At 45.3% G+C, this 72089-nt stretch overlaps 2 long non-coding RNA genes across 2 annotated transcripts; one reads left to right on the top strand and one right to left on the bottom strand.

The window, feature by feature from the left end:
- The first annotated feature begins 21071 nt into the window (after positions 1-21071).
- Positions 21072-36626, top strand: LOC112316574 (uncharacterized). Its single transcript, XR_002976000.3, has 6 exons — positions 21072-21650; positions 22204-22359; positions 23082-23179; positions 25372-25611; positions 35316-35425; positions 36448-36626. It is a non-coding gene; the product is annotated as an uncharacterized lncRNA (long non-coding RNA).
- On the bottom strand, positions 29920-45735 carry LOC123477962 (uncharacterized). The gene is made up of 3 exons (XR_006653039.3): positions 45503-45735; positions 32856-32955; positions 29920-31945 (listed from the first exon to the last, which is right to left on the bottom strand). It is a non-coding gene; the product is annotated as an uncharacterized lncRNA (long non-coding RNA).
- Between the last annotated feature and the right edge of the window lie 26354 nt (positions 45736-72089).

Genomic DNA, 72089 nt, shown 5'->3' on the forward strand with positions numbered 1-72089 from the left:
CCTGCATGCCCACGCACATTCAGAATTCCACATGCTGCTGCTGCTGCACGGACCTCGGAACGCAGGCAGGCCAGCTGAGCCCACTCCCCCATGTTCTCATTGTTCTCCAAGCCTCTGGCTTGGGCTCCAGCTCTTTTTTGGGTCACGCGGAGAGACTGGGGCTCCACGCTTTTGTGAAGCGTGTCTCTGATCTTATCTCCTCCCTTCTCCCCTAATCAGGGTTTGGCTGCCTTTGTCTGGGAGGAGCAGAGAACAAAGTGTGACTTGAACCATGCACATCCACCGTGTCTTTCCTGCTTTTAATTTCCTTTTCACGGGAACGTCGCTGGGTTTGCAGTAGCGGTGCCTTGGTGGACTTGGTTTCCCAGGACTTGTTTCACCCCGAAGTGTGTCAGGGTTTCTTTCTTCTCTGGCTTCCATGCCAGCCTTTTTATATCTGGATGCAGATGTGTCCAGATTTTCAAAATCATTTTTTTTTTTGTTCTACAAACCAGAAATGGGATGCCACTGTCCCCCTCAACCTGGGTTGTCCTTATGATTTTGGAAGTTCAGGGCTCTCTGTTACTACCCTGTCCCTTTTCTTTTCTGCTTCAAGGGGGAGCATTGCTGAATAAGGAGAAATGTTTGCACAGCCCTTCCCCTGTGCTCGCCAGTCTGCAAAGGGCTTTCACCTGGATGTGTTACCTGCCTCTCCCCCAGAAAAACTCATGTGGAAGTGCTTATCCTTCCCCCCCTTTAACAGAGGAGAACGCTGAGGTTCAGATCAGTTAATTCACTTGTCCAAACTCTCAGAGCTCTGAGTGTTCAGGGGTGAAAACCAATACTTTCAACAACAGTGAAACAAGAAAACTAGCTACCAGCTCTTGGAAGGTTGGTGCTTGCTATGTATTGTAGAAACTCATTTGACACAAAGACTAAATAGGCTCTGCCATCATCATCTTTATTCTCCAGGAAGGGAAGCTATTTACTCGTGGCCTCATTTCTTTTTGGCCTTGTCTTATTTCCTTTGGACTCTGTGTTTTGTGGGGTGATGTTAATTCACATTTGGGAGTGACAGTCCCCAAGCGAGGTTGTGAATGGACGACGATGATTTGGGAAGGAAAAGGGGGCTGCTGGGAATCACCTGATCTCAGTGGCTGTCTTGCATTTTGCCATGGATGAAGGGATGACCTGATGATCTCATGGGTGGTCTGCACCTTCCATGGGGGCTTTTAGAGGCATTCTGCCCCCTGCCGCCTAAACATCGAAGGGCCATGTAGGGGAAATTCATATTCTTTTTGGGAAAAATCAAGATGAGAATCCTCTGGTCCCTAGCTGGTCTGAGTGATAACACATTTCATTTGTATAGCAAAGACTGCTGTTGAAAACTCATTCGTGTTTAGCCCGTAGGGAGAAGGCTGCGATGCTGGTTGAAAGAAAGGGGAGGCTGACCGTGGGCGGGCAGGTAGGTACCTGGGAGACAGGGAACTCAGGTTCCCTGAGGATGAGAAGGTCCAGCCCACTTTTCTTCAGCTGTTTTCTTTGTGAAAGAGGCAGATGAGAATTCAGCTGGACTCAGTCTTAATTTTTGCCCATTTTTCCTGCTTAACAGGTGGGAAATCATGAAAAAGTGGGGTGAAGGCAAATGCTTGGAACAGGGACAAAAGTTTCAAGAGAAAGAGAAAGATCAGTTAGCTTAGTAGCACATCTTATCACTGTTCCCTGAGCTCCGATCCCTCCCAGGGGATCCGGGAGTCCAGTGGAAATGAGAACAATGGCAAATCCAAAGGCTAGGACTCTGGCCTCTGGGAGCCCCCCGGGGTGTCCTGACGGTGACAGGGAGCTCTTTTAAAAAGTGGCACACATTCACTCCACAAACCTCTCCCGAGCATCTCAGAGAGGCCTGGCTCAGGGGTTGGCGACTACCCGAGGTGACCAACGCAAGGGCAGTCTCACTCCTTAATCTTTCAGGTCACACTGTGCTCGAGCCCTTGTCAGCCTGGCCTTCTGCAAAGAAATGCCCCTTTTGGGACCTGATTAGAAAAAGGGAATGCCACACATCTGTGCCACATAATTGGACACTCCCCTAGGCCTTCCCGGTGTGCGCCTGCTCTCTACTTCTGTGGTCACGAAGGTTTCCATGGCTGTTATAAAGTGCTTTGTGTATTGGAAACTGTGAATAAAAAGGTAAGAGGGGGAGGAGGCTAACCAGCAGGCTCACCCAAACCCTAAACCTCAGACTCTTGGAAGGAATCAGCTGTGTGAAGGAGTCCCGGACGGCAAACATACTGTCTTGCAGGGAGGGCAGCGATGTTTGACGGTTCCTGGGAGCTGCTGGTGCTGCCACTTGGGGCAGGCGGAGGCCTTGGCTCAGGAGTCCTTGTGGAGGAGGAGTGGAGACTCTTTAAGTTTCTGAAAACAAGACCCTGTCTTCCTGCCACCCCCTCAGCTCTCTCCCTCTGACAAGGCTGGCCCTCGGGGCTCCTGGCTGACCCTTGGGGGCCAGCTCCAGCCTCCCTTTGGAGAGCAGTCACCTCTCCTGCCAGCGCTTATCTGGGAGAGCAGGAGTCCCACCCTTCAGATTCCCCCGTTTCTGAAAGAAGGTATTGTTATTGTCTCACAACTGCCCAGGTTAGGAACAAAGGCGGACTCTGGGTCTTCTTTAAGCAGGATAGAATGGAATTGGCATTCCTCGAAAATGGCTTGTTATTACAGCCGATTTCTGCTAACAATTACCTGACAATATAGAAAGGGATCTGACTCCTTTAGGGTCTTGCTGAGTTTTCCTTTTCTCTTTTTCTTTCTTTGTGGAGCCTTAAAAAATAATTGGTGCATACTTGAAGTTCAGAATTAGACAGGCCTTGTCTACTTATCTCATGACATATGTGTAAATCTTACTGGACAAATAATTATTTTATACCAGTGTGTGTGCATGTGTCTGCGTGTTCGTTCTCGGGGAAAAGAAGATAGGGGTAATTTCTTTCCTTTTATAATCAAGTTGTCTCTGCTTGCCAACAGGATTGTAGAAAAAAGAAGAGTGGTGGCTGAATTTTGGAAACATATATAAAGAGAGTATCATGTGGTTTGTTTCACAAGAAGATTTAGTGTTTTATTTTTTTATTATCCGACTTGAGCAAATGCCTTGCATGTAATTGATGCTCAGCAAATATTTGTTGAAAAGAATTGCACCTGCTAGGCTTGATTTGTTTAAGGAGAAGGAAGTCCAGGCGATAGGCTGAAATGGGTTAGGCAGGAGTAAATGTTATACTGTTGGTTTGGGAGATACAAGAGTTCCGAAACTGTAGTGCGATGCAGCTTAAGCAGACGGTTGGGACATTTGGTTAAACCTAAAAGCCAATTTTTGTCAACAGAATACAATCTTCTTCTATCTTTCAAGTAATAATTCCATATCCAGAGTTTCTTAGACCAAGAATGTGATCTCTGTGTTCCTGAAAATAGTTGTGTGACTTCTGCAAAACATTTTGCTTCTCAAGAAGCCTTTTTTCTTATATTGAAAATATGAGAAGTTGCCTTGTCTGAACTCCCATCGATATTTAAGGTGCATGGAGTGAGGCTTACTTTGGATTTTGACCTCCAAGACAGCAGCTCCACTAAGGAAGCCAACCCAAACCAAACACCTGGCATTGTTACCAGTGTTGTTTCATGAGATCTGTTTGCATGACGGAGAAGCTGGGAGTGGAATTGGGGGGCCCTAAGTGCCCCCACCTGGTGAGAGGTAAGATACTCTGTGAACACCCTTTGCAGCCTGACATACCTCCAGCGTTCAGCAGAGGGATAAACAGAAAATTCCCTGAATACCAGGAGATTTGGTTGTTTGGGGATGGATGGAGCTCCCTTGAGACTTCAGACATGTAATATATGTCAAGAGGGGCTCATGTCCATGTAATAGTCTTTCAGAAGTAATATATGTCAAGAGGGGGTCATGTCCAAGTAAGAGTCTTTGTAATGTGAGCCTTACGCCAAATAAGAACTCTTTTTGATGAGGGTAGATTTGATAGCAGATAGATGGGTTTTTGTTTGTTTGTTTCCAGCAAAACCAAGGTGTCACCTTCCCCTTTCACCCCTTTGTTTCCACCTTCCTGGATCCCTCTTATGGGCCCCACACATTGATTTTAATTTTCAACACCTAGCGCCTGACTTAGTGATCTAAGATCACTGACTCAGAAAACGGGAAAGGTCAGTCTGACTAACACCTCACCCAGCGTCCTGGGATTAGCATCCAAAAGAAACAGATCAGAGATGGGCTGTAGACTCCCAAGAGATGATTCCCACGTGTGAGAAAGCCCGGGAGCAAAGCTCACTGACATCACTCAAGTTCATGGTTTAGGGCTTTCACTGACTGAGGCTGGGGGTTGGAATTCTACAGGAAGAACACAAGAGCTGGGCTGATGGATTATAAAGGAAAGCAGGGGGAGGGAGAGGAGTTCTTTCTGCTAATCAAAGGAGAAACCAAATAAAACGGAGGAAGTCCAAGAAAAATACAACTCTATTGTTCTGGGGGCACAAGATACTGGCTGGGAGGCTTCATTGAGTAATCCAAGTCACACCCTTTCTCTGTGGGACTGAAGGAATGTTGGCTGTTTCTCTGGAGGCCAGGTGGGAGGTGGGTAGACAGGTCTATGGAGATGAGAATTTCTTGGAGCTGGAGCTCCCTGAACATCCCTATGGCCTTGCAGCTGGGAGGCTGGGACACAGAGGAGCAAGAATGTGGTGCTGAAATAGAGCCAGGGAGCAGCAACCACGGGAAGGGATGGGGGAGCAAGCACAGAAAGGTGGAGGAAAACTCGGAAACAGGGAGGGAAATGAGCCTGTTCTTTTCGTCCTCATCCGAACAGGGGCTTCTGTGTCCTCAAGAGCCCCTTGGCTCCCTTTCATTAAACCATAGGGCGGATACCCAGGGAGAGGTGGTGTGTCTGGGTCTGGGGTGCGACGGGAAGCAGGAAGTACCAGTCATTTCACAAGAAGGCTTGACAGTGGAGAGAGAGCCAGCGAAAACTGGCAGACCCCCAAGGTGGGGTAGGAAAGTCTGGCCCGGCGCAAAGAACACTTGGCTTCCCATAGTTCTGTGGGTATGTTAAAAAACAGGGCATTCCACAGAGTTGTGCTGCCAGCCCACCTAAAACACCATTTTCTCTTCCCCATCCATGATTGTTTCTCTACGATGACATGTCAGCTGTTGGCTGTGAACTTCCATGGGCCAAGGAAGGATTAATGTGACCAGATGTTAGTTTTTCCCAATAGCAAGTTCTTAAATATAATTCTCATGAATGTAAGTGGGCTCCTGATAGACTGTGCTACCTTAATTCATTCCTGCTTCCCCCTTATTCCTTCTCATTCTCTTTAGATTTTAGTAAGAATCCTGTTTGTGTAGATCAGCTCTGGAATTGCCTGTAACTCTGCTTTTGGGAGAGTCACACTATTGGATCAGTGGGTGGTCCGTTTCCTTCTGAACAAGTCCATTCCTTCTGTGAATCTTTGTCTCTTTCCTGACCCGGGTTCTCTTACCAAAACTCTTGTCTCCAACTCTCTAAACTCTAACTTGTCTTCAATTAGGAATGGTAAAGACGCAGGCTAGGCTGTTTCTTTTGCATCTTGGATGCAAAATGGATCAGGTTCATCAAAAGTGTCCTATCTTGGTGCATCTGAACCTGCATCCCTATGAGAAAGACAATGTCTTTAAGAGGTTTCAATTTCTTCCAAAGTACTTGTTCTGCAGTCTCTGGACTTACGTTCATGGGCATTATTGCTGATTTAATATCTAATACACAGCAACATTCTGGGTGCAGAACTTCTGGGTTTTCTCTCTCTGTTTCTCTTTTTTGACCAACTTGCTCAAAGTTGACTTTGGAAAAGCTTGTACCACAGCTGTGGGCTTCAGCTGCATCTCTTACTCAAAGGCAGTTCTTCATCAAAATTTAGCGTATACGTACTCTTTCTTTTCCTTTCCCCAAGGCCCAGAGACTTAGCTTGGACATCTTTGACAAGCTGTCTTATGGAGGAGCCCTCTCAGAGTGAGTTCAAGGGAGCATAGGAGGAGGGAAGGGTTGGAAGCAGTCAAGAGCCTTTGGGGCTGAAAGATGGCAGTCCTTTTGCCTTTAAGGAACCCTATGCCTTAGTCCAGCAACAGAGAAGAACTGAGCACCCACGTGCACCAACCCTGGAACTTTCAGGGTTTAGGATTTATATAGCCTCCACCATGGAAGATGTCTTTGAGCTGAAGAGGTGAGGGATGAACCAGTCTGTAAGTATTTCCACAAGGTCCATAGCCATGTTTACAGTAGAGCATATGGATGGAGTTTAGATCTGATACATTTCCATCACTTTTTACCAAAAGATTTTCCATCCGATAAAAGGCATACCTTACCAAGTCCTTGGGTCTGAATTCTGTCTGTCTGATATGGTGTAAGAGTCCCAGTTGTTTAGCATAACGATACCATCCCGTGTTCTGAATTGAAATCTGAGTATCAAAGCAGAGTTTTTCAGAAGGGTCTTTGCCAGCTATACAGAAAACAGCTCTTTGGGGGAACCCTCAGTTTAGGGGTGTCACTCTTAGTACTAGGGCACTAAGTCGTGGCCGTGGCCTCAGTTGTAAATAAATGATGGACATGAAGCCAGAGCAATGAGAAGCACTTATTTGGGCTATGTTCTGAGCTATAATTGGGTGCCTTCTTTAAAAAATACTATCGCCGCCGCTGCTGATAATAATTAATAATAATAATAATGTCTTTGAATTATGCATTGAAAAACCACTGTTCACCATTGCTCACTTCACAATGGCGCCACAAAGCAGAAGATCTAGATTTCCAGCCTAATTTTCTTCAATGAGTGGTAACACCAGGGCCCCCCTCATGCAGGTACCATGAGGATTTGAGCTGGTGGCTTCATGTGGAAGAGCTCCTGCCATTTAATCAAAGCTCCGCATAGGCTCACTGGGTCAGCTCTATGCCCATAGTGGAACTGAAGGCAGGCTGAGGCTCCGGGTGATCCAACAACACATCCAAGTTCACACAGCTGGTAAGGGGAAGGGCTGAGATCAAAACCCAGGTCTGTGTGTCATTACCACCTGGGCCCTTCTCATTTCTGAAAGAGGACAGCAGGAAGCCCTGGGGAGCCTCTTGAACAACCACGGGTACTGATTCTCCGTGTGACTGGTTTCCCACGACAGGTCTCTTAAAAAATGGGGCTTGGAGAGAAAGATACAAACATAAGAGCCATAAGAAGAGGACAATAATTTAAACATAGGCCTCATGGGTTGTTACTATGTGGTTCTTTCAAATATTCTGGATATTTGATATTTTCTTAATAAAATCCTGAGAAAAAATAAGGTGCCCTGGAAGCAAGAGGAGGCTAGGTGGAAGGCAGGAGGGCCTTTGCTCAGGGACCTGAACTGTAATCTTGGCATCTTCTACAGGTAGGAAGGAGCAGCCGTGGCCTGAAGCTCTGAGCACCATTTCTGGGGGCTCGGCCCTGAGAGTTGCTTGGCCTGACCCAGGTGGAAGATAAGTTCTAAGGAACAAAAAGCCTCTTTCCTTCTAATGTTGCTGACAGCCACAATACAGAATACAGAGTTACACATCTGCTGGGAGGTTGGCAGAAGCCTGAATGGGACGTGTTGATAATACGTGGAGTCTTGTGTGCAAACTCTGTTTATACGCAGGGCTCTCCTTCCCAGACCAGGGGCAGGTAGCTGGCTGCAGAGCTTTTACTGGAGCCTGGAAGTGTCAGGGTTTTATGGACACTCAAGTTTATTTTGCTGCCTAACTATGTTAGCCATTGTGAGTTTAGTTAAAGCAAAGCACTGTATGTGGGCTGCGGAAAACACCCTTTGCTATAGAGGCGACTATATTTCCATATATATCTTCCTTAACAGATGGTATCCTGGTCTGGGGAGGAGGGATCACTCATGGTTGAAAGGAGACTAGAGCCCTGCTTTGGGGTTTTATCAAATTGCCTAAAACTTGTGTTTTTTTTTGTGGGTGCCCAATTAAATATTTAACATGTTTTAAGTCAAAGTTGGCTGTTGGCTTTTGAGAACTGAAACCTGGAATCCCATCTTTGAAGGGATAGCAAAAAAGACACATTCCACTTGTCACCTTTAAGCCATCAGGTCTGAGTGGGAAAAGAGACCAGCCCTTCTCAAGAAGCCTTTGCCATCCCAGCCAAGAAGGAGGCCTCAGGTTGAGGCAGGTTCTCACAGAGCAGCCAAATGTTTGCAAAACAAGCAGCAGGATGAAGAGGCTCAGTCTGTAGAGACATCCCAAGGTTGCGACAGTCTTGGAAGATGTGAGCTGGTGGAAGAGCCCCAGGGAGCCAAGACGGGAGGCAGACCTGCATGGGAAATGCTGGCTCCCCTCTGCTCATTGCCCGGTATGCCGTGTGCTGAGCAAGGAAGGGCTTACTGGCTGGGATAATTGTCCAGTGTTTATATTTGAAAAGGGATACTACACTTCCAGGATAATTCTCTCCAGCCTCCTCTTGGGCTAAGATTTCCAACTGGTCTAGGATCCTGAAGAGAAATCCGGGGTTGATTACCTGGCCGACTGGGCTGCAATCACACCTTTCAATACTAATTATCTGCTCCTTGAGTTCAATGACATTGAGCATCCAGGCTCTGGCTGGGGCAAACCTTGCTCAGTGGTTTGCATCACTGGCTTAAGACAATGATTTGAATGGACAAAGTACCCTCACTGTGCCTTGATAAGCAGGAAATAAACGCTTGTTTGCAAATAAGATTGGGAAACGTGATCAGTTTCTCGTTCGGTGTTTGTCTTTGGGTAACTGGCCCAATAATCCTAACATAGAAATAATATGTTAGAAGACACCACTGGGGGAGCCTTTGTAAATGACCTCCTCACTCCCTGACTTTCCGCTCCTGAAGCAAAGGCAGGCATAAATGAAATGTTGTTTTGAATGTGTGTGTGTGTGTGTGTGTGTGTGTTCCCTGAAAGTGTTTTAGCTTGACTGTTCCTTTATGGGGGCTTGGGGAAATGCATAATGATTTGATATGATACTTTTTCAGTGTTGAGATTTGTTCATATACATGGCTTTTCCCAGATGCCTTTGTTCTCAGCCTTTTGGGTCCCTTCCCTCGGGAGGCCCTCCTTCGTTGAATAGACATTTTACTTCTACTTAGATGAACCTTCATCAGGGTTCATTAGTTACATAAACAGCTTTGTTGCAGCTTCATTCGAGTGGCATATTACTTGGGGGCTGGAATGCATGACTCGTGTCTGGGAGCTCGTGGAGGAGTAATGCATGGGCGGGTGGAGGAGAGCGAGATCACAAGCCAGTTATCTGTTGGAGCTTTCTGCATGGGTGTCGTTTTTGTATCATTTCTGGGGAAGGAGTCCTGGGGACAAGGAGTAAATGTTCCTGATCTGTAATCTCTGGGGAATGTTACTTTCACATCCTGACTTTGTGATCATAAATTGGAGAAAGCCAGTGTCATGAGTTGGATTATGTCCCCACCAAAAAAAGATGTTGAAATCCTAACCCCCAGTACCTCCGAATGGGACCATATTTGGAAATAAGGTCAGGACGGCTGTAATTAGTTAAGATGAGGACATAGTAAAGTAGGGGGTTGTGGCCCAGTCTAATATGCCTGGTGTCCTTTCACAAAGGGAAGATTTGAACACAGACACATATAGAAGAAGGACACAGGGAGGACATCATGAGAAGACAAGATTGGACTGATGCATCTGCACACCAGGGAACACCTGAGGCCACCAGAAGCTAGGAGAGTGACAGGAACAGATCCTTCCCCAGAGCCTTCAGAGGGAGCATGACCCTGCTGATACCATGATTTCAGACTTCCAGCCTCCAGGACTGTGAGACCACCCATCTCTGTTGTTTTAACCCACCCGGTTTGTGGTGCACTGTGATGGCAGCCCCAGGAAGATCACACACCCAGCTTCCACAGAGCCATATCACTGGAATGGGAAGAGGGGTGTCAGCCTGCCCGGGCCACAGAGCACAGGTGGCCTTGGGTGCTCCCATGTGGGCAGTGGGAGGTTCTTCTTTGTTACCACAGCAGTCTCAGCAGTCCCTGGCTTATCCTGGAGGAGTTTAAGTTTCAGGGGACTCATCAAACATAAGCATGCCCCAGGCCACATTGCTGACAGAGGTCAGGATGTACCTGAGACAGTGGTTGGGTATGGTGGATTCCACATTGAACTCCTACTTCACCCTCTTAGCCTCCCTGCCTTCACCCTAGAAGGGCAGCCAAGAGAAAAGTGCTAAGAACAGGAGTTGACTTTATAGTCAAGCATGGTTAAAACTACAGGCAGTTTTAATGGATTTTTCTTACTTGCTTGACCAATCTCGGGGCCCTTTGAAATAGATTAGCTCTCCTCCCATGCAACTTTCCCCACTGATAAGTGGAACCTGGAGGGAAGTAGAGACCCTCCGGGCTGATAAAGTGTATGAACTTCACCTTTACCTCTTCGTTACTATCCTGAGAATCACTAGGTCCACTGGGTCCTGATGAGCTGCTTTTTCCACGTGGCTCCTACTCTATGATGGGACACACATCAAGGGAGGGAAGGGATGCCTCTTGCCCTGGCTCTGACTTTTTACCATGATAATACTTAACACCATTGAACCACAGAGCCATAAGGACCTTCAAGGTCAATATTGAAAACTAACGTGTTTTGGCTTGAGAATGCTGAGGCCCAAAGGAAATCAAGCTTGCCCAAGACACTCTCTTGCCTTGAAGTGGACTCTGAATCCAGGTATCTGCACCTTGCTCTTGAGTGTCACGCCCTGGCCCATTTCTTCCTCTTCTTTGAAAGCTTCCAGGCTTGTCCTGGGATTTGATAATTCCTCATCGGACCAGCTAGCGTTATTGTCTCTTTCTCCTTGCAGCCTGTCTTCTCTCCTTGGGCTACTTTTATCAGGAAGAAAAGGAGAATGAATATTTGCTGGATACCTGCTCTTGCCCATGCATCATGCTGAGGGCTTTAAGAGTTTTAGAAGATGGGAGGACTCTGGCTCAAACAGGTCAAAGTCATGCCCAAGATCAGGCAGCTATTAAAGAGTAGAGCTGGAATCCAGACTTCTCTGGGGAGGCTCTTTCTCCAGCTGGTGAAAGGAGACCACACCCCAGGTGCCATCAACAGAGGGAAGGTGAAAGTGGTACCTCCCTGCTACATTTCATTCTCTGCCACATCTTCCAGCTCCACTGTTTCTTGTTGCCACGTCAACAAGAGCATTTTGATTCAGTAGGAGGCATGCCTGCTGTCCGTAAATGAGGTGATTTATTCTTTCCTTCTCTGAACCTCCCCGACATAAATAGCACACGCTATGGTGGTGGCACATACAGATGCCCCCATTGCACCCTTATAGGTCCAGCACCAGAGTCAGAGCAAATCAACAAATATTTGGTGGGCACCCACGATGACCAAAGCGAGGGGAGTGATCTGTGAGCGCCTCTATTTGGGTTGGTTTCTAGCCTCGAGAGGGATGACTCAGGTGCCACTCAGCCAGCCAACATGCCCAAAATAAGGATATTCTATGAGGGATGCAGAACACTGGCCACCACTTAGCTCACCTCCAAGCCTTTCCTGTCAAGTCTCTCCACTCCCCACCTAGTCCTGTTGCTAGGGCCACTGCCACAGCCTGCTCACTAATTTTGGTGCTGTGGCCCAGATTTTGCCCCACTCCCTCCTAAAATGGCCTGGATGATGTGCTGGAAAGACCTGGTGCCTGGGTGCCTGACTACCGGACCCTCCATGGCTACAGAAACCAGGTGGGGGACAGCCCCACTGGACCTCATTTTCGCACCTGTAATTAAAGGAATTCTCCCCAGTGAAATAAAAATATGATTTAGTAGGAACGTCTGCGCTATGTGTTTGTTGTAGTATTATTCACACTAGCCAAGACGTGGAAACAAGCTAAGTGCCTGTCAACAAGTGAATGGATAAAGAAGATGATATACACAGGGTAGGGCAAGAGTAGGTAGGTTTACAGTTGTGAACGTGCAGAACACAGAGTTTATTCTTGTATATTTACTAATTTCCATTAGCTGTAGTATTTTCCATGCGAACAACTGTGAACCTACTGTTGCCTCGCCCTGTGTATCTCACACACACGATGGAATATTATGCAGCCACCAGACAGAATGAAATCCTGCCACTTGTGACAACAGAGATGGACCCTGAGGACATTAAGTGAGATAAGCCAGAGAAAGACAAGTACTGTACAATGTCACTCCATATAGCTTAAAAAGCACAACTCATAAAAACAGAGAGTAAAATGGTGGTTACCTGGGGCTGGGAGGTGGGAATAAGAGAGATGCTGTTTAAAGACACAAGCTTGTGACGAGTGGGTAGATAAACCCTCAAGATCTAATGCAGATTATAGTGAAGAGAGACAACAATATTGAATTATGATCACCAAACTTGCTAAGAGACTGGATCTTAATTACTCAAAATTACACACCAAAGGAATGGCAATCATGTGATGTGATAGAGGGGCTGGAATATGGCACTACATGCATCAAATCAACATGTTATACATCTTAAATTACACACTGTTATATGTCAAATAGATGCCGATTTCAAAGATGCTTGGAAATAAGGGGGTTCTACTTAATACTAAAACCAATCCTTCTTCCAGTTCTAAAACCTGTCATTTTTTTATGCTGATCCCCCTTCTTCAACTGAGCTCACGTGGACAAATATCAGTAGCAGAAAGAGGAAAGGATTGTTAGATATTGAGAGTGAAATTACATCATTCATTTATTTATCATCTCAGGTGCATGAATTGCATGAATAAAACTTACTTGTGAATTCCTATGTATTAACTTGTCACTCATAAGTTTTTTTCATTCAGTCTGCTGTTAAATTCTTCTACAATTTAGATATTTTTATAAACACACTTATGCAGGTAGAGCAGATTCCCAAGCAAATGTGGGAAAATGTTACACAATTCCTACAGCACGCTGGCCCCAAATTGTAGAATACATAGTAGAGTCTATGATGTCCTGTCTCGCAACAACAGCACTAGTTTCCTTGGCCTTCTGGGCTACGCATCTTTCTGCCACTGACATTTATCTCTCACAACAGCTCAGTTGAAGATAAAAGTGCCCACAGGGTCAGGATTCGTCTCTCCATTGAGCTAATTAAATCTGGGCCAAGTAAGAACATTTACTTATTAGTTAAACAGATACTGATTTTTAAAAAATATTTTACTCATTTATTTTTAGAGAGAAGGGAAGAGGGGGAGAGAAACATCGATGTGTGAGAGAAACATTCACCAGTTGCCTCTTGTTTGCTCCCCACCCGGGAAAGGGCCTGCATCTCAGGTGGGTGTCCTCACTGGGAACTGAACCAGCAACCCTTCACTTTACAGGATGATGCTCCAACCAACCGAGCCACGCTGGTCAGAGCTAAACAGATACTGACTGAATCCTGAACAAATTCTAGGCATTATACTGACACAGCAGAGAGCAGCCCTCAAAAAGAGTAGAAGTTGTGACAAGTATTTAAACAAAGCAAACGAATGCCCAAATAGAGAACAGCTGGGGTGGGTGGCTAGGGCATGACTTCCCTCACATAGGGTAGCTGGGGACAGGCCCTTTGAGTGGCTGGCATTTAAGCTGAAACCTGAAAGATGAGGAGAGCTATCCATGAGAAGGAAGATGGGGGGAGAGGGAAGCAGCATCGTAGGCAGAGCCAAGAGCACATGCCAAGGCCCTGAGGTGGGAAAGACTTTCATATGTTGGAGGAATCAAAATAATGCTACAAGTTTTCAAATGTGGAGTCTGTGGCACAGAGGCTAGGTCACTTTTTTAAGTCCACCTCGCTAGAAAGTGGAGAACCCAGGTCTGTCCTCTGTCCCACCCCGCCATGCCTCAAGGCTGCAGCCTGCTGGGTGTGAGTCTCTGTGAGGAAGTCAGAATGGACCCCCTGTCAGGACCCAGGAGGCTGGGCTTTGCTGGCAGGATGTGGAGTGTGTGTATTTTCTGTTTACCCTTGAAGTTACTTCCCCGCAAATACATGCCCCGCTGCCATGCACCTTCACAAGGAGGCCCATGCCAGCACTCCATCGCTCCTGAGCAATCCTGCAAAAATAAACCTGCATCCTTCACGCAGCCCTGGTGCCAGCCAGTCAGGCCTGCACGGGCCGGCCAGGCGGCTTGGGGCTTAGGAACAATCTGGTCCTCAGGAAGGGAGGGAAGAAAAACAATTTCAAATTCCAGGCGCCCAGGGCCTCTTACAGACCGGCCATTGTTGGGAGAAGGAAAAACTACACCGTGTAAAGGAGCCCGGTGGCGCCTCTGGGAAGGGAGAGGATATTGAGGTTAGGGGCTGCTACTTGGGGCGTGAGCTAGCAGTGGGGATGGGCAATCTAAAGATAGGGCGGACATTTACTGGTGTGAGGTTGGGTGGGTCCCCTTTAGGATCCTCAGTTTCCTCATATTCAAAATTAGGAGAAGGGTACCATCAGCCTGCCTCGCTCGGGTATGTGTAGAAATGAGGGCAGCTGGCCTTCGGGCTTTGAGAAGCACAGTGTATTTTCGTAGATGTCAGGGATGGCTCATGGGGCTGCCTCCCTCTGAAATCATTGTTGGTCAGACCCCCCAAGCCTGTCTTAGTGACTGTCAACACCCTGGGCATGACCATGGGAGAAAGTCTTGTAATTTTCTCCTTCCAGAGATGCAGGTGGTGGACGGATGCTCTTCAGAGGGATCCAGGCCTAGGTTAATGCCCCATGGCTTTGCTACGAATGCATCGGGTTTTAAAGCACCAGCAGCCACCATGGAGAGAGGCAGCAGGGCTATTTTAATTTTGATGATGATGACAGTGGTGACAGTTGTCATGGATCGAGTTGCTTGAATATTTCTGCATGCCTGTTGTCTTAGTTTGATTTACTAAAATAAAAACATGATAGTGGCATAACTTATAAACAACGGACATTTATTGCTCCCAGTTCTGGAGGCTGGAGTCCCAGACCAAGGCTCCAGCAGGTTCAGTGTCTGGCAGGGCTGGCCTTCTCATGGACAGTGTCTTCTCACTGTGACCTCCCTTGGGGGCAGGGAAAAGGGATCTCTCCAGAGTCTTCTTTATGGGAGCACTAATCCCATTTGTGAGGGCTCCACCCTCATGACCTAATCACCTCCCAAAGGCCCACCTCCTAATCTCATCATCTTGGGGGTTAAGATTTCAGCAGATGAATTTGGGGAGATACAAATATTCAGCCCATTGTACCCGGTAAACAGCACTAAGCACTTCATTCTTATCTCATTTGCTCCGCACACCAACTCTGTCAGGCAGGTGCTAGGGTAATGCCCACTTTGCAGGTGAGAAGACTGCTGCACAAAGGAACTGACAATTGGGCCAAGGTCACACTGTTAGTAAATGGCACTGCTGATACTCAAAACCATGTATCTCTGACTTCAAAAAGGATGGTGTAGCAATTACAAATGGGTCACTTAAAAGACATAAACCCTAAAATTCAAGTAATTGATGTCCGTCTTTTTAACAAACTTGTATAAGTACGTACAAACTATATTCAACATTGACCAGTTAAAAATTTATCTAGGGGTTGCTTGATGCATTGCCTTGCACATTCTTTAGTCCCTGGAGCTTTCAGAGAAGCAAATTATTAATAAAATGCAAAAACTCAACTGAGGGCGGGTAGTATTTATTTTCTGTCATAGACTTCTTCGTTCAGTAGAACTTAGCCAGTGAAAGGAAAAGTGGAGAAAATAATTTCCAGACAGAGGGAACAGCGTGGGCAAAACCCAGGTGTTAAGAGAAAATGTGGTGGGCTCTGGGAATGTGGTGAGTGAGATGGCTGGCATGTGGGGGGCTCGTGTGAAAGCTGGCAACACAGGCCTGTGCCCGAGCAGACAGAGCCTTGCAGGCGATGGTAAGGACTTCGGAATTTATCCAAAGCCGATGAGGGCTATGGGGCTGGAGACAGGCATGATCTGACTTGCAGTTTAGAAGGAAAATGCTGGTTGTAACCAACCACCTCCCGGGCTGCAGAGCCAGAGCCATCCATCACCCTCCCCCTCACTTAGACTGGGAGGGCAGTTGGATTTCCCATGATCTGCTCCCACATGGCAGGGCCCCCTTATGCTGTACCAGGGAGCCGAGCCAACCACAGCCACTGGTATAGCACTGCCCAACCCAGTGAGAACATTTGCTCCCTTCCTGGCTCTCAGCCCAGGGGTGTGCTCCCCTCTTCTTTCATTTCGGGGACACTCAAAAGAGAGGTGCTGAGTTTCAGTGATTTCCGACTGTGGGCCTTTACACTGTGCTTTGAAGGATGTGCAGCTGGAGCCACTTGGGTGTGGACACCAGCGTGAGCCCCTGAGTGATGTTCTACCTGAGTGATTTTCTACCTGAGTGGTCAGGCATCCTGTACTTAATGACAAAATAGAAGTGTGGTTTCCTCATCTTCTGCTGGCACGTAGGTCTCTGAAAGTGGTCTCTGTCTACACTGTGGCAGGATGTCCACTTGCGTGGCAAGTGAATGGACATTTACAAAACTGAGCACATTGGATTTGAAATGTGTCAAGTCTGCTAATGTCTTTCCTTGACTTTGCTCTTCCCTGACGGCAATGACACCAGCTCTTCTTTGCTTGTCCACTCCAGAGAGTGCGGGCTAGTGTGGGAAGCAGGAAGGGAGGTGCCCAGACCTGGACTTCTTTTAATATTGCGAGTGCTTGTTGCTTTTTCAGATTCAATTGTCCAATTCATTCAGATCACTAAACACACGTTTCTTGAGCTCAGTTGCAAAGGTTGAGCAGTTGGAATGGATGATCCTGGGCAATGGCTGTGTCAGGAAATTCCTTCCTTGCTGCTTCATAAGTGTCAGGGCTTCAGGAGGGGACGGACTGCAGACTGAAGGGTGGACTTCTGTCACCTGCTTGGAGCTTGGGAAACTTCACAGCTCCACTTCGACCTCTCTTGTAAGAAGTCAGAGCAAACAGTGGAAGTCAGTGACTAAATCATGCCTCCCGTCTTTCCATGAGAGTCAAGTTCCACTCCCAGCTGTTCAAGCAGGACGTCTGGAACCTGGATGTGGACATAGTGACACCCATTTTTAAGTGGGCCACCCATTGGATGGTGAGCTGCCACCACCGTTTGGCCTAAGGAAGAGACACAAGGAATAAAAAGGGCAGAATATGTTGTATTGCCTTAGATTTAGTTAAATGGTTCAACAGCTCCAGTGGCATATTTGACAGGTGGTCACTAAAAGATTGGGTAAATTACAGATTACTTTTCCATTTTGTTAGGTCATTCATTATTAACTCAGGGTGAGGGCAAAATGTGGTGATTGAACAAACCTATAGAGTTGCAGTTTTGCCCAGCAAAAGGCTTGCTTTATGGCTCTGAGCTCAGTTCTCTTACAAACACAACAGGGAAATGATGAAAAACGTGGGAGCACCGTGAGCCTCACTGTGGGCATCTTCGTTAAGCCCTTAAAAACCAGTGGTCTGCATTAGAAGGTCTGACATGACAGGTACCCTTGATCTTGGTTTTTCAGCCTTGTTTTTTCACCTTTAATTTGGTAGTTGTGTCATTACTAGAATGTGCTGAAACATTGAGGGGTTTGGTATGAGACTTTGTCTCAGCCTCTGCAGAGACCCCCACCCCCACAGGCTGCCTTCAGTAATAGGGCTGTGTTTCAAGGGTTGGTGCGAGTTTGGAGGAGAAAGGCATACCATCTCTTCCATCACGGTGTCTCCTGGGGTACCCCAGCCCGGGAGGTATATCAGCCCTGGTGGAGAACTGGGCTTCCGAGACCAGACTTCTCTCATTTGCCTAATAGGCATACTTCCTGGAAGAAAGGATTTGTCTGGGCTTCTATGCCACCATCCTACATGGACAAAGTTATTGGGCAGAATCGACTACAGGAGCAATGTTCCCCACAGACATTCTGCCTTCTTCATGTCCGGTCCATGTGAAGCTGTCTTTGACTTGTTGGCCATTCTCTGGCAATCAGAGGTGGTTAGAGAGCAGGGTTGGCTTATCCACACACATGGCAGGAACTGTATCATAATATGTAAGAATGAGCCATTTAGCCATTTCCCTTAAATGTGTGTGAGAAAATTGGATCTGAGGGAATGGGAGTTCCTCCTACAGCCCCTCTCTCATTCTTTTCCTCCCATAAAACCCTTTGAAGTAGTTTGAGTCTTATCATTCACATTTTACAGGCAAGGGAACTAAAACAGGGAGATGTTAAAATAAATACCCCAAGGCTACTCACCTAGGAAGTGTCAGATCTCCGAGCTGGATCTGGGTAATCTGATTTTCAACTCTTGATCTCAATGTTCCTCCTACTCTGTTCCTCTTTAAACATATTTCTGTCCATGAGACAAGGAGAAAATTCCACAGTTGGTTTTCTGAGACAAGTCAGATACTCCCTAACACCAGTCTAAACCTAACACATGGGATTTGAAGCTGAATTCCTGAAGGTCAAGAATGTTTAGGGTAGCTCCCCAATAAGAGACATTCCACATATCAAACACCCAGGACTGCTCATCCTTGGCATGGTCTTTGTAGTGGTTGCTCCTTGGCTCAGCCCCTTGATTCATTTATTCAACCAATGTTTATCAAGCTTCTCCTATGTTCTGAATACTGTTCTAGATGCTGGAAACACAGCCATGATTAGATTAATTAATGTCTCTGTCCTCACAGCTTACATTCTAATAAGAGACAGTTCATAAGCAAATAAGCAAAGATACGATACGATGGCAGGAATATAATAAAAACAAAGCAGATCTATAAGGTAGTGAGTATTGGGTTGGAATCGGTGCCATTTCAGAACGGGTGGCCAGGAACAATCTGAGAAAGTGACATTTGAATAGGATCTTGAGTGATAGGAAGGAGAGGCAAAAGGCAAGCCACACATGGAAGTACTGTAGTTACTTTGTGAAATAAATTCTTTGTATTGTGCGTGTGACTTTATATCCAAAAAGCACAACAAGCTCAGCATGCACAGCAAGGCCAAAATGAAGAATGTCCCTCACCAAGGCAAGACTTCAGGAGCTATTTTAATCCTAGTTTAATGCTGTTGCCGGAGGGTGTAGGTGGGGTAGCTGGTCCATGAAGCTCTTGGCTCTGAGGGGATACTCTTCTGACTGGGGACTGGGGCTCTGCTGAGTGATTCCCTGTTTGTCCTGAATGAAATTAGAATTGGGCAGTCTCCGTTTTGTGGTTTTGTCCTTCAGTCTAGTGGCCCAGAGCTTCGGCCAGTTTTCATTGGTGTTGATTTACTTGGAGGGGAATGCCGTGACATGAGCCCCTCATGTGTGTGAAATGCAGAGCCGCTCATTCCTGGTTGATTGCAGCAGACCCTGTTTCCAATGGCCTGTCTGTAGACCAGCATTTGCGGGTCTCCGATTCGGAACCTTGCACAGCACAGCGACGCTCACGCAGTGGATCTGAAGGTCCTGCCTACGGCTGGGTGAGGACAAACCCCGCCAAGTCAGTACTATATGTGATTGACTGGGCAGGCGCTGACTCTCCCTCTGTGAAGGTTCTGGACTGTGATGAGCACTTTTGTTTGAAGACAGGGATGATGTGGGAAGCAAAGCATCTCCTCTTCCAGCCTGTGACTGGGAGAAAGTTGACATCAAAAATGTGATCTGGGGAAGAGCGACTGGGAGTGAAGGTGGACGCTCCCAGGACATCTTTGGCCGGAGGTAACATTTTCACTCTGTTCAGAGCCAACTTTTACGTTTTGGCAAAAACATATTTTGCAACTCAAAACTTCTCTTCCTGCTTTACCCTGATTAGTTGTTAGTTGAAAACTCTCAACACCTCAGCTCTGCCTGGCCCTCCCTATTATTCCCCTTCCCCCTACAACTGCCAGCTTCCAAGCTCAGGGTTATGGCCAGAGTAGCCATTTACAGCAAGTAAATGGGAAGAAAGCAGGGGAATGAAGAAAGAAGAAATTCCTAATCCATGCAGTGCTCAGAGATACTGGTCTCTAGGACGTGGGGCAGCCTCAGGATTCAGAACCGTCAGGTTCACATTTGATCCTCCACTGAAAGCACTGTGCCCTTGGACAAGTGATGTAACCTTTCTGATACTTGGATCAGGTTCACCTGGAAAAGAATAGCATGAGGATTCATCTCAGTGAAGTAACTCCAGGGAAATGACGCTGCCTAATGCATCGTAAGCACGGAAGTTGAGAGTTGTTTTGTTATTACTTTATTCAGGACCCCCGTTTCAGGAGTGGCACTGCCTGGCTGAGGGTAAAATTGCAGCCAATGAGGGTAATGTAGCCAAGGTCCCCAAAATCTGTGGCTTGACACAGCTCAGAGGCTTGAACAACCCCAACTTACGATCTGAGATCTTCATAGCAGCTCAGTGGCCGGCAAAGCCAATGGAAGCTGTGATGGTTAATTTCTGTGTCAACTCTGCCAGCCTGTCGAATCTAGCTCGTTCATCAAACATGCACCCTGATGCTGCTGAGAAAGTGTTTGTAGGTGCGGTTCACCTTTACAACTTGTTGGCTGTGAGTAAAGGAGATTAGCTTGATAAGGTGGGTAGGACTCATTCAATTAGCCGAAGGCCTTGGGAGCAGAAACTAAGGTTTCCCAGAAAAGAAGAAATTCTGCTTCTAAATTGCAGGATCGACCCGCAGTTAACTTTCCAGCTTGCTGGCCTGCACTATGGATTTTAGACTTCCTAGTCCCTATGATCACATGAGCCAATTCCTGAAAACACAGTTTTTACATACACACACACACACACACGCCACATATACTTATATATTTTAATGTATTTTAATATGTATATAAAATATAAAATAAATATGTGTATCAAAATATATTTATATTTATATATAAAAAGTTCTGTTTCTGTTTCTCTGGAGAAAACTGACTGATGTAGAAACCCATGACGTAAACACACATGTAGACAATTTTTAGCAGGATCCTTTTTCCAGTTCATCTATTATAGGAATCCAGACTTGAGTTCTTAATGAAAACAAACAAATGAAAAAAGGATGAAGGCAGGAGCTTCTGGTCAGAGGGACTGGTGTGGGGAAGGATTTCCTAATGTCAACCTGAAGAGGGAACGTCAGGGTGGCGTGGACAGCATCCCAAACCCCAGCCCAGTCCGTCCCCGCGAGGCTTAGAGCTGTAAACAATGTGGGTGGGGCGTGCAGTTCTGCCGGCTCCGCTGCTCAGTGTTCTGGGCCTTTCCCTCAAGCTTGGTCACGGTGGTTTGTTTAAAATTAGTTCTTGTTTGGCCTGTGGGGAAAGAGTGAATTGCAGAGTCTGGGATTTACTCTGAGCCTTTTGCATTTCAGGTTCTGAGGGCTGGATCACTTGTCTATTTTAAAAGTGGAGAGACGTGGGCCCAAGACTGACATGTGACCAAACCTCCATCCTCCTGGTCAGAGCTGGCTGGAACCCGACACTGACTCAGTGGCTGTCACCTGGCCTGACTGGGAAAGGGTCTCCCCTGTCCCCAAACAGAGCTCCCTACCTCCCATACTGAAATGCTGCCAATCTTCCCAGAGAGTTATCACTCTCGGGCCTGACCTGCGCACAGCTGCCCCACTGCAAAAGTGGCATCTTAAAGCTGTCCCTGACTGCGAGCACACACTGCCATTTAATGTCATCTTTGGGGCTCCCCGGCACCTCCTCAAGCAGGGTCACCTTGGAACAAGACACAGGATAGGTAAGCTTTGATGGGGAGAAGGGAAGGGAGACTGAGATACTCACCCATTGCATGTCTGGAAAGGTGTGTCTGCTCTCTGGGAGTCAACCTACTGCCATGGGGGGCTGGACAGATGCCAATATGGGGATGTCTCAAAAGCGACAACGGAGCCTAAAAGTGGCATTCTTTTACTTCCCATGCATGATTTCAGCTGGCTTTGACATTATTTTCACTACATGTGTTTGCTTTCCCCCTTTGTAAAGTTGGTTTGGATCCCATGTCAAAGCAAGGCCACGCATGGCTGACTACACACATTGCCTGGTCCCTGTGAAGATGTCTAGCTTACCCTTGAGCTCAGGGGTTCTGTCCTTAGTAGACTTCCGTTGTGCAGCCTTATCTAAACGGAGAACCCTATTGACAGGCCGTGCTGCAAACTTGCGTGTTGTTGGCCTGGGTAGTTTAGGACAAATACCACACACACTCACACATTCGCTGCCCCCACCGCTGCCCTCATCACAAAACGTTTTGCTGCATTAGAGGCTGAGTGTAGTTATATTCGTTTCAATCCCTGCAGTGTTTGTGTCACCACTGCCAGCCATCAATGGTAAAAACAGAAGCGATGACAAGCAACTGGCTCTTCAGTGACGTGAGTCCACATTGAACTCTTTGGTTGGCAGTTCAGTCTCATGGCCACCAGGAAAGAGTGATCCTTGGGATGAATATTAGCTGGGTAAGAATGTTAAGATTCTATAAAACTCCGGATAGAGGAAAACAACAAAAAAATGTTAGAAGTAGTTAGAAACTTGCTGTAAATTCACATTAAATTATAATAAAAGATGTCATCCGTGTACCTGTCCTATAGAGAGTAGATTTCTGTTTCAACTATATTCTGCTGTTCAGTTCAGAAAGTTTATATAGTTTATGTTCGAACAGCAATGAAAAAAATGTTGTAACTAGGTAAATGTTGGTTACCTACTCAGTGGCTAGTCCCTGCTGTGTCTACCTGACTAAACCCTGTTTTGATTGAGGTTTGGGGAAGTGATGTGTCAGGGAAGGTGGACTAGGAGGATGCTTAAGGAGGGAAGTTGATTGATCGAAGCCAATCAGGAGACTCTTGAACTTCTTTTTGCCAGTGATTGGCTTAAAGGCCATCATCCTAAACTTGGAATAAGAAAGATGATGAGAATCTGTTGGAAGCACTTGGAAAATAGTATTGCATGAAAAGATTCATTGAAATAGGCCTTTCCTTTTTGCCTTGGATGTTGCTATGCAGAAAGCAATGCTTGAAGCTGCTACAGGCCAATTGCAACCATTAGGAAAAACCAAGAGATTCTGAGAGAGACCAATTATTGAGCTGCTGAGTTAGCCCTTCCTGGAGCCACCTACCTCATGACTTATTGATCTGTCTTTACTGTTTAAACCATTTTTAAATGGGTGTTTTGTTACTTGCAGCCAAAAACGTTCCATTGATACACTGCAACACTAATTAAGAAGCAAAATAAACATGGTTGAGATTGAGTTTTCACATCTTTTTTGGTCCTGCGTAAAAGGTAATGTAGTGGATAAAAACTTGATTGTACTTTTTGTAACTCTAGTAGGTATTCCCTAAGAATAAAGCAATTTGGAAAGCATTCACACACTCATGTACTTACATACACCCACACACCCAATCTTGAGGCCAATATGTCAGGGTTTCCAGGCATTTCCACACCTAAAAAATTAATGAAGGACCTGAAAGACCTAGATCTGGCTCCTTGTATTGAAGTGTGATAAGTTGGCAATGCCTAAATAGGTGGAGAAAGGAAGCAAGGAGTCCCAGGAGCATGGAGGGAGAGGGACTGTCCAAGGAGAGAGCAACCTCAGCTTGCACAGGGTTCTCCTTCTAGCCACATTGCTTCCCGAACTCAGAAGTTATGTTTGCTAAGTGTACTTTACAGATAGAAAATTGGAGGTGCATACAAGTCAAGACCTGCTCACAGGAGCTGAATGATCCAGGTCCTCAGAGAATTTTCATTACTGCACATTACCTCTAGCTTATCTCCCATGAACAAGGAAATGCACACAGTCTCAGCCCTCTGAAGATCTCTTTATGAGCTTGAGTAGAAAAGAGGGTAAGTCATTGCTGGGGCCACTCGACTTGAAACTCTAAGTTGATCACAAGAAAAACGGTTTTCATTTCAATTAACCCGGCCATCTGGACAGCTCAGGCCCTAACAGCCATATGTAAGGAACCACATTTGGAAGAGATTAATTTACCTTTGTAGTTTAGCAAGGAGTTCACACGGGTCACTCTCAGGACCTAGCCAACACCAGACCAGCCGCTGACTGAGATCCTAACTGGGTGTGACGGGTCTGAACATCATGCTTCCAGGTTGCTGCAGGGACACACTTCCTGAAAATCACCTCTGATTTCAAACTTTGTCCTGACAGCCCAGCCACGAAGGTAAGGTATCTACAACCTCCACCAAAGGAGTGAAAGAAAACATCTGTGATCATGATGAACATTTCTACTTCTGTTATCATCTAGTGATTCCTAAGGACAAGGAATTGGATGAAAAATGGTGTCAGTGAGGTTTTGAGGTTCGTCATCTTGTAGACTGAGAACTCCACAGGGCTGGGATCCATCACTAACCAACGTACTCCCAGTCGGCTAGGCATAAGGAATAAGAAGCTTTTGATAGCTACAAGTCTAGCGGGGAAGAGATGGCAAAGTCAAGGACCCCCAACTTTCTCCCCCTTACATTCTGCCTCCTTCTTGGTGACACTGTGAGGTGGTCACACTGGCCTGCCCTTCCTTCTGGGAGAGTGAGAAGAGGAGACAGAGGATCCTTTTTTAAAAAAACATCTTTCTTTAGACCAAGACAGTTGAAAAATTTTCAAAGATATCACTATTTTTTAAAATACATTTCCTCATCAGAAGAAGAAGAAAATGCATATGAACAACATGAAATGGTTGAGTTTCCAAAAGTAATTCTTAGAAAACTAATGATCACTGTAGAATAGGTGATAGGACCACCAGGTTTTTGTTCTTATTTCTGTCCTGCCTGGTCTGGGAGTTTCTAACTCCTCAGAAACTGGCCTAAGCTTCCTGCTCTGATTAAAGTTATGTGTAGCTTACCCTTTCGTGTTTTAAATATATGTATTCCTCAGTGTGTATTCTTTGAGGATAGGAGTATGATTTAGTGGAAGAACCTTGTTCTTTGTGTGTTTATGCAGCACATATGATTAACAAGGGCACACATTCTATTTTTGCTTCCATTTTCACTGCTATATGGATCATTCTTCAGGTAAATCTGTCCCCTTTCTGGGAGTTTTCTATCAAGAGTCTAAGGGATTTGGTAACTGCTGCAATGGAGTAGAGTACCACTTCCCAAAATGTATCCCATGGAACACTGAATCCCTATGAACTGCTAATTCATGTACCCTCTAATAACACCATCTAGGACTCATATTCTTTTTGGAAAAGGTTTCCGAGAAGAGGGGATCTTCGATCTTGATCCTGAAGACTTAGTAAGAACTCAACCAGGAGCTCAACCACAGAAAGAGGCTAATGGCATTTAGTCTAGACTATGTTAAAGTATGGACAAGTCAAAAAGAACTTGGCATGTCTGGGGAGCTTTGGAATGTCCATAGTGAAGGGTATCTGTGAGTGAGGGGTGGGAGAGGGAAGGGAGGAGGAGTTTGGACCAGAGCTTGAAATGTCTGCAATACTATGTTGGATTTTTCCTGTTTGTCTCCCCAGATCACTCTCTACCCTTGCATACCTTAGTCATGGAAAAATATCAAGGGATTCCTTGCCCTCCAACTTCTGGTTGGATTCACCTAGTGGAGATGCCTGGAAGGAGATTGGAAGAAGAGTGAGGTTGGAGCATTTGCTCCATTGGTTCCTTCCGCAAGAAGTCATCCTGAGTTAGTTGCTCCCCCAGCCAACGGTCACTGGCCTCCTAAAGATGGTCAACTCACCTTGTCCTTTAAGGATCAGGTAACTTCTGCCTCTCTTCATCCCTTTGGGTCTAGAAATGGTCAGCCCTAGGTTACTGCACTATCTCTTGTGATTCCCCCCAAGCCCACAATTTTGTAAATAGTCCCTTTGTAGATAAACCCTTCTCAAAGTCTTCTTTTTAAAGGGCCACCAACTTCTTGTTGTGGCTGTGACTTACATAAACATGATGTTGAGGACTTAGAATATAATACAAAAGAGAACCAGTGAGAATTTTTAGCAAGGGTGCATTATTACATGTTTTACCTTAGCAAGAAACAGTTTATTTAGAAAGATAGAGTAAATAAATCCTTTGGGTAAATGGGAAAAATAATTATTCAGAAATCGTGTTAAATAGATGTGTAAGATTTGGCCATGGATCCTTAGTCCAGTGCCCGTGGACCCTTACAAGATCTGCAGATAGAATTCAGGGAGTCTTTGAAGGAGGATGGGAAAAATTACATCTTTATTTTTTTCTAAACTCTAATTGAAATTTATATTTTTTTCTAATTATGAATATATACAATATTATTGGCCATACTGAGATTTTGTCACCAATAGTAATAGCAGATATCTTCCTATCACACTGCAGTTTGTAAATATCCCAAAATAATATCTGTAATCATCACTTCTTCAAAATTATGGTAGTTAATAGACCCACAGTCAGGTCTTATTATTGGATGTGTTAATAAAGAAGCATATATATTGTTATGACACTTTTGTTTTCTAAAGATTTGGGTAACTGCATTCCAATGTAATTTATTTTGTATAGTCCTATGTATTCCAAGTTATACATTCAAACATACAATTCTGAGGAGTCCACAGGCTTCAACAAATTTTCAAAAGGGTTCTTGGTGCAAAAATTAAGAACCTCTGTTCATTTATAGATACTCATTCAAGAAAATATAGCAATGGCTGGGCCTCGGGGATATCTTTTTCCAGAAAAAAACATAGCCCTAGTTACTAGAAGGTCTGGAGGGTTTCTGTATGTGGAATATCTGGGCTAATTTTTAAAAAATATATTTTATTGATTTTGTTATTACAGTTGTCCCTGTTTTCCCTTTTTGCCACCCTCCATCTGGTATCCCCATTCCCTCCAGCAATCCCCTCCCTTAGTTCATGTCTATAGGTCATGCATATAAGATCTTTGGCTACTCCATTTGCTATACTGTTCTTAACATCTTCCTGTCTATTTTGTACCTACCAATTTGTACTTCTTAATCACTGCACCTTTTCCCCCATTGTCCCCCTTCCCTCTCCCAGCTGATAACCGTCCAAATGATCTCCATATCCTTCATGTGACCTCCATATCTATGATTCTGCTCCCGTTCTGCTTGTTAGCTTAGTTTGTTTTATAGGTTCAGTTGATAGTTGTGCATTTGTTGCCATGTTAATGTGCATAGTTTTGATCTTCTTTTTCCTATATAGTTCCCTTTAACATTTCATGTAATAATGGCTTGGTGGTAATGAACTCCTTTAGTTTTACCTTTTCTGGGGAGTACTTTATCTGCCCTTCAATTCTAAATGATAGCTTTGCTGGATAGAGTAATCTAGGTTGTAGGTTCTTGCTTTCATCACTTTGAATAATTCTTGCCAGTCTCTTCTAGCCTGCAAAGTATCTTTAGAGAAATCAGCTGACAGACTTATGGGAACTCCTTTGTAGGTAACTGTCACCTTTTCTCTTGCTGCTTTTAAGATTCTCTGTTTTTAACCATTGGCATTTTAATTATGATGTGTCTTGGTGTGTTTCTCTTTGAGTTCAACTTGTTTGGGACTCTCTGTGCTTCCTGGATTTGTATGTCTATTTCCTTCACCAAATTAGGAAAGTTTTCTTTCATTATTTTTTCAAATGAGTTTTCAAGTTCTTGCTCTTCCTCTTCTTTTTCTGGCACCCCTATGATTCAGATGTTGGTACATTTGAAGATATCCCAGAAACTCTTTAATTATTCTATTCTCATTTTTTTTTAATTCTTTTTTCTATTTGCTGTTCTGATTGAATGCTTCTTTCTTCCTTATGTTCCAAATTGTTGATTTGAATCTTAGCTTCATCCCCGCCACTGTTGGTTCCCTTTGTATTTTTCTTTATTTCACTTAATGCACCCTTCATTTCTGCCTGGGTCTTTTTTATGCTGTTGCAGTACCCCATAATTTCTTTGAGCATCCTACTAATCAGTGTTTTGAACTGGACATCGCTTATAGTTTGCTTATTTTATTAAAATAGTTTGCTTATTTCCATTTCATTTGGTTCTCTTCCTGGAGTTTTGTTCTGTTCTTTCATTTGGGCCATATTTCTTTGTCTCATCAATTTGGCAGCCTCCCCGTGTTTGTTTGTGTGTGAGGTAGAGCTGCTTTGACTCCCTGTCTTAGTAGCATGGCCTATTGTAGAAAAGGCACCTGTCTGGATGAATGTTGCTTCTTTAAACCTTTGGTTGTTGGACTTCCATACAACTCTATTTTCTGATGAATCTGGGTGATGTTTGTTTGGTAGTTTAGTTGTAGTTTTTGCTGTAGTTGTGCACAGAGGTGAAGCATGTTTACCTACGCTTCCATCCTGGCCAGGAGTCTCTTAATCTGCCCACGGCCAGGCAGGTGGTCCAGGAAGTGGTCCCTCACATGTGCTGTGCCATAGCCTGGATTAAATGTTTGAGTTTAATGGATTGACTATATATAAATCTTAAATTTGACTTGATTCTATTTTTTTCTCCATTTCTTTGTGTGTTTCATAAATGAGTTTCCTATTTAAGTGTCTGACTCTCAAATGTTAAGAGCAGAACTTGTCATCATTGGCCTAATTTTAATTTTCATTGTGTAAACTTATAAGAAGTTACTCCCAACTTGATGTCTCATAACTCACTTCTGAAATATCCAATGAGAAACTGCCAAGTTTTCACAGTTGTTTATTTTGGTTCCAATATACTGTCCATACCCTGGTTGTATCTCTCGCCAAATTTCCTCCAATTCATTTCAAAACCAATTGGCAGAAGAATGAGGAAACCTGTTTGGGGCCAATTTTAGGCAATTGATGGTACCGCCTCTTTCCCCCACCCCCACTTTCCAGTAATCCCTCAAGTTTCTTTCAGATCTAGCCATTCTCAGTCAGAACATAACAACTGGGCATGACTCCATATGTGAAAGAAATACATTCTTCCTATCCTTACCCCACTGTTACCCTCCCCTCTGCTTCCTGTCCTTCCCTCAAAACTGACAACCCCGCAATACTCTCTTCTCTCTGTAGAGAGGGTGGCCAACCTGGCATCACAGCATCCAGAATAAATCTTATTTTGAAAATGGGTTATTGTGCTCTTATCAATGAAGGAAATGGGAGATTTCAACCTCTTCCTGTCTAGGTGTGAATACTTCCTGTGTGGTTGACAGAAGTGGGGGAAGCTATTTGGCAGAGCTTATAGAGATCAAAACTGGCAAGTATCTTTACAGCCTGCTGATTTTCAAAATAGTTTTGGGCAGATGGTGGTACTTTTCTAACTCAGGTCTCAAAGCTCGGCCATGTAGATGCTCTTCAGTTCTGCTGCACTGTTAGGACCAAGGAACAGACTGAGATTATCTGCTCCCATCTATGGTCTGAAGACTAAAGACTCAGGGAGGTGACTTGTTTAAGGTTATTCAGTCAACTCATATCAAACCTACAGAGAAATTATTTCTGCTATTAGATGCTGTTGCCATTTTGACCTAAGAATATGCTGGGTTGATCCTCAGCTTTCCTCCTAGGCCATAAGCAGAAAGAATCTTTGCTGTATTTGTTAAGGGTACAGAAGACAGAAACCACATTAGGAAGTTCAACAGAAGGAGTTTAATATGGGGGGTTGGTTACATTGGTGTTAGAGGACTGAAAGAGAAAAGTGGGCACAGTGGGGAAAAAGAGGTGCTCACTCGTGGAATCAGCCACCCCATTAAGGCCGAGGGAACATGGGAATGGATTAAAGCCATGCAGCCTAAGAGAGCAGAGGAGGGGACCTGTGGCACTGAGGCCTGGACCGCTGAGGAGGATGTTTTGTATGGCTGGGATGGCATCTGGAGAGCTTGGCGGGAGAGCCTTGTAGAGCTGGATTCAGATTTCTGAGGAAGCTGTGCTGCTGCCTGAAGCTGGCTCCAGGAGATGGAGGCTGCACCCAGCTGCTGCTGTGGGGTTGGATGAAGGGCTGCTGGGAGGTGGCTTTGGCAAAAACAGCAAGTACAAAGGAAGAGGGGAATGCATTCTCTCCTACCCAGCTTTCAGTCTCTCTCTAGGCCCCTCTCATGTAAGAACTTGTAAAGAAGCAGCTAGCAAAGATAATATCATTTGCAGAGGATCTTTCTTGTTTGCACACTCCTGGTGCTTGGGGTGGAGAGAGTGGGGTTGGTGTGGGAAGGACAGTGCAACAATCAGAGCTGTGGGCGGTGATGTCGATGCCCTTGTCCAGCCACACAGATACTAGAAACTCCACAGCAGTCAGGACTGGGCTGACTGGGCTGAGCTGCTGTCAGGGGTTAGGCAGAGAGAAAACTGACAGACCTGCTGAAGGATCACACTGATGTCACTTGCAGAGGGAGCAATCGCTGCATTGGTCTAGACAAATATGGCTTGGGTTTCTGGAATTATATGGAGTACAGAGAAATCCTGATAATTTAATCTATAGATTGCTGTGCTCATCCAATTATTATGTTGTGTCTAGTATGTGCTACCCACCATGATAGGTGCTGGGGATGTACGGATGAATCCAGTAGTTAATTAGTGCATGTCATAGGGCATATAGTCACGTTTCTCTGGCAGAGTGGGAACGGAGTTGAGAGGTAACATAACTAGGGCACACTGGGGACAGCTTCAGAGAGGAGACATGACCTGGGTGCTGATATGTGGATGGGCACTCCATGGGTGGCAAGGCAGGGAGGAGGGAACAACACCAACAGAGACACAGAGGTGTACAGCAGCCTGGTGCACGCGGAACAGTGGGAGAGGGCTGCTTCCACCTCCTTCTCTGTTCAAACATGCTACCAGACAGCGGCCTGCCCAGATTGCGATTCACCTTCTGCTCACCTCGGATGAGAGAACAATCATCCCTACCCCAGACAGCACCCAAAGGAGGAGAATGCAGAAGATTTGGGTGGTGCACCATTGGGACGATCAGCTCTTGGAAAACTGAGAGAAGGTGGCCATGAGAAGGCAGGGTCTAGTACCCTTAGCCTTTGCTTTTTAAAAAAATAACCAATGCCTACTTTGTGTTGCCCTCTGTATGTCAAGGCATACTGAGGGGAACCTTTGTTTGGGGCCTTTTTTTCACATTGTAGAAAGGGGGGGATCATCAGCCTTGGGCTATGCAGAGTGTGACACACAGCATGCTACTCTGAATGAGCTGGCCTTTAGAGTCAGCCACTTCTAGGAAGCTCTCTTATGATCCAAGCCATGGCAGCCACCTCCTATCAGCCTCCCCTCCCCACAAGAACCTTTGGCTTCCATCTGACCAGCCTTGACACCCAGTGTCCAAACAGCAATGAAATTGATTCCCCTAAGTGTGGGAAAGTCCAAGAGCATCGATTGGTTCCTCCTCTTCACCCCCCAGGTCTGGTATTAGCACTCTCCCAGAATGTACCTTGCTTGTTTGGTTGGAGGAGGTCAAAGCCCAGATGAAGAATGAGTGGAATTCCACAGGATCAGGCCGGTCTTGATAAATGACAGCAGGGGATCGTGTGGGGTGGGGGGGGAAGAGGATGGGGAAGTTGGGACAACCAATTGGCTGCCTCCCCTTGTTCCACCAGTCTGGCTAGTGCTTTCACTGTGACCAGAAGCTTGCCATTCTAAATATTTGGAGGCTTAAAAATGACCTGTGGAATATGTTTCTTTTATTCAGGTTAAAAATGTTTTAAAAATATTGTTATTGTTATATCTGAGAGAGCTAGAACTTCCCAAGTGGGACTGGCTGTTATTGGTTTGAGGCTTCTGTTTCGACACTTTTTTTTTTCCTTATTGCTGTGAATCTGATCTGTCCATTCTGAGCTGTGAATTGCCCATTCTCTTCTGCCTTGGCTTCTACTCTTGCTCTGCTGTTAAAGATCTCCAGGACCCTCCTGACCCACTGTAAAAATAAGGGGTTGGTTGGGTGGTCTTTATGTCTCTTCTACTTTCGACTTTTGTGATCTCTGACTATTAGGTGCCTCATCAAGTGTGTAGAACAGACAAAGGTGAGTTCAAACACCAGATGAGCCGTCTGCACAGTGGGACCAGGATGGGATAGAGAGTCTTTCAAATCTTCTTGAACACAGCCAGGGATTACAATTGTGGAACATCATGGGAGGCAATGGAGGTGTTCCTGTGTTTTCTGCCGTGGGTGAGCTGAGATGTCCCCTAGGAATTAGATAAGCACCCACATTATCAGGCACTTAGACAAAGATATAGACGCCTTGATTCCAAATCTACTCAGATCTCCTAGTCAGAATCAGAGGCGCAGAGAACCCAATGGGGCTTGTACACACAGCCAATAGTCTTCTTGGGGAGACCTCTCCCAGTCATGGGAAATATCTTTTTACTGTTACCTCTGCATTTAACATCATGCTGTAAGTTCAACAAGGGACCTTGGCATATAGGATTGGATAGAATGGGGTAATACTCATGTACCTTCCATCCTCCTTGAGGATGAAGATTTCTGTCCATGTAGTGTAGCGGTTCTCATCTTGGGGTCATATTGCCCCCAGGGGACCATTGCAATGTCCCCAGACATTTTTGGTAGTCAAACTGGGGGGATGGATATGACTGGGGTCTAGTGAATAGAGGACAGGGATGCTACTAAACATCTTACAGGGCACAGGAAAGTCCCTCACAATAAAGGATTTTCTGGTCCCACATGCCAACAGAGCTATGATTGAGAAATGCTGATTTGCTGCTTCCAGTTCCAGAGTAGATGGTGGTAATGGTTGGGCTAATGCTTTCCTGCTATCTGGTGGGACGACTCAAATTCAACATTTATAATTGTCTTTGCTGTGGAGCAAAAGCAAATACCTCTTTTATCAAAACTGGCTTCAAAAATGGCTGCTTCACTGTTCTGGTGAGTCCTCTCTCTACTCATCAGGGTAGGCAAGGGGAGGAGGCCACTGAGAGACCTCCCCAAGGATATGATAACAGGATGAGGAGTCCCTGGAATTGCAAGGACCTTAGTGACCACTTTATCCACCGCTCTGCTTTGATGCACAAACCCCAGGGGCTGTCAGACGTGAGACTGGGAATTATCCAATTTTTCAGCACTGCTGTGCAGACCTACCCTTCTCCTCCTCATTCGCAGACTTTTTGGTGCTTTCTTTTCCTCTGGACATGTCTCCACCTTCTCTGAGCAATGTTCTGGCTACTTTCAATCCCCACATCTATAGGAGAACACAATGTGATTGGTTATTTCGTGCTGAATGCCACCAATTCATGTTATCATAAGCAATGTTATTAACTTTTAAAAATGAGGTTCTTGAGTAAAAAAAAAAATGCTTAGTCCAAGTTTCCAGTGGTGGTGCCCTAAGTGTGGTAATACCTGAAGGAAGAAAACATTTTTAGCTCTGGGCCTCTTTCATCCCTCTTCGAATTGTTTTGTGTCGGCAACCATCTACTCTTAATAATTACCTTAGCGATGGTGATATTTTGAGCAAGATATTATATAATCTTCCTGGGATACACCTGAATATTTACCAGGATGGAGACTTCTACATAACATCATCATGCCTTCCTAACACTAAACTCTTGAATATCACAAAAAAAAATGTCCCATCTGCATTACCTTGGAATGTCCATGATTTATGGTTGCTAACCTGAAAGCCAGTTAAGTTTCCTGGGAGTCTGGATGATTTGCCTTTGTGGATGTCTTATTAACACTTCTCCAGCCTTTTAGAGGTCAAGTCTCAGCCTACAGATGAGGGCTGCCTCCTGGCTCCCAGTTTAGCAGAGGGAAGGACGGTAGCATCTTCTTGGTTAGAGAAAGGAAGGTCCAATGAAACTCAAAAGCCCTCTGCCTCCCTCTTCCCCCAATTCCTTAAGCAAAAGGCTAGGAATGGAGAGCGGGGCGGCACGTCTCAGTTGTGAATCACTGGGTCCTGTCCAGTCTGTTTTCATCTCCTGTGGCCTCTCCACACCTTTTATGACTCTGTTTTGGAGAAAGAAAACCGCCCTTCAAAGGCTTGGCTCTATCAATTTCCCCCACCATCTGCTCTTATTAAGATGTTTATGACACTCTTTATCTTAGGATTATGATGTTAGATCTGCCATTAATTGATAAAACCTGCTCTGAACTACAACTTACCATTCAGATTTTTAAAAAATATGGGAATAACACGTATATAGTTTTAACATTTTCTAAGCCTGTCCCAAAGTAGTCTGAATATTAATAAAGAATGCTAGCAGGTCATATTATTTTCAGAATAGAAACACACTGAATATATATTTGCTGATGTTGGGGTTACATTCTTTGTGATGTTTGTTATGAGAACGTATAAAGAATATTTCAAGGCTGATAGCAGCAGAGCAGTTGCCTAGATCTTTTATTTTTTTAAATTTATTGACTTGAGAGAGAGAAAGAGAGGGAGAGAGAGAGAGAAAGAAACATCAATTTGTTGTTCCACGTATTTATGCATTCATTGGTTGATTCTTGCGTGTGCCCTGACTGGGGATCGAATCTGCAACCTTGGCAAATCGCAACAACATTCCCATGAGCTGAGCTACCCGGCCCGGGCCTAGGTATTTTAGATACTTTCCAACTGACTGTAATTTGTCATGGCTTAAAAAATATGGCCACTATAATTTCTTTGGTGAAGGCCTTTGAGCAGAGTCGTAATGTGTGTTCAGGTATTAATATTAAAACCATATGGTAAATAAGCTATTTCCATATGAAACATTTTGACTGATAACTAAAGTAATTATGCTCACTGTAAGTATTTTAGAATTGTAAAGTAGGAAATAAATTTCATTCATGATCCTACCACCCACTTATAAACACTGTGCACTTTGTGATATTCATGGAGATACATTAATAGGCGACTATATCACATACAAACATACATACAAACAAGTAAAAAGTATTTGGGTAAACCTTTTGCATATACAATTTCCACTGTGTACTCTAACATACTCTGAGCATTGTCTCCTATCTGTACAGAATTCGTTATAACTTGGGTCTGGTGGCAAAGCATTCTGTGGGCACAGCAAACTGTTACTCTCAGCAGTTATACAAGAAGGCTGTTTTCATTTTTTTGCTCTTATAAGCAATGCTACAGTGAGCACTGTTGGCCCGATCCTGAAGATTTGGTGAGGATGAAAAGAGATGATCCATGTAAAGTTCCTAATATAATAGTAATAAACATTGCAAGTGTCCTTTCCAACTCTCTTCCTCCCCTTCTACCTACGATTCTCCTCTATCTTTAATGCATTTTTTTCCCCTTTGCTCTTACATGGAAGATCTTAGAATTATAGTTACTTAGTTAAAGCATAATACACATTTTTGAAGATCTCAATGTGGGTCACTAGGTTACTTTTTAGATGGTTTGTACCAATTTTTCTTTCATAGTGTGTACTATTATTTGAATCTAGGTCTTAGTTGGTTTGAGAAGCTATATTGTTCTTGTCCCCAGTCTTAGTTCATGTTAAACTATAGTGTGGTGGGGAGGAGGGGTGCTTTGGAGTCATTTATCACTAAGTGGGAAGGCCTGTGAGGAGGTTGCCATGTCAAATCCTTGCCCCCTTCTAGATTTAACTATCTGAAACCATCAGAAGATCAGCCCAACAGCTTCCCGAACCAACATCGACAAGATGGGAGGCACATTAGGAGCTTCATCTGCTCTGGGGGTCCAGAATGAGGTTTGTTGTGAGTGGTGAGACCCAAACACCTTTCTTTCCACCAAACCTATTTTATTCCACCATCTCCACCATGTTTACTTAGTCCCTAAGACTGAAGCTTTGTTCGCTAGATTCCTAGATTTCACTTGACTTCGTCCTTGCAATGGAAACCTGTCCCAAACACTAGCCTACTAAGCAGGGGCCCTGAGCCCCTGTCTGGTTCCTGCTGATCCCTTGCCCCTGGGGAAATGCAGTCTCTTTCCAACTACATGGACCATGCAGAAGAACACTGCTGTCATTCTGTCACTTCGACACACATTTTTGCTCCTCCCTCCCATCTCTAAGAGCCAACCTCCTTAAGCATTTACAGTATCCCAGATTGAGATCAAATTTTCCCTTGCTCTTTGGAGTTTTGGGCTCTTTTCATCCCCAAGTACTGGCCCAGGGGCTGATCTGACCCATCTGTTTTGAGCTCACCCTTCCCAGCACCCATCCTTCATCACTGGTCAAGGCCACGGAACTCTTAGCCTGCTTATGGCCAAGCTAGCTCCCCAAAACAACACCCTGTGATACACTTCTGGCTATTTCATGACTGCCTGGAGAAGCAGCAGCTGGCAGGAAGCATGTGAAATACGCCTGGCTCCTATGGGAATCACAGAGTTAAGCATTCCCACCCCTTTAGGCCACCTTTCACATTTGATTGATTTTTTTCGATTGGTTGTTTGCCTGACCTGATCAGAGAGTTTGGGCAACAGTTTCTGTTGACACTTTATTTCACTTTGGGTAAAAGTTTAAACACGACTTATCACAATCCTGACACATCTGGAAGGCCATGCTTTGCCCCTTCCTGTTCTCTACTAGTTCAGTTATGAGAATGTAGGCTAGAAGGCCTTTTTTTTTTTTTTTTATACATAGGAATCAAGTTTATTGCTTTGGATCTTTTTGGAGAAAAGTCTTAACATTCCAGGTTATAATCATTGCTAGATTATCTTTCTGTTTTGCTCTGGGGTTAAAAACTTTCTTATTTATTTCATTCCCCACAGGTTAAAACCATCCATTGCTTGGAGAAACACCACTGTGGGATTGCAAGTCTCAGAACCAAGACTTCCACGTGCCTCTTTCTCCACTGAAGGTCTGGAGCTGAACTTGCAAACGCCATTGTGTCTTTGAATCTCAAGTCTAGGCTGATAAAAGTTCTTAAAGGTCCTCTGGTTTAACCTTCTACTGAATGTGGAAATCCTTTGTGCGACATCCCTGCGTGGGAATCCCATAGACCTGTCTAGCATTGGCCAGTTTGGGGCTTAGTCTCATAATTAAAACACCTTCCTCTAATTAAGTGGGAAATTACCTTTCATTTTTATTCACTCTGCATTTGTTCAATACGTACTATGTGCCATCATGCTGCTAGGCCCATGGGATATAAAGTTGGGTAAATCCCCAGATTTGCCTTTCAGGGGTTCAGAGGAGAGCAATGGAAATGGAATCAGAGGCTGCTGCATGGAGTTCCTGCCAGGATCACAGAACTTAGCAGCCTCTGCCCCTGGAGGGTAACAGAGAGCATTGTTCGAAATCCCAAAGTGCCCTGAACACAGCTTTCCTGCTTCCCTAGAAATCCGTTCTTCTCTGGCACTCAGTTCGTTGACCACACACCACATGCTTTCAGGAACCGTCAATGTTCTCATCACCTCTTGGAAAACACAGCGGTTAGTTGGGGCCCCTCTTAAATGTGGTTCCCAGAGTCAAATCCATGCACCAAAAGATTCATAACCCGGGAAGAATATAGTATCTTTTTAAGTGAGCAGGACATTTCCTCCCCACTCAATTGCATGTCCTGTCATTACCTCCACTCAGGCTCAGGGGAGAACACTTCCCCTCCCTAAGCCTCCGTCTGCTCATCAGCTCCCTCCATCACACAGAGCACATGACCGCTTTTAGGAGAAGCAAATAAAAATCATTTCTGAGCATTCATTTGTTCACTGAGTAAGCATTTCTGATACTTATAATGTGCAAGGCATTCTAAGCATCGTAATTAAGTACCTACTCTGCACCAGGCACACTGCTGGGCCTATGGATGAAATGATAGGTAAACTCCAGGATTTGCCTTTAACAGTTCAGTCTCTCTATGTAAATTTATCAAAAGAAGTCTAAAACAAGTTTTCTACTACCAAGTGACATAGTCTAGAAGGCAAGGAATGGCAGTCCCTCATACTTGCATCATGTTATAATAATAATATGTGACCGGCACTGAATGCTTTCTCTGAGTAGGTGTCCTTCTAAGGCCTTTTCATAAATTAATTCACTTAGTCCTCATCAGAACACTGTGAAGAGGTAATACTCTCACTCACTCCCACTTTGCAGAGGAGAAAACTGAGGCACAGTTGCTCAAGTGACACAACTAAGAATAAGGGAACCGGAATTCAAATGCAAGGATTTTGCCTCCTAATTCTGCATCTGTCACCAGTATGTTGTATAATCTCTTGCAAATAACTACGATAGATATAAGGCAGAAAGAGAGAAATGCCATGAGAGAGAAAGCGCAGACTCCTGGGCCTGGAAAAGGTGGCCCGTTTGGATGGTTCTGTAACTGATTCATCCCTGGGGCCCGCTCCTCTCTGCAGGCATGCTTCCGGGTTTGGGGGGAGGGTCAGGGTTCTGTGTCTCGCTGCTGCCACCTGTACTTTACAGGGGAGGGCTCACACCCAGCTGGACCTTGGTGTTAAAGTGATAATGTTTTATGCTTTTGCTTTTAGCAGGTAACAATAAAAAATCAATGGATTATAATTACAGGACCTTGAAGTTTAGTGTTGCTCCAGACTGTAATGAAAATTCATTTATGGTTGGACAGATTAGCAATTTATCTCTCCCCAAATTGCAGGGCGGTTGCTTATGTTGCTGGCCTGCCACCTCTTACAGAAGGGACCAGATTCTGTGCCAGGTCACCCCAGTGAGTAACATCCTGGGCTTATTGTATGGGATAGATCAATCACACAGTCTTCTTGCGTTGGCTTAATGAGGTTAGATTAGCCAGAACTGAGCTTGGGAAAGAGTTGTTGGTCAACAGCCTCAGAGTGCTGACAAAGGGCCCTCGAAGCGCTGAATTTGGACAGACTCCTCAGCCGTCTGCATGCAGGTGGGTGGTAAGAATCTGGGGTTTGGTTTGGGAATTGGTTTTCAAGAGGACAGGAGTTCTCAAATATAGAGAACTTCGGCCCATTAGGAGGTCAAGAACTATATAAACAAAACAAAACAACACAAAAGAGGTTGTTGGGTTTTTTTTTTTTTTGACTGGTAGTGCTTGTCATTTTCCTATGCTGTGATGGCTTCACGGGAGGTGGCGGGGGGGCAGTGCACAGACGGGGAGTAGGTTAAGGAACAGCATACTGGCTCCCAGAGGAAAGCATCCTGCTCTCCATGCTTACATGGAGCAGGGTGGGGAGCTGCTTTTGTACAATAGTTGGTACTTCCTTATCTCTGCAAGCTCCCAGGTATTGTCAGAGCCAGCCTTCGTTGCCTGAGCTGGCTGGGGCAGGGGAAAGGCATTACAGGTTCCTTCTGCCCTCTGTCCCTGGCTTATCTCTAGATGAGCTAGAGGATTTATCTGAGGATCTCTCAGGCATTTGCCAATAGGGACAGATTGAAGACCACCAGGACCTTCTTCTTCCTCGTGTGAGCGCTCCTGCCCACATGTCCCATGAAGCTCTTCTATTCGCCTCCCTCTGTGTGTATAGTTAAGAATACCATGCACTAGAGACTAGAGTCGCCACATGGGGCTTGGTCAAGGGTGCTGGAGTAGAGAGAAGTACAGTCAGAAGGTTCAGAGGATGGCCACTACTTGGAATCTCTCTTTCAGAGGCAATCATGTCTGGCCTTTGGGAAGGCAGCCATAATCCCCAAAGACAGAGTGGATGAGGAATCTTTGAAGCCTTTCTGCCCCGCTTGTGCATTTCATGTTGTTACTTTGCCCCTTTCATTACAAGACTGAGACTTACCAGGGAAAAACAAGGGTTTTGGCTCTCATCTCAGAAGATAGAAATTTGTTGACACCTAAGCAGAAAGGGGATCACTAAGATATAACACTTCCTAATGGGGGCCAGGAAGGTGTATCAGTCAGGGCTGTTATGATGTGGTAACAAAACAACCCTCAAATATTATTTAACCTCTTAGTTTAAAATAAAATACGGATATAGCAACTCACATTAAACACATAATTATCATAGTTTTATAGAGCTAACATCCTTGTAAGTGGCACCCCAAAGTCCCTTCCCCTGCCCTGTTAGTGTGTAGCATTAAGAGTGTGGTGCAGGACACAGTGCATTCTGGGAAGGCGCACATTGGCTCAGCCTGGATGGGATACACATTACCTTTGTTCACAACTCGTTGGCTAGTGCTAGTCACCAGGCCCCACCCAACACCAGAGCCCAGGAAGTGTAATCCCACCATGTGCCCAGAAGGGGGAGCTAAGAAGAGAGAAGGGGTATTTGGCAAACAGCACAAAAGTGTACCTTAGTTCTGGATTTGGACTCTGGGTCCAAATGTTACTTCTATCAGTAGCTAGCTGTGTGCTTTGGGCAAGTAACTTAAAATGCTTAGCTACCTTATTTATCAAATTCATAAAGTTCTTCTGAGAATTAAAGTAATGCTTTAACACCTTAGGACAGTGCCTGACAATCTTTACTCAGAGTTTATTGTGAAAACTGCTTAAACATCCCCTGTTCAGGTAAGACGTTCAAGACTGATGGAGCCTCCTTCAAACACTGTCTAAGACGGGGTGGGGTAAGAAGCAGGTGACCTCGGTGGTCAGAGTGTCTCTAACCCCAGGTGTAAACAGGAGGTCACAGCTACGGGCCATCTTTGGAAGCACCCTGCCACGACCTGTTGCTAGCTGGTGTAGGGGATGGAGGGCGGGAAGGGAAGGAAAGACGAGACATCCCTATTGCGAGATCCCTTTGGGGTTTCCATTTTGTTGTTGTTATTGCTTCAGGATGTTGATCTTTCCCCTCTTGTGGATGACAAGAAAGTGATTCATGTTCAGGGGAGGGATCCCATCCCCTCTTTCACTGACAGCGAAACTGTCAAAAAGCCCATCCCTATAAACACTAACCTGGCAAAGGAGACCGAGCCTCCATATGGAAAATCAAAGTAAGGGATCTGGCACAGAGTTGCAAAGATGGTTTGAATCAGAGGCAGAGACAGCCCGGGATATTGGGGTGGGGGCTTGGGGGCTGTCTGCACCCTCGTGCCAAGAAGGCTGGAAACCCGGGCCAGTGAGTTTCCACTCACTGGGGAAGGCAGGCCCCGTCTGCCTTGGAAGCCAGATCATGGCAGGTCTCTGGTTTAAATTCGGCTCATCGGTGGGTCCTCCAAGCTAATTGGGAAGGAGCCGGGCTGTGTTTTCTTTCCTGCTTAATAAGAAGGGGAATTGCTTACAGCTCTGGACTTTATTAGGGGGGAATTTGACATTGTTTCCTTGGACAGAGGCTCCATCCAGGGAGCTAATCTCTCACACCTGTTTGGCTTTGTTAAGGATCCAAGGGGCCCTGGCCTCTTTGCCATTGGTTACTGCAGAGAATGATCCGGGCTGGAGGAGGGGACAAGAGAGAGCAGGGAGATTTTCCTCTTCACTCCAGAGTCTAAAAATCTAAAGATGATACAAATGCCAGCCACAGAGTTAACAGATATGATCATTCATCCAACAGCATCAAGTGCCTAAGCATCTACCATCTGCAAAGCATGTCCTATTTAGCAGCAAGCAAGACAGGCAGGGATCCTGCCCTTTGGGGGCTTATATGCTGGTTGTCCCAAGAAAAAAAAGGAAGCATCTCTCACGGTTCTGGGGAGCTGGGTCATGGGGAAAGGCTGCTGGCTACTTGTCTGTGCTTTTTCTTTCTCTGGAGTAACTTCCACCATTATTGTCCATTTCACAAGCCCCGGGGAACCTTGCCCTTTATTTTTGTGGGCAGTTGGTCCTCATCAGTGCTCCTTGAATAAGGGTCAGTGGAACTGGCAGGGAGTACATGTGGGCAGATATGCCAACCGGGGAAAAGTCCATTGTCTTGTGGGATGAGCACAGGAGAAACTGGGGCCATTTGGTTGTTAGTCACACAAGTCCCCTGTTCTTGTTACATGGTGACTGTCAAAGGAGGAGTCCATTGGTGCTAGAAGAGCAGAGGGACAAAGAAAAGTGCTGACCTATATAGGTGAAAGGGAGTGTCGTCCCCCACAGTGATCAGTTCCTCCCTCTCTTGACTTGAGGTGTCTGGGTTTGAGCCTTAGCCAGGTCCAGCTACATAACCGTGGGTTCTGCTGCAGAAGGAAAGGAGAGGCCTTGGCCAGGAGAGGGGAATGCATGGGCCCACTGCCCAGACCTACCATGGATGTGGGACCTCAAAGAGACTGCAACCTTCCTTCCAGGACGTGCTCAGAATCTGGACTGCCGGTGAGTGAGAGGACCCCCTCCCCACCCAGTGGGAGGGATTGGGGCCTGCTCACTGGAGAAACCCAGGACAGGCACTCAACCCTATCCCTTATGTCCCTGGACCCAGGCCCCTGCTGGGTAGAGAGGGGGCTTGGGCACAGAACATGAGCTTTTCCTTGTCTGGACGACCGAGGTGCTGACCCAGGGCTGGCAGTGGTCAGGGTTAGGGATGGCCAAGGGGAGGACAGGCATCAGGAACTGGAGGCTGATGGCTGAGAACCCCTCTCTAGGAAGCAGCAGGAGACAGGACCAAGAGGGAGTAGAGGCCCGAAGACACCAGACATGTTCCATCCGACTTTACTTACAAAGCACAAATTCAGGGATACAATTATTAAGGATTTTAAGATGAAGTCTGCAGAACATGAAACGCAACCATGGGCCCTTGCATGCCCAGGAAGCCAGCCCTGATTTTAGCTTCACCACTTACAAGCAGTAAAAGCTTGAGAATGTCACTAAATTCCTTTAAGCATGAATTTCTTAATTACAAAGTGATGATGAGAGTACCTCTTGCAAAGGGGTGCTGTGAAACACTTAGTGATGACACGTTCACGTGCTCAGAGTGGTGCCTGGACTTAACGAGCACTGCCAGCCGTCATTATGATGGAAGGCTCCCCTTGCTTGCTCTTCGGTGGCATGATGTACGCTCGGAGCTTTACCTTCTTCCACCCAGTTCTACTGAGGGGCCCCCACTCTCTCGTTTTGCCCTTTGGTGACCAGCGGCAGCAGAGTCCAAGGCATCTAGCCAGGCCTCAGGAGGACACTCACTGTGTAGAGTACGGGACCTTCTGTGCCCCAGTACACACATATTGCCCTCATTCACATTAAATGCTAATGTGGATTTTTTAAAAGCACTTCAAGGAGACTAGGATTCTTTGGCGGTACTTTAAGAACCTGGGTGAGATGACAGCAGTTATAACCATCACTGGCCACCGCCCACCTCCCTCGCCCCCCATTCAACACAGAGACTTGCCTTTTGGTCTGAATTACAGTTTGCTGTTTCATATAGAATTTTGTTTAAAAAAATAAAAAGGGTTCTGCTATGCTAAAGATAAGTAGAGGATGAGAACCAGCACTTTGATCTCTGGAGCTCTGGCACCTGGACACTGCCTTAGCCAGCTGTCTACTGAGTTAGGGTCCCTGGCCAGGTGGCTGCCGACCTGGGGTGCAGTGGCTGTGAGTGACTGACAGGTCAAAACCTGGATTCTGACCTCAAAGGTTTCACTTCTAAGGAGACAGAGCTAGTGAGTGTGACTGAGGTGGATAGCATGACTTCAGACTCCCAAGTGCCTTCTTTTTCCATTGCACTGCCTCCTTGCTTACACTAGGGTCTAAGATGGATGGAAATTTCCAGAAGAGCTATTCCAAAGAGGGTATTTGGATCCTCTCTTGAGAAACACTGGGCTGGGATTCAGAAGACCAGGGTTCTAGCCATAGCTTAGCTACCCTCGATCGTGTGACTTTGGGCAAACCACATAAGCCTTTTGAACCTTAATATGCTCAGCCACGAAGTGGGATACTCTCTGTCTCCCCTTTATCACAAAGCCCTTATGAGGCTCACATGATAGAGTTTGTGCAAAAGTCCTTTTGGAAACCAAAACACCAACTAGATCTATGAATGATGGAAGGGGAGGCTCCTGCCTCCTTTGCTTGTCCTTGGATGAGCCCTGATGAAAAGTAGGGCAGGTGGGCACAGCTCACACTGTGTCGTTTCTCTACCAATGGTCTTCTTTCAGTGTTTTGTGGTCTGCCTCTCACAAAAGGAAGCTAAGCGATGAACCACACACATATACACACATACACACATACACACATACTTCTACCTATCATTCTAGAAATCATCCAAATCACCCCTTTCGTTTACATGGAGTTTTGTGATTGGACAGTGGGATGCTGATAAATGTTTAACAACCAGCTCTCTAAAAAACAATTCATGTGTATGCAAGCATAAGCTGATTATAAATCTTGATAGAGAAGATGTGTAGCACATAATTTGCAGGTAATTATTAAAAGCAATACCCTTTACTGTGAATTCCAGATAGCTAATTGATTCCTGAAGTACATTTCACTGCCTCTCCTTTGCAGTTGATGGAGGAGTGGAGTTCTAATGTGAATGCTGGCTGATATTTTCATTTTGGTTAAGGAATAAGATGAAACAATAAAGATAAACATTGGAAACTCACTTCTTAGTCAATGATGTAAAGTAATTTTTTCACTGACTTAAAGAAAAGATTTTGAATACTGAAAAACATTTCTCATATATACATGCTATTCACAATGTAACAACTATTGAAGTGACATACTTTTTTAAATAAAGATTTTATTTATTTATTTATTTTTAGAGAGAGAGGGAGGGAGGGAGGAAGAATGAGGAAGAGAAACATCAATGTGTGGTTGCCTCTCGCACACCACTTACTGGGGACCTGGCCTGCCACCCAGGCATGTGCCCGGATGGGGAATTGAACTGGGGACTCTTTGGTTTGCAGGCCAGTGCTCAGTCTACTGAGCCACACCAGTCAGGGGTATGAAGTAATATACTTTTATGCTTAATCTGCATTATTAGTATTTTCTTCATCACTTAACTTTAAGTCTAGACAACCCCAGAACCATAAATCAAACCCTGATTTGTAGCATTTTTAGATTTCCATAATGTTAATGTCCCCACCATGGCCAACGTTAAGCTAAAAATGTGACATCATCGCATGCAGACGGGGGGAGAGATGGGCAGGCACCAATATACAGTATTTCCATTATATAGATACGACAGACGTAAATAACCTCAAGAGCATAGATAATACTAAAAACACTATAAAATAGTAAGGAAGTGATACAGTAAACTTATTTACCTTTGCTAATATAACTTATTTAATTGTAAGTTTATAGAACTTAAAAGTGGCTTTGTTTAATAAATGTTAATAGGGGCTGTGTTTAACAACTGGCTCGCAAAACCCTTATAAATTTAACAATCAGCCCCTGTGAGTGAGCAGGAGCCGAGTCCACCACTGTGTGCTTGTTTTTCTCTTCCCGGTGAATCTGAAAGTTTTCAGCACTCAGAGTTATTCAGTGCTTGTATGGGCTGGATACTGGGGAGTCAGGGATCCGGTCCCTGTTCTCATGGAGCTTCTAGTCTTTTTGCAAAACAGAGTAGTGATCTAGAGCAGTTTTCTAGTGCATTTTAAAAATTTTATTTATTTTATTTTGTTTTTTTGTGCATTTTTTTTTTAATTACAAAGAAAAATCCTGTTTGGTGTCCAAGTGAATATTTGTCTCATTCTTGTTTCTCAGTGGCCTCCTAGGCCTGGCTTGTTCTGTCACCTCTTTCCAGTTTTCTGGCCTAAATGGTCTTTGTCTAAATGAAGACTTTGGCCAAGGACCCTGGAAGTAAGGACCAGGAAGTGTCGTGTCTAAGCTGGCCTTTGAACCCTGACTACAATGCACACAGCGCCCACCCTGTTTAGAAGAAAAGTCCTCTGAACATCTTCTGGTGTGTTTAGACTGCAGGGGTTCCCCTTCCTTTATCATCAGAACTTACTTGGAGACCTCCACCCACTTCTATGGGCAAGTGCGATTTCTGGATCCCAAGCAGAAATAAATACATGAATAAAAGACGTTAAACCTCCACTTACCCTTTGTTAAGAATAAAACAGAGCTCATGTTGACAGGGCGTCCTCGTTTTGTAGATGCCCTTCAAATCAGGGACTATCCGAGCCATGGCTACACCCCTGCTTAAGTGGAAAGGTGCTGGGCTCGGAGAGTATTGACCTTGTTGTCCAGGACTGGGGGATGTGTGCGCCTGTGCATGCATGAGCACGCACACACATATGCAAAGAGAGAAAGACCCTTCACCTATGAGCAGAGATGGTTCATCAAAAAGGGCTAGCCATGAGTTCTCTGTCATCGTTGGTAATAGCTCCCGAAATGACTTGGAAAACTTTAATTATGGTAGAGCCTTATTTTCAGCTCCTGTTATCTTTTGAACTCCCGGAGGGTGGGGGAGATGGGTTACCCTGCAGCCTGGACTTTTTCTAAAGAGCCTTTGTCTCTCTGCCCAGGTATTAAGTTGGTGGCGCAACAATCATAGGTACATTCGGTTCACTTTTCTCCCCCCAACCCCCGCCCGAAGCGCCGTCCTGGGTCTGAATGTGGGCCTGTGTTCTCCTGGTCCACCGTCCTCAGCCCTGCACAGGGGACTGAAAGAGAATGGGCCACAGGAATGCACCCCGAACAGAGCCAAATTGTTCAAGCTGCGTGAAGAAGAAAGAAAAAACGGGGAGGGGGCAGGGAGAAGAAGAAAAGCTTTCCTTGTAGGTTCGATTTCTCTGGAGATATTTGGAGGATAACACAGCAATTTTTTTTTAGTGGGGGGGGTCCAAGGGGAGCAAAAACGAGAGAGCCGAGTTTGATGGGCACAGTGGCCCATACAGAAAGGTGACATTTGAGAGAACAATTGCTGGGTTGTTTGGCTACATTTGCTGCTATGAATGAAGCTAAAGAAAAGCTGTCTTTGGATTGCTACTAATAGTCATCTTCATCATTCCTGCTCTCTCTCTCTCTCTTTCTCAGTTCCCTTATGAAATAAGGGCACACAGGTAATAAACAAAGCACTATAAAAGATCAGATTGAGGTATTCTGTGGGCTCATTCAATGTCGGAAGCCAGCATTCTGCACACCACCGCCGGGGCCTTCGGCTTCCAGAGCTGGTTCGAGACTGAGGAATAGCAGCGGGATTAGGCCAGACCTCTGTCCCTTCTTACAGCCTTGTGGAATTTATCAGGGCCATGTCCTTGGTCAGCTTACCCACACCCAGGGACAGAGGAGGAGATGGCAGGGTAGAGGTACCCTTGGACTTGTTCTTTCGGATTTCGGATTCTGACCTGACTTTCTCTGTCAATCCTCATTCCAGATCCAGGTGAGTGAGTAGCCTGGGTTGAAAAGCTGTTCGTCAGTTGAATGTGACTTTTTTTTATCCCCCTAACTTTGACACATGTTTCATTCCCAATTCTTATTTTCCCTCCTGTTGCCATGGTTTAGGCACAGGTGGCAACCTGCAAGCATGCTGCAGAGTCCTGTGTGGCCGCCTGCAGTGAGGGGCAGGCCCAAGGAATTGTGTGGATGAACAGGAATGAGCTGGGTGGGCTCACCTGATTTGGGGGAATAATCAATGATGGGTGGATGGGCAGAGTGGGAATGATTCTTCTCCCATCAGGCGAGCTTTCTTGTCACGAGTCTTCCTGTTCTTGGTCGGGCCTCTATCTTCTGCCTTTGCCACCTTTCTCACTCTCCTTTGCTTTCAATTTTCAAGATTCACCCTAAGTGATGGGTTGGCTCTGTCCGGTTTCAAAGAGAAGAAGCCTAGGCGAGAGAGTAGCGGGCACCAGCTATGGATTTGATTTCTTCCCATGAGTCAGTACCCAGTGCCCTTGTCTAGAAAGTTCATCCACATGCCGGTGCTGGCAAGCTGGGCTCCTATAGGCCAGCCTTGGGGTTGACAAGTAACTAAAGATGAAAGGGAGATTCCAGGGTCTCAGGGCTCCGTGTTTCACCAGAGCCTAGCCATTCTTTGCTGTGCTGTGTGTTGCTCACTCATGGGGCTGCAATCATCATTACTGTGGATATAAACTAGTGATAGACTGGAACGGAATTATATCAGTTTTGCAGAGAGGAGTGTAGGTTTTGAACGGTTTTGTATCAGTGCTTGCGTGTGGACAGGCACAACTAAATGTGAGATGCGTACGTCAAAGGTTTGCTTGATGAAGCCTGGAGAAGGCAATATTGCTCCTAGATGTGTGATTTATTTCAGGTGCTTAGGCATCCTAAGGAGAAATCTGTTCTGGTAGCTATGCATTCGCATCTGTGTTTTCATCAGTGAATAACACCAAGCAGCGGTTCAGTGCTCGCATGCTGTAGGATCAGGCTCTCTCTGTTTGTACAGTCGCCTTAGCCCCAGGGTTTCAGGCACTTTCCAAATGACACTCTTGCTGTGATTTCTTTTAATCTCCATTTTGCGAGTAGAGAAACGGATTTGTTGGGGTTTCAATTATCTTCCGGTTGTTGCAAAGCAAGTCTGTTTGGAATTTAACGAAAACCTTCGACTTTCCAGAAGAGGAAATCTGTGCGTCTGTGCGTGTTGTGCGTGTGATGGCACACACGCTGGGAGAGCACACTCGGTATGACACACATAATGGAAGCAGTATACAGACGGTGGTATATTGTGTGTCCTGTTCAGACGTGTGCGTGTGAATATTAAGTGATCACGCTGGGGAATTCGGACTCATTGCGACTTGGCCATTCAGACCAGGCTCTTGATCTTCTGACAGAGGCTCTTGTAAGAGCTTTCAGCAGGAGGAAGGAAACCGAAGGCTGCAAAGGCATGATGTTAATTCGTAGGAACGGGGTTCTATGTAATCCTCATAAATGTACATCATAGGCACGTGCAAAGTTCCACATACGTAGCGCTTCTCAGTCATGAATGATAGATGCTTGAAAGCTTCCCCAGTTTGTTATTACACAGCAAACGGTCTCTATTTGCTTGGCGTTGAGGCTTTTTTTTTTTTCCTGTGCCTGTGTTTTCCTAGCAGCACTGATTTCTCTGGAAGTAACAGCATTTTACTGTGGCTACTATACGGAAATGCTACCAAACATCTGGTTTTAACCGGTGCCGGGAACATAGTAGGGATTCAGTAACTGACGATAAAGGAGTCATTACGGTTCCCTGACCTGTAGTTAAAGTGCACCTGTGTATTTATTTGCACACATAGGTACTGTCTTGAGTAGAATATTCACAGAGTTATTGGACTAGCTGTCTTCTGGCTCACCTGACAAATTTGTTTAATGTCTCATTTAATTTATCAGTAACTTAAATTTAGTCAATCAATCAATTGCTTTGGTATTACGTAAATATATCAGCAACCTTTCAGTCCTTCAACTTTCCTTCTCTGTTTGTCTCTCATCATCATCTACTTTTAGTCAATATGTATTATTGATTTTATATAACTCGGGGAGGCTAACCTACGGCTTCATTTCTATGGAGACAAGGGTCTGAAATATGCATGCAGAGCAAGGACCCACTCAGTCCTGGCACAGAATTTCCTTTCCTTTCCGAATACTTACCCACAGCTCCTGATGGGGAACTGGGGCAGAAGCAGAGTGGCAGTCCAAGGGTTGTAGGTCATTACTCAGAGTGAAAGGGGGGAAAGCCCATCGTTGCTGGACTGTTCTGCAATGAACACTAACCACAAATCACAATCTGCAGCTCGGTTTTAATAAGCGTTTGCCCGAACAAGGTTGGGTGAGGCAGTTCCCCATGATGTCTGGCCCCAGATATCTGCCTTTCCCAGACTTATGGGGGACGTGGGGACCCAGGGCTCAGGCACATGCATTATGCACGGTTCCTGTCTCTGCTGATTAGCCTGTGGGGCAGGGCGGCATTACGCAGTGGCCCGCAGTCTTCTAGAACAACAGGGCAAAATGCAGGAGAACACACGGTCTTGTGTTTGGGGCTTTAAGACTCTGAGGTGACTTGGTGCTCAGGAGGATTTGAGAACAGATTGGCTTATGGCCATTACTATTGGCTAATAATTGCACTAATCTTTTCGAGGGAGGTTTTGTGGGCGTGTGTGTTCCCCCTCCCTCAGTCTCCAAGTTGGAGAACAATAAGAGAATTGTGTTTCTGCACTAGTCCATGAGATAGGTCAGGGGCTGCGGCTGGTTGGGTAAGGTCTGCAATGGACAACCCGCCAGGCATCAGCCCCAAGCCACCGGGGAGGAATCTGAGGCCTGAGCACTCCAGCTTTGGCCAAATCAGAGGGGAACATCTGGCTAGCTAAGCCACTTGAGCAGCAGCTGTTTTGGGGTGATCAGATTCAGTGCCCTTTGGGGGAACCTCGAAGCAAGTGCAATGCTTGCTGGAAGAGAAAGAGGAGTGTGTGTGTGTATATTCCTGCTTATGTGGGCGCTACATTTTGTCCATTTTTCTCTTGTCTAAAATTCAGTCAGCAAAACTGTTCTGTTTTCTTTAGAATGGATGGTATTAAACCTTACCTTGGAGCAGCGATGCCAAGTGGGGATGCTCCTGTAGAACAGCAATTTTCAACCTTTTCATCTCATGGCACACATCTATAACTATTAAAATTTTATAGCACACCAAAAATATATGCCTAGAAGGTCAGAACAATCAGCTCAATGGTTATATGATCCAAAGAGTAGGTAACATCACTGTCCATTTGGTGCTGTGTGTGCTAATTTCCTACATTCCCCCCCGAAATGGGCCACACAGTCATGTTAACCATCCTGAGCCGACAAGTTCCTTTTAGTAAATTTCCACGGGGTGGTTGTTCACGTGTTAGGCATTGTGAAAGCAGCGTCCTTGCCAACATATCAACAGGGATAAGTGCAGGTATTTTAATTCTCCTCCACCTCTCGGCCCAGGTTTCCCCCGGTGCCCACTTTGGGGGTGTTGCACGTCTCCCTCCATCTGCTCCCTGTTAAGCAGCTGCTGAGTTTAGTAACAAGGAGGCTGGTGTGGCCGGTGGATGGAGCACGCTGTTAGTGTAATTTGGCAGGAGGTTGCAGGCTGGCACCGAAGGGCAGTGAAAACTAGAGAAGGGGAGGGTATTTCCACGGGGTGGAGGGCAGGCAGGGTGGCGAGGCTGGGCAACCTCGCTGCCACCCGTGGCTGACACCCTTGGGGAGCTGCTGATCAGAATTACATTGAGATCCCAGCCGAGATGCAGTTTCTCCCCTCTCAAACCCCAGGAGTTCTCCAGCCTGCGCCGTCCAGCTCCTCATGAACATTTCCAAATTAAAAAAAAAAAAAAATACTTGTGGAAAAATACAGTAAAAGTGACAGCGCCTTCCCAGTTTCCGACAGTTCTGTTTTGACTTCACAATCAGCCAAACTGGAGCCCCTGAGTAGCTGGCTTAATTTGTCACCTTGAATTATTAACCGTTTCCCTGCCTCTCTTGGTGGGTGTCCTTCTGGCTCCTGGCCCACGGCTGGCTCAGGGACCTGTTAATCCTGTGCCCTTTCCCTCCAGCTTGTGGCTCTGCCCAAAGAGCCTCCATGGAGTCAAATTTGAATTTACTTCACCGTCACCTCCCTGTTGGTTTTTGCCAAGTAGTGGCTGAAATAGAGGGTGATGGTCAGGACAGGAAAGAATGACTCCAGAGTCAGCTCTCGCGTGGTCCAGACTGTCCTTCAGAAGTCCCCCAGTTTAGTACGTTTCTCTTGGTTAAAGGCCAAAGGCAGAGAAGGGCTCGTCTTGGAACGGAGATGATATAAGATGCAGTCTCCTGGGAAGAAGAGGGAGAACTAATGCATTTATATTTTATGTCAGCAAGTTAGTCTTTGTGGCACCCTGTCGCCCCCTCTGGGCATCTCTTTTCTCCTTTTCCTCCACCATCGTCCTGTTTCTGCAGACCGTCACCGGTCACCTGGGTGCTCAGGTCTCCTCGGGCAATGCCTTCTGCTCAGACCATTTCCTGATGTTCCCCTTTCCCTCAAAATGTCCCTATGCCCAATGCCATTCTCCTTAGAGCCTTGTGCTTTGGGCCATCGGATTTATTAATGTGGGAAATTGATCCGAGTTAATTCTTCGGGAGCCACATTTTAATGCATTACTCTAACATGGTGCATTTCAAAACTAAGGGTTATTTATTTTTTTTAAGAAACAAACTACTTGGATCAAAATTGTTTCATTTTTATCAAATGTAAATTGTATTAATTTTAAAGAAGTAGTAAATTGGCATGATTTATAATTCAAAATATAAAAGGGCATATAGTAAAAAAAAACCTTTTCCCCCAGGAACTCAGATCTTTCTCTGGAGGCAACAGAAGCAACTAGTTTATCGCCTATCATCTCTACCCCTTTCTAATTTGTAATGTGTTTTATTTTTGAAAGGTTTTAAGTAGAAAGAGTGGTTGCAGTGATACTGCACAGTTCCTACAGCTGTCATCCCCCGTGTCCCCTTCGTTAACATCTTAGGTTGCTGGGCACGTTTGAAAGAGCGAAGGGACTGACACTGGCACGTTACTACGACCTAAATTCCACAGTTTATCGGATTTTGCTAGTTTTATCCCCATGTCCCTTCTCTGTGCCACAGTCTCACCCAGAACACCACCTGACATTTAGTGGTCGTGTGTCCCTAGCTTCCCCTAGTTTGTGACAGTTTCTCAGGCTCCCCTTGTTTTGGTGACCTGGACAGTTTTGAGGAGGGCTAGTCAAGTATTCTGTAGACTGTTCCTCAGCCTGAGTTTAGCTGATGTTTGTTTATTTTGTTCCTATTGAGCATCCAGCGTTTGTTGGTTTGGGGGAAGTACCAGTGTCATCATTGTGTCGGGGTACATGGCCTGCACATCACTTATTCCTGGTGATATAACCTTGACCATGTGGCTGAGACAGTGTTTACTCACTTTCTCCACTGTACAGTCACTTTGCCTCCCTTCCTGTGCACTCTGTGGAAGAAAGTCACTCAAGTCAGCCCAGACTCAATGACTGGGGCGCTGCGTTCTGCCTCCGTGAGGCCCCTTTCCTTTCTAACAACACGGCGACCTACTTTATAGGCTTTGCTATGCCTTGCCTTTTTTTCCCAAACAACGTATTTTAGAGATGATTCCATATCAGTATTTAAAGAACTTCTGTATTCATTATTCATTCGCATTTATTTTATGGATACAGTAATACCAAATTCTAAATGCCCCTTGTGATGGGCATTTAGGTTGCTTCAAAATGTTTCTCTTGAAAACAGTGCTGATGTAAATAACCTGGTTTGTGTTCAAGCTTTCCTGCAGGATCAATTCCTGAAAGTCAAGTTTTTCCTTAAACTGAATGGGATTTGTAAGTCCTGGAGCTCTTGCCCGATTGCCTTCCATAGATAGTGAACCAAGTTATACTCCCCCAGTAATAGAATATATTCAAAATGATTCAGTGGACGGAATTTCAAGTAGGGGGAATAATATTTTTAAATTGGTGGACCATCCCATGTTTCTGCATTGGTCTCCTTAAATCACAGAGCAATAGGAAAAACTATAGGAAACCCAATTCTTTAGGTGCAACCTGGCCTGTGAGCTAATTTAATGAGTTCAGAGTCCAGCCTGCATGCTGAAGACTTCACCTGTCTCCTGCCCGGTTCTTAAATTAACTAGGCTCCTTTCCTGACCATTCCCTGGCAGGCTCTTGAAACCTTCCTATCTTTGCACAGAACATTCTCTGTTCTTTCCCAACTATCCATTTACCCACTGGAAACTCACATCTTGGTTAGGCCCACGTGGCTCATTTTCAGTCGTTTTAGCACAAACACACTCCATCTGCCTTATGTTTACTTGCACCTGTGTTCCCATGCTCAGCCTCTTATGTCGTTCCGATACTGAAGAATGACTTTGGATTCCAGGTGTATTGTGGATATTCTGGGGTAAGGGACTGTTTATTCTCTTTTTTGTGTTATTTCCCAAAGGCTCCCGAATCCAATGGAAGTAAGTCCCTGTGGTTAGTAGAGTTGCTGATGGACCCTCTTCTTCATCCCTCTATCACCTGATACAGGAAGGAGCTGCCTGGGAAGAAGCCATTGCTATGAGGTTGTCTGTCTATGCCTGCCTGTTCGTGCCCACACTCCTTCCTCAGAATAACACGAGAGGGACAAATATTTTCTTTGTGGCTAAGTGATCACTTCTCAGAGGTGGTAAGAAATAGTTATAAAGGTTACTAGTAAGATTCAAAATTATCCAGAAATATTGCAAATCACCAAAGGCTCACTCTGGGCTACACAGGGCTTTGTGGATGGTGGGGACCGTGGCTTGTCTGCTGGCTTGGCCTTGGCCTGCCGTGAATTTACTGTAACCGGGTTGGCTGCTTCCTGGGAAGGCTCTGCCACTGGGCCTTACACTAGGATCCTTTCGGTGCAAATCCACGTGGAGGCAGAGACTCTGCTTTCGCTCGTGTAGGCTGTCTTTTGTGTAAGTCTCTGGAACCTCAGCCTGCCTAGAATCAGAGCCACGAGAAGGCCAGAGCCGTGCGTTCGGGGACGGGCGTTTTTGTCTGAAGAAACACCGCCCCACCTTGCACTTCTACTTTCTAAGCCCTTGCGTGTTTTTATGGCCATGGCTTTTATTCTCTTTGGCTCTCATCCATTTAATCTATTTACATTATAGGGTTTTCAAATTGGAAGGACTCTTGGAAACCCAAGGAAAAGAAACACAGAAAGACAAAGTCCCTTTCAAGGTCTCAGAACTGGGTGAAGAAGCCCAATGATTAGCTCAGGCTTCTTACGCACATGGGCTAGTTTCTTTCTATCACGCTCTCTTATTTATCAAATATCCAATAACGATAACGTGGTGATACTAATAGCTAATATTTATGGAGAACTTGCCACGAGCCCATGGTACAGTAAACGCTTTACTATATTGTTCACTTATAAGAACGCTCTAAGGCACGCAACTCTGTTTTACTCCATTTAGCAGATGAGAAAATCGAGGAAGTAGATTACTTGCCCAGGATTACGAGGCTAATCCCAGGGGAAGCCGGGAGAGTCAGACTGCAGAGAGTGCACACTTACCCGCATTACTGTGCTTCTCCGTGCTACAGCACACGGCACAGTGACACGTGGGGTGGACAACATTAATGTTGCCAGAAAAAATATGGAAGAAACCACGTCTGCCCTTGAGAATTTTCATTCTAGTGTAGGGGGCAAGACATGGCGATAGAATGGAGGATAAAATACAGAGTAGCCATTCATATTTGCATTCCAGGTAATCACTGAGTTGTTTTCAGTATTATGTCACAAATGTTGCATGGGACAGAGTAATACTAACAGATTTGTTTGTTTGTTAAAACTCAAATTTAATTGAACATTACATCTCTGATAAAAATATATTTTAAAAAATATAATATATTCAAATAGTGCATTTATCCTAAAAAATGCTGTTGTTGTGGACCGGAAATTCAAGTTTAACTGTCTCTCAGGCATTTTTACATGCGAAATCTGGCAACTCTGTATGCAGAGAACTTGGAAAACATGGAAGAGCTCGTGCTGGTGCAGTGTTCACTGTACACTGCCCTTATCCTCACCCCATGGGGACATGTTCTCCCCTCCTTCCTTCTCTTCCTCTTGCCCCCCCCCCCACTCCACCCACAATACACAGGCTTGTGACCTAGCAGCAAGTTCTAGAGTGATGGCCCACACTGACAAGCAGTCAGTGTGGAGACATCTTCCTTTCTGCCCTGGTGCCCAGCCCTGGGGTGTGTCCTGTAACTCCTGAGGTCTCCCCCGTCCTTGAGGAACACTCTTCCTCTTGCTGATCTCCGATTGCTCTGCCAACTGTCCACCCCACCCAAGACATACATTTCACCGAGGTCCCCACCCAGCCCAGTGGTGCGCACTGGTTTGCATCAGGTCACTTCGTGTTCATTAATATACACCTAAGTCACGGGGTTGGCAGCGGTGTGAAGGGAATGGGGCAGCGAAGTCTGGCTCCTTCTTTGTCCTGTCTCTGAGATAGGCTTTCATGGGGATCGGGGTAAGCTGTCTGGGTGGGGTGGGCGGGTGCCGAGCACACCGCTTAACAGTCGCTGCCTGTGTACTCTCTGGGAAGGGGGCGGTGCACCGGCTATTTTAAGGCCAGACTGGTGAATGTTGGGTTCCCCTTCGTTTACCTAGGCTCTCAGTGTTTTCCCTGGCACACCCCAGAGTGGTCACAGAGTGTGGGAAGCCAGGCAGGGAAAAAATTAATGCTCTGGGATGACGCCCCTTGTAGCTGCTGCTAAGTTCCATGGAAAAGACGGGGGCCGGGGAGTAGGGGGCTCACTATCTGTGTCTATGGGTGTCTCTGAAAGCTTTAAGCTGTACTGGCATCTACTCAGCTCTAGAGATGGTGGAAAATTGGCTGCAAAGTCAGTCCGAGGTCTGCCTGGTAGCCCCAACTCCACCCACTCCCGTGGAGTGCCGTTGCCCACAGTGAATGCCCCTTTATCGTCAGCGAGCGATACTGACTTTTCAAAAATACTGTGTAGGCCTTGTGTCCCAGATGCCTGTGGCATGCAGCCTCTGCTGCCCTTTCAAGGGTGTTGGCTTCAAAACCCACCCAGAAACCTGAGAAAAATGTCTCCACTTGGCATCTCAGGAGGCTAACTCCAACTGCTTTCTGTTTCTTAGCCCGCTGGCCACAAGCTACCTAGTGGACGGTTATTATAAGGGAAGGAAACAACTTCAATACTGGGAATTATGCATGAAGCACATCACAGTTATTTAAAAGTTTCACCGGGAGCATTCCTTGCATCACTTAGACTCACATGGTAAAGATTTAGTCCATCACCTTCTGTGAGCTGTATGTAGACTGGCTTTCCAGGAAAGTTCCCGTTGGCCGTCCGCAAGCTTGGCTCTCCTGGTTAGCACTGTTCCACTAGAGCCAACAAGGAAACTGAGTCCAAGTGTAGGTGTGAAGTTGGGTGTGTGTTTAGGTATTGGTCTTTCCCGTGGGGCAAGCCCTTGTTAATGCTGACTGTGGGCCAGGCTCTGGGCCAGTACAACACTGGCAGTAGATGTCATTGGACCCCGTTTATAGGTGGTGGATTAATTGCCAGCTTTGACTATGGCCACCAGATAAGCTCAGCCTGAATGGGATCTGTTGGCTGGAGGAGCACTTGCATCTGAACTGGCCAGAAGATAGAGGCTGTTAAACATGTTCCCTAGTTGACTCACAATGGACTTCAAGACATCACAGACAAATAACTTGAGACTACTAAGAGTGAGTGCAGAGGGTCCCTGAGACAATGCGTCATATGAACTTTTGTTCCTGTGAAGGTAGTGTCTAGCACACAAGCTCTGAGTGTTGCTTTCTAACTTCCTAGCTGGAAGGGAATGCTGGGAAAGTGCTCACAGTCTCCAGTATTTGACCAAGTCTAGGCAAAGTCATAATCCCAATTTCTATTGATGACTGGTTCCCCTCATGATCCCAGTTCCCATTACTTCTTCTGTTAAACAACACCTCCTGCCCCCAGTTGATGTTATTGCTTCTATTTGTGACTTCTGGCTTGTCTGCATTTTGAAAAGTCCCCATAGCATCTGTAAGTGAAAAAATCCATAGACATTGGCCTATGGCCACACTCATTATTAACACAAGTTATGATTTTTAATTAAGTCCTTGACAGCCCAGAAGACCACAGCCTCCTCATTGTAGTCAGACCTTCCTCCTACCTGGGAGACAGCAGTTAATGAAGCATGGATATCTGGAAAAATTATCATGCTCCAGTTCTTACTCCAATACCCTGAAAAGTGAGGAGAAGGGGCAGTATTTTCAGAGCCGGTCTAGGTCCTGGTATCCTAACCCCAGACTTGTCCATCATTCTTCATCAGATAGTTTTCCTTCCCCCTACAAACATTTTACCTAGCCTTAAACATATTTATGGGACAAGTAGCTATCATTCCTTTTTGACTGATTACCTTTTCTCCAAAATCTTATGCCTATGCTCTTTGTATTATGTAGCAAATGACATTCATTCCATAAATCTCTAAGGTACCTACCTTGGGCAATCCCTTCTGCTTGGTGCTCTGAAGGACATGGATGAGGTCAAGGGTAAACAAGGGACACCTGGTGACCATGCCTAGAACTAGCCAACAACTGCAAGTCAACAAACAGATTGTACAAGCACGGTGCTGACAATGTATTATACATACGTTTTTGCCAACGTTTTCAGATCAACTACAGCTCACAGAAAAGAACTAGAAAAATACAGTCACTCATTCACTCTTAGATTCATTCAACATATATTTTTTGAAGGATTTTAATGTCTACAAGTTAAATACTGTGTTAAATACTAAGAGGAAAATAGTTAAGTTTTCTGCTTTCAAGGGGCTTACAATTAGGCCATTAGGAGAGACTGTAAGTAGCTCTTGTTGATATTTTTACTGTGAAATATAAAGATGGAGTCTATTATTTACTAAGAAAATTGTGATTAGTGAATACAACCATACCAATGTCAGGCTCAAATGGAGATCACTCTATCATAGCCATCCTTAGATTAAGAATTGAAAAAATTTAAAATAAGAGGGAGGAAGTGTTGACACCAAAGTGAATTTGTTTTATTTTTAAAATACTTTTTTCTGTGTTAAGGACTTCAATTGATAAGATATGTCAAATGCTCAGGAAGAGAGGCAGTTCATCAGGGAAGCCCTCATAGGTGTCTTGACTCAACACAGCTTTTGGAGAACTTGAAGGTCACAGATAGACAGGCCTCCAGGAAGAGAAAGTTTTTAGCAGAATGCAGAAGGGGAGTGAGGAAGATGGCATGGTGGTGGGTGGTGGGTGGTGGATGGTGGGAATGGGGGATAGAAAAAGATTCACTTAACATGATGGAAAAAGCAAAGCTGTGTGCTAAGAAAAGAAAAAATAAAGAACACGGGATAAATATAGGATTTGAGTGTTTGCTAGGATGAGGATTTTAAAAAATGTATTAATTTAATCTTTTTAGAGGGGAATGGAGGGGGAAGGGGAGGGAGAGAAATATCGCTGTGCGAGGGAAACATCAATCAGTTGCTTCTTGTATGCGCCCTCACCGGGTACAAAACCTGCCGCCCAGGCATGTGCCCTAACCGGGAATTGAACCGGTGACCTTGCATTTTGCAGGAAAATGCCCAGCCAACTGAGCCACACTGGTCAGGGCAGGATGAAAACTTTTTTTTTTTAATGAAAACAAATTTTCTTGTAGGTCCATCAGATCTCAATGCCATGATCTTTCCTTTGCAAATGCATTGTGAGTGCTTTAAAAAGGGGAGTCAGAAAAGCTCCCTGATAAGCAAGGGGTTGACATGGAGAGTCCATCTACACATGTTCCATGGAAACAAATGAAAAAAAAATTAGCAGAGAAAATAAAATGTGCATGAATGCTAAAGATAAAACTAAGAGGTAGAGAGAAAGTCCTTATTTTCAGCTGGCCACTCCCAGACCCCCAGAAATCCTTTTTCCACTTTCCTGTGCTTTTAGCACCAATTTCATTAAAAGCTTTGAGGAATATTGCCCTCCATCCTTCACCAGCATTCACCTCTCAGTTTGTCCACTTAACACAAGACGTGCCATGAAAAACACTTGTACCTTCAAAACAACATGGTATCAAAACACCTAAAGCAAACACGGCTAGAATAAGCAAGAACAATTTGGGCAACCCCCCCCCCAACACTTGTAAACCTGAACAAGCACAAACCACACACACACACGCAAAACAGCAAAGGGAGTAACTTCTGTTAAGAGTTCTTCTTGAACATGCCTTACTTTTTCAGGTAGGAGTGGTGCTACCCTTGGATATCTCCAAGAGCGCCTTCAAGAGTCAACTATACCAGTAGTGCCTACAGCTGGAAAGTTTATGCCAATGAAGGAATCTGAAGTATCTCACAAACTATGTGGCTAAGGCATGTACCTCCTTCCTGGAGCAGGACAACATGGCAGCCCTTTTTCCTGGCATGAAAGAGGACTTCACAGGAGAGGGTAGGGTTCCTGTTCGACTGTCATGCAATTCATGACCTTGCCCCTCTTTAGTCCTTTCTTTTGAAAGGATGCAGACATAGAGCCACTACTTCAAGGATTCAATGAAAGACAGGCTGTTACCTCACCAGGGTAATGTTGCTGTTAGTAATAATTTTAAGGATCATAAAAATAACATTTGATGTTTACAAAACTATAACTATATGCTAAGCACTAGAATAGTGATTCTCAACCAGGGGTGGTTTTGCCCCACTGCGGACATTTGGAAATGCGTGGGGGCATTTTTGAGTGTCGCAATGGAGGCGTGGTGGCATGTGGTAGTGGTGCTATTGGCATCTCGTGAGTAGAAGCCAAAGATGCTGCTAAACTTCCTCTAACACACGGGATAGGCCCCACAACAAAGAATTATTCCCCCTGAAATGTCAGTAGACTGAGGTTTTTATACGTATTCAACCTCCCAAACAACCTTATGAGGCACATATTATTGTCCCCACTGTACAGATGAGAACATTTAGGCTTAAAGTAATTAGTTCAAACTATTTTGACCTTTGGACACTGTCAGGTTTTTTTCTTGAGATCTATTTGGTTCTGTGATAATTACAGACAATTTAGGTTTGTTCAATGGCTGGGAATCAGTTCCCTCAAATGTCAGCGTGAAAGTCATTCAGCTCAAGCAGCCTGACCCCCACCCCATTCCGGGATGAGGCTGGCTCACTCACAGCTGGTGACTGGGGTAGGGGGAAGAAGATATTCTATAATGTCTGCAAAAGTAGTGAAAAGTTGACATAACTGTTATGATAAGCAAACAGTAAGACAGCACATGAGAATCCACAGTGATTTAAAAATATGTTTTCTATGCGGAGTGTCCAGACGGTTCCCTTACATCCTCTGTTCTTTATTCCTAACCTCTGATAGTGGTGCGCCGTGTGCTGCTGAGAAAACAGAGGACCCGATGCCTCGGGACTCAGACAAGAGTGGCAATCTCCATCCTGCAACCTTATACAGAATTAGGTCATTGAATTCCAAGAGCGTTGGGTCCTTGGGAAGACAACTTCTGTTTTTCTTTTTTTCCTTTTTGATAAATGCCAAACCCCTTGTCAAAATATTTATGACTAGACAGAAGAAAATCAGATTCTTTCTTTTGAATCATTTCTCTGGATTTGGCTTGAGTGTTTTGATGTTCTTTTCTTTTTTCTTCTTTTTTTTCTTTCCTCTTCTCCATTTTTCCTGACTGTTTTAAGTTCTCTCTATTTCCATCTTCTCCTCTCTCCTTAGAGTATTTCTCATATACAATGTTAAGGAAGGGGAGAGAGGAGAATTGCTTAAATAATGAGACTGACCATCCAACAGGGAAGTTGGTATGGTTGGGTGAATGATGGCAAAGGTCTGTTTAGTGTTGTTAGGTGGTACCAACTTTGAAGTCTTTTGAAGAGAAATGAAAACCCACTAAAAGTCTGGACACCATAGATATAAATTCAAATGTTTTTCTCTCACAATTTTCAAAACCTTTTTACCCTAACCAACTGTCTGCTTCGTCTGACCACTGATGCATATTTATATATCATTGCTGTTATTTCTTTTTTTCCTTTTTTAAAAATATATTTATTGATTATGCTATTACAGTTGTCCCATTCCCACCCCCTCACTCCACTCCATCCTGCCCACCCCCTCCCTCCCACATTCCCCCCCTATAGTTCATGTCCATGGGTCATACTTATAAGTTCTTTGGCTTCTACATTTCCTACACTATTCTTACCCTTCCCCTGTCTATTTTCCACCTATCATCTATGCTACTTATTCTCTGTACCGTTCCCCCCCTCTCCCCCTCCCACTCCCCTATTGACAACCCTCCATGTGATCTCCATCTCTATGATTCTGTAACTGTTCTAGTTGTTTGCCTAGTTTGCTCTTGCTTTTGTTTTAGGTGTGGTCGTTAATAACTGTGAGTTTGCTGTCATTTTTACTGTTCATATTTTTTATCTTCTTTTTCTTAGGTAAGTCCCTTTAACATTTCATATAATAAGGGCTTGGTGATGATGAACTTCTTTAACTTGACCTTATCTGAGAAGCACTTTATCTTTCCTTCCATTCTAAATAATAGCTTTGCTGGATACAGTAATCTTGGATGTAGGTCCTTGCGTTTAATCTTGGGTAATGTAATTATGATGTGCCTTGATGTGTTCCTCCTTGGGTCCAGCTTCTTTGGGACTCTCTGAGCTTCCTGGACTTCCTGGAAGTCTATTTCCTTTGCCAGATGAGGGAAGTTCTCCTTCATTGTTTGTTCAAATAAGTTTTCAATTTTTTGTTCTTCCTCTTCTCCTTCTGGCACCCCTATATTTCGGATGTTGGAACGTTTCAAGATGTCCTGGAGGTTCCTAAGCCTCTCCTCATTTTTCCGAATTCTTGTTTCTTCATTCTCTTCTGGTTGGATGTTTCTTTCTTCCTTCTGGTCCATACCATTGATTTGAGTCCCAGTTTCCTTCGCATCACTATTGGTTCCCTGTACATTTTCCTTTGTTTCACTTAGCATAGGCTTCATTTTTTCATGTGGTTTTCGAACAGAGTCTACCAATTCTGTGAGCATCTTGATAACCAGTGTTTTGAACTGTGCATCTGATAGGTTGGTTATCTCTTCCTCGCTTAGTTGTGTTTTTTCTGGAGCTTTGAAGTGTTCTGTCATTTGGGCCTTTTTTTTTTTTTTTTTGTCTTGGCGCATCTGTTACTTTAAGGGGCGGAACCTTAGGTGTTCACCAGGGAGGGGTAGCGCTGGTTGCTGTGCTGTGACGCTGTATGTGGGGGAGGGGCCAAGAGGGAGCAATGGTGCCTGCTCCCCTCTCCACCAGATTTCCGTCTTTCACTCTGCTATCCACAATCAAACTGGGCCCCTCTGGCGCTGGTTCCCGAGTAGGTGGGCTTGTGCACGCCCTAGGCCCCTGTGGGTCTCTCCAACGACCTCTCCTGTGAGGCTGGGAGTCTCTCCTGCTGTCGCCCCAATCCCCACGGGCGTTTTCAATCAGAGGTTTGAGGCTTTATTTCCCCGCACTGGAGCCCTGGGTTGCACAGTCTGTTTTGCTCCCCGCCGTTTGTCCGGTTTATCTGCAGGAATGTGGGGTCGCAGGGTCTGCTAGTGGTCAGACTGCCTGCCCCGTTTGTCCCACACTCCGCCAGTCTCGGTCCCGCCACGGCCACGCGAGTTCTCTCTGCCCCGGTGCCCATCTCCGCCCCTCCTACCGGTCTGGATGAATGTTTATTTTTTTATTTCCTTGTTGTCGGACTTCCTTGCCATTCGATATTCTATCAGTTCTGGTTGTGCGAGGAGGCGCAGTGTGTCTACTTACGCCGCCATCTTGGTTCTCCGGCCCTGTTATTTCAATTAACTGAATTCAACGGAACGCAAAATACAAGTCAATTTAACAAATACTTGTGTAAATGTCTGTTATGGGACAAGATGAATATGATGTCACTAACCCTTGCCCTGGAGGAAGTTAACCTTTTGGTGGGAAAATGAATAAATACACATTCAATTGTCATATAGGTAGATGTATCAGTTATCTATTTCTACATAACACGTTGCGGCAAAACTTAGCAGCTTGAGATAATTCAGACATACCATTGCCCAGTTCCTGTAAGTCAGGAATCTGGGCATGGGTTAGCTGGGTCCTCTGCTTTAAATTTTCTCACAAGATTGATCAAAGTGTTGGTCTGGCCTCTCTGGTGGCCTCATCTGGAGCTTCAGTTTGAGAAAAGATTTACTGCTAAGTGCACCCATGTGGTTATTGCGGGGATTCATTTCCTTGGTGGTGGTCAGACTGAGGATCTGGGTTCCTCACCAGCTGTTGACTGAAGGCCACCCCCAGTTCCTTGCCACAAGGGCTGCTCCAGCAGGGCAACTTGCCACCAGAGTGCAAGCGGAGAAGGCCATAGATGGTTTGATGACAAAACCAAAGTCACCATCTTACATAAACTAATTTTGGAGGTGACAGCACATCGCTTTTGTAGATTCCATTGATTAGAAGTGAGTCAGTAGGTCCAGCCCAAACTCAGAAAGAGAGGATTACACAATGGCCTGAATACTGGGGAGGGGGGCAGGGATCACTATGTCAGAATCTGAGTACCACATCAAGGTTAAGGTCATGATTCTGTCAAAGCAGGGAGTGGTGGAAGAAATCTTGTCTTTAAAAGGAGGTATTTTCTGACTATGTGGATATTGAACAGCTGTGGAAGATTTTGGCATTTACCAGTGACTTGTAGAATAATCCCCAGACTTGCAGAATTTACAATTGGAACCTTGGGAGCTCACTGAAGATACTGTATCCCTAATTATAAGGAAACATGGACCCTTGCAGGGTACCCAAAGTCACATTTATGGTTGTTCTATTGCATATCTGTCCCAAGGAAATTTCTGTAGTCAACTGGTTATGTAGTTGTCTATTTGCTCACTCATTTTATGCATCAGTTAATGCTCACTAGTGAAACTCAAAGAGGAATTACTTTGGAGAAACTAGATAATGAAACGAAAAAATGACCGAGATTTACCTCTGAGGGTCTCCACTCAGTCTGGACCATGGGTCCCCAAGTTATATCCTGTGGGTTAAATCTGCCCCCCCCCTTGTCTCTTTTTGTGTAGTTTGTGAGGTAAGAATGTTTTCACATGTTTTAATGTTTGAAAAAACAAACAAAAGGGGGATAATTTGTGATACGTGAAAATGACATGAAATTCAAATTGCAGTGCCTCTGAAGCTTCACTGGGACATACCCATGCCCACGGATTTCTGCCTGTCTATGGCTGGTTCTGTTACCGCAGTAGTGTTGAGCAGATGCCGCAGAGACCACCTGGCCCTTGAACCCTAACATATTTACTGCCTGGACCTTTAAGAGAAAACGTGCCCACCCCTGGTCTACAGGAAGACTGACATGCAAACAAATAATTACTGCATTGTGATATGTGATATACTTGACTTGGAGACGAGGATCATCGGGACCACAGAGGCGGGACTTCTGTTCATAGCTGTTTCAGGTCAGTCAGGGAAGGCTTTTTGGAGTTCTCCTTGAGGAAAGCAGGGCCTTTCCTGGAATGAGATGTGTTAAGGAGAACTTACTTATGGCACTTGTTAAGGATGGTAAGGACGACTTATTTAAGACAGGCCACTACAATGATGTTCTCTGTTTGGGGAGTGGGAGAAATTGGGCTCAGCTGTGAGTACAACAGGGACTACTAGAAATTCATAGCCGAGGAGCAGGATGGGGGGTCATTTGGTGGAAAATTACTAAGTGGAAACATCAGGAGTAGGGAGATTCTGGCTAAACCAACTTGGCAGGATTTTTGCGGAAAGTTGGTCAGGGTGATAAGATATCCGGGGTGTGAGATAAAAAAATTTGATCAGATAATAAGGGTGAGGAAGTTTTGCAAAACTGATCCAGCAGGATTCTTGCTAAAATTAGACTAAATGGTCCAAGGACAGAGCCTGAGGTTGGACCTAGTCAGAAACAAGAACCTGTCTCACGTTAAAGGAGAGGACCCTTGAGTCTTTGTCAGAGGAGAAAAGAGGGAAAGGATAAACTTTCAATGCTGCTTAAATTGATGGCCATGGGGTTTTCAGAGGGTTCAGGTACTCCCTGAAATTCTTTGCCAAAACCCGTGTTTGTATAGCATATGTGCACTTTTTCCCCCCTATGAAGGGGGTCTATCCCTTTCAACGGGTTTTCAACAGTTTAAGAATCACTGTTGCGGGCAGATGTGGCAGCCTGTGGAAAGCCACAGAGGTGTAAAAGCAAGTAACACACTGATAGAGGTCAATAGTGAAAATACAAAAAAAAGTTCCTAGAGGGTATGGATAGAGATGAGGTGTAAACAAATGTTACCTATCCTCGGAGGGATAACCCAGGACCTGGGCACAGCAGAGGCCTGAGGCTGACTCTATACAGTTTAAAGCACTAACTCGTACAAGGACATTGAACAAACCAAGTTAAACATATCTGGTCTTCGCTCTCAGGTGGCCACTCTATCAAAAGCAGCTGACGGATGGGTAAGAACTCACGGAGAGTTTATGGGTTGGCAAAGCTAGAGGAGTTGGCCAGATGTCCAATTCTTTCATCAATCCCTGATCAAATCCTATGCCCCATCCCACTCCAAACCAAAACAACATTGACTAAATCTACTTCTGGCCCTGAGAAAGTCTGGCCAAACAGCAAGAGGCCGGCACGAGACCCAGCTTCCTCTTCAAGAGTCTTTGTACCTGGTTGTACTGCGGGCCCAGAGGACAACATAGAATTCCTCGTCCTGGGAGGGAGGAGCTCCCAGGACTGAGGGGCACGGGGGCTCTGGACATGAGGTGCGTGGGGAGGAGGTAATGGTTTTTACTGAATTCCTTTTTATATTTTATTTAGATTAAGTTCTGCTCAGCGGGGTGATTTCTTAATTAGAGCCGCCCGGCCAGGCAGAGCTCCAGCTCAGACCCCTCTGCTGCCTTCTAAGGTTTCATGAAGGACCCTGTCCTGCCTTATTTCCTGAGTTCTAATATTTGAATAGTATGCAGTGGATTTCAATGGGAGGAAAAGACATGTAATTTAATCATCTTTATTAGATTTTTGCCTGTGGATGGGGAGAGGGGAAGGAAGGAGCAGGGACATGTGTCCTCTTTTTGTTAATTTTTGTTTTCCTTTTTCTCTACCTTTCTTCCAGTGGCCAAAGAAGGAAGAGACTCAGTGGTCTTTTCTTTTTCCTTCATTTTTCAAACAAAGAAGCTAAATGAGACCAAGAAGCCTGAAGGAGAATGAGTTCCTTGCAGAACTTGTCAAGACTTGGTGGAGAGATTTATGTAAACAAAGTATTTGGTTCCTCCTTCGGTAACCTTGACCTGAGAGTGGACATGGTGGTGACCCCCCAGCTTTCTGTCATCTCTCCGTTGCTGCAGAAGGTGTGAGTGTGCTCAGCAGGGCCTCAGGAACTGGAGGAGAATTAAGACAGAAATGCTCCATGGTTGTGTCCTCGGACCTGCCCTAAATTGGCGTCATTTTGGGCCACCATCCAGGGGAGAAAACCCAGCCTGTAGAAGCAGAGAGAAGATTAGATGCTGGTGGAAGGAAGGGAGGTGTGTTGGGTTGCTGACCTCAGGATGGGACAGGGAAACAGGATTTAACACGAGCAAAGACAGCAGGGGCTCTTTCAGAGGAAATAAATCTACTGGAGTTTTCCAAGAGAGAATTCAGCACGGCACATTGAAAAAGGAAAAGGGAAAAAATTGTGTCCAGAACTCTCCCAATTGTTCTTCTAAATACAAAGACCCCCAAACCTCCTTGCTTTTAGCTTCCTGCACTAATGGGCACATTAGATGAGGTTTTGAGTTCTTTTATTTATATTCGATTGCCCCACCCCACCCCGCCTCTCACACGCGCGCGCACGCACACGCACACACACACACACACACACACCCTGCAGCCTCTGATCCTCCCTACTGCCCCTCTCCTGTTGATCTTTCTTCACTTAAAAATTATCAGCAAAGAATTTATTCATTTGGGAGAATTCCAGGCACTACATTTATGTTCAGTTCAAATGAAATGGGATCCAGACTTTTCAAACCGTGCTGTTTTGCAGATAAAACACAAAGGCAGGACCTCATTACCTGGAGACAGGACCCTTTCTCTTTCCTCCTGCCTTTTGTTTCTAAGCAATTTTAAGCTTGTTTGGAAAGTCTCATAACGGCGACAGAACTTTTTTTTTACCACCTCTATTTCAGGAGGGTTTTTAGTTAAGAATAATGAATATATCTCCAGACAGATGGAAGAGTTTTACTACATCTAGAAAAGACAGTTTTCCTAATAACCCCTATAGGCTGATCCTAATCCTCTCATTGTTAAAAATGGTCTACAAGAGTCTTATTTAGGTGCCAAATGTCTTTATTAAATCATTATATTAACACACAAAAAATCCTACTACAATGAGTTTCTCTGTAAGATCAAAAGTTCTGTATGGTCCTGCTGATAAAAAGGTGAAATTCCAGTAGAGCCCAAACTTTGGCCAAGTTTTTCAAAATTTACTGCGCTATAACCAGAGGGTTTATTAGGTCCTAGCCAGGAAAAAGCCTAGGTTTTATCAAAGCAGTAGTCCCTAACAAAAATAAAACTGTGCAAAGTAGAAACAAGTTGTTGGCAACATTGTAGTATGATGTGACCTGTAGCAAAGAACACAATGGGTCTCTGATACCCACTTTGATTTGAAAAACGCAAGTGGCAAATTCAAAGATAAACTGCACCAGCGAATCCAGGCTTTGTGGGCTGTGAAGAGTTTCAAAGGGAAGAGAAGCAAAGCCTGGTATGTTTGTATATTGGATTTTGAAAGTAAACTAAAACAAAATTTTTCTTGAATGCAAAATTAATGCACGTTTGTTACAGGGGAAGCATTTTCTCATAAGTGCATGTGTTTTCGGTCCCAGACTTGATTTCTGCCTTCAGGTAGAAGCGAGGGGATAAAGCTCAGCGTTGGGGTGCAGCCAGAAGCATGGGGCCTGGTGGACATAAGGAGAACCTAAAGAGAGAAGAAGATGCCAAACATGGAGCATCTAAGAACCCTAGCCTGTCACAGGGACCTGGGGGAAGAGCTTGACCAAGTCAGGAGAGTCAACAGGAGCACGCAGGGGAAGCAGCCGCACAGGGAGACTGTGCCTGGCCGAGATCTTAGGCAGCAGCCAGAGGTCGCAGCAGAGGTGGAAAGGATGTGGCTGATGTTACAGAGAGACAGGGGAGCATGCAAAGGGCTTGGCCCTGGAGATATATTTAAAATCCTTTAGCCTTTCCAAGGTTATTACCCCAAATTACATTTCTTGCTTATTCCAGATGTCTTAGTATCTCATTTTATCACTAAGGACCTGCTATGTTAAAAATAAACATTTGGGAAGCAAGGGTGATTTTTCTCTTTTCTTTTTAATTGCGATGTTGATGTACTCATGGCCTGACATGACATGGGGTCTGGCTTAGATTAGCCCCTGGCTGAGCGACCCACGCTAATTTAGTGACTGCAATTATGCCGGCCTCTAACCGTGGCCTGCTCTTTGTGGGGCGTGCCCTCTGAGTTGTTTTTCTCCAGGAGAAGTAGTGGGAATGTTGGGCCATCTATACCTTCTTGCTCCGGGCCCCTTATGACACACCCTGGGGAGACAACTGGCCAGGATTAGGGGTCTGATCTGTGACCCTGAAGCAAAGTAAATGCAATTGGCAATGTGGGTGTTGATTCCATGAGAATCACAAGCACCGTAAGTACTCTAATAAAGACCCCAACTGCCACAGGTGTGCACCTGCCTCCCAGCCATAAAGATTCTTCCAATAAAAGAAGCAAAAAGGAATAAAGGTACCAACAAAGTTTTTCTAAATACCAGTGCCTTTGCTTGGGGTCGGCTGCAGGCATGGCGGGGAGCATGTCAACTGAGAATCGAGAATGATCGTCAGCCTTTGCTTTCTGCCTGCAGAGACTGGAGAACAGAAAACAAGCTAGTAGCTACTGCTGGCAAAACTGGTGAGTGGGTGATGGTGGGGGGTCCCCCTCCTGCTCTATTACAGAGCTGCAGAACGCCAAGTTTAGGCTTTACATTAGACCCCAGGGAAAGAGAGAGGACATTAAAAACAAACCAATTCTAAGGTAGTTTAAAAACATACATCAAAAAACTCTTTCCCCCAGCACACCTGAATTATTAGGAATTATTACTATTATTTATTAACAGGAAGAATATACTACATACTCTCTTTGCAACTACACTCATGCTTCTAGATTCACAAATGATCCCAGGAAAAGGGAAAGCAGTGTGGAGTGAAGCGTTGAAAGCTCACTATTACTGGGCTCCGACTCACTCTTCCTGAGATGGTGAACTTGGCTATGAAGCCACAGGAGGCTGGAGGAGTAGAGGTTGGGGGCAGGAAGAGGAGGAAGTGAGCAGGGGGGCGTGCCGGGGAGGGCTCCAGGACAGTAACCAATTCCTTCACTGGGGGGCAGGTGGACGTCTCCAGGGTCATTATCGGGCATCCTGGGAAGGTGAGGGACGAAAGAGATTTCCGGAAGTCTCCCACTCTCCCTCCTGCCTGCTTCCCTTCTTCTTCAGAGGTTGACTGCAAGGAGCGGCAGGAAGGAAGGATGTATCAAACCCAAAGAAGAAAGAACCCCTGCCATTCACCCCCACGACACCGACTGCACTGCAGCCACATTGTGGCAGCGGCTGGTGGCAGATTAACAGCTGCCAGGGCAGGAGGCGAGTCAAATTCTGAAAGGGCTGTTTTCTTTAGCCCTGAGAGCCCACCGTAGGCACAGGTTCCATATCAAAGGAAAGGGGATCAAGTCTGACCACTCTCGCAACAGGCCCTGGACTGGGGAGGGGGGTGCATCCAGGTCCCCAAACTTGTCAAGCACTGGCTGAGTTTCTGGACCTCACTTCTGTGGCTTTTTTGCTCAGCGAATGTGCAAATAAGTCGGAATCCCTCGGTCACAGTTAGTCCCGGGGAGGGCTGAGCAATGGCGTTATCTTCTTGGCCTTAAAGTGTTAACTTTCTTTTTATTCTGCTTGCATTTCACCTAGGGGAGGGCAGGTCTTAACTAGGATTAAAACGAGTGTTCACCCCCTAAACACAGGATGTGAAGGTTTGGGCAAAAACACCAGGAACAAGCATCAGAGCTTTTCGAGGATAAACTAACAGCCTCCAAATTTACACAAAACTCGGGGGGCAGCAGTGGCTGCATGCTTTTTATTTCTCGCTCCTTCACCTACCTGAACAAACCTTACGGGCCGTCAAGCATCTTGATACTGAATTTCAGGTGGGCCAAGAGAGGTCCAGCCAGGGCAGACGGTGTTCTCTCAATACTTGGGACGCAAAGCAGTCACCAGGTGGTAGGAATGCCCATCTGTTTCTGCATGTCCTTGTCCTTGTCCTTGGCCTTGGCCTGAGAAAGGAGTGTGAGAGAATGGCTTGGAATCAGTTACTTCTGATGTCTGTTCTATTCCCGGTTGGTAACATTTTCTCAGTCCCCAGATCTCACCAAGAGCAAATGCGACTCGTTATCAGTTGTTCTGGTGCTGCTATTTTTCTGAGTCTTTTTGTGTCTGTTGGTTCCCATGAAGCTGTTCCTATCATTGCTGTTCCTCTTTCTTCCATTTTCTGTGCAAAGACTGAGGAGATTTCAAGAACTGGTAGCCAGCAGAACGGTGCAAAAAAGACACAGGAATCTTCCATTTGCTCTCTTTGGGGTGTTTTATTGCTATATAGCTTCTCCTCTTTCCCTCGGAACCTAATACAATTTTGTGTGGAGATAGGGGGTCCTTTTGTCAGTGGTGAGGGGGCAGCTATCTGAGGTGGAGGGAGTTTGTTTCATGCCTGCTTCTATCAGTCTTTTAACTTTCCATTTGTCCACAGCTTCCCCGTGAAAGAGCTACTATTTGCTCACACACTCATACAGTCAACATGCATTCAGCACATGCTTTGGATGGAAGCGCGGCCTGTTTCTGTAAGGATCACTTCCCCACCCACCAGGCCCTGCCAGGCTTTTGAGCGAGCGCTTGCCTGGGAAAGGATGAGCAAGGCATGAATCTGTCCGATGAAGGCGTTCTTGCACCTCCACCCTTCCTGAGCTGGAGGTCATTCCAGGCCTCCTCTGACCCACTGGAGACTGCAAAGTCTCCTAAAGGGGACAGAGGGTGTGAACCTGAAAAATAATAGTAACAACAACAGCTCATTGGGGTTCACAGAAAGCTTTCGTAGAATGAGAGTTAACTGGGAATCAGTTAGGCCTGAGCTTGAACACATGATCCCTCCTTGGTGACTCCTGTGATTCATGCTGGGGACAAAGATTCCTAAGACTGGCGTCCTGATTGCTGGGGAGCACGGTAGCTCTGTGGAGCACTGGGCGCATGACATGTTTCACCAAAACGTTAGCAGTCGCTCACAGTAGTGATGTCTGCGACACACATCCCCAAAGGGTCTGGTGTCCTATGGGACACAAGAGGACAGAAGCAAAACCTTCTTCGCTCTTCCTGTTAGCTGCTCACCTAGTGTGGTCACCCCATTCACGCAACCAAATAGACAGAAATGAAAAACTCATTTTTAAAAGCCAGAAGAACAATTCTTTTAGGGATCAAGTATGGTTTCAAAATGTTTGGTTATTTCTGTTTCTGTGGGTGTTGTTTGGAGTCAGAACCTGCATTAACACACACACACAAACAAACACAACGCCACCCAAACTGTACTGCTTCTCCAGTTTTGACCCTTGTGCCCTTTATCCTCAGGAGTCCTGGGATCCACAATTGTAGGACCCAGGACTGAGTTCATCTTTGAGCGACAAATGTGGCATCTCTTGTTTTCTGTGTCTGCTTCTAATCTAAATACATTTGTCAGCGATTTAGGGTCTTCGCTGATTGTTTATTTAGTTGCCTATGCCTCCAAAAGCAAAAGACAGCTTTTAGGGTCAGCCTATGTGAGCAGTGGCTGTGCATCCCCACAGTGTCAGCCAGTCTTTGGCTTCTGCTGTCACCCAGGCACGATGACCAGGAATGTAACATATCCCCAGCCAGCCGTTCACCGGTCACCACCCGGAAATGCTGCTCTCTCCATAATTATGACTAGGGTTCTGGGGAGGAGGGGGGCGGTGGGATGGCGGTGGGGGTGGGAATCAGCAAACCTGGCTGACTCAAATGGGTTTCCACTCCTCATGTTCAAGCACGTTGGGTTTGAGAAAACCCCCCACACTTTGAGCCCCGGGCACTTTTTCCATT

This window comes from Desmodus rotundus, chromosome 9 (assembly GCF_022682495.2).
Source record: "Desmodus rotundus isolate HL8 chromosome 9, HLdesRot8A.1, whole genome shotgun sequence".
Taxonomy (NCBI): domain Eukaryota; kingdom Metazoa; phylum Chordata; class Mammalia; order Chiroptera; family Phyllostomidae; genus Desmodus; species Desmodus rotundus.